The sequence below is a fragment of the Gambusia affinis genome, linkage group LG13 (genome assembly GCF_019740435.1).
Source record: "Gambusia affinis linkage group LG13, SWU_Gaff_1.0, whole genome shotgun sequence".
Lineage (NCBI taxonomy): Eukaryota > Metazoa > Chordata > Actinopteri > Cyprinodontiformes > Poeciliidae > Gambusia > Gambusia affinis.
In genome coordinates this window covers 25,517,242-25,589,330 of record NC_057880.1, presented here as the reverse complement: position 1 = coordinate 25,589,330, position 72,089 = coordinate 25,517,242, and the positions used below count along the sequence as shown (strand labels likewise).

Sequence of the window (72,089 nt, the reverse complement as noted above, 5' to 3'; positions counted from 1 at the left end):
TGAACACCCCTTGTTTAGAGAATTGTGCAAAGAAGTTTCTGATAGTTCAAAACAGAAACAAATCCCAAACGAAGGGATTTAAATCCATCAGAGTGTTTTTAAAATCTTCTCGAAGGCGTGGAGAAACCGTCAGTTTGGTTCAATCTTCCTGGTGTTTGCACTCACACACACACACCCACACACACAATCACATGTGCTTATTAGTGCTCACACCTATTACTTTCACACTCATTATAACAAACACAATTTACTACATTAGAGCGGTGCATGCTCCCTGTGACCTAACACGAACTAATATGGCGCTGTGTTGTCTGTGTGATGTGCAGCGAGCAGACGATGTTGTGAGGTGATAATGACCAACCCGCCGTAATTGCTCTGCCCGGAGGAGAACCGCAATCACCGCCGCTGCCGTTACGTAATGAGCCTGGCTGATATGGAGCAGGTGAACTGAGAGAGTCGGCAACTTGGAGAAACTGCAGCGAGGAATTTAGTTTTGATAAAGATCAAAATCACAGCAATGCCTTTAAAATGATAAAAACAACATCTTAATTTACAACTGTTACTCATTTCATCTGAATCGTGTTGATTACAGAGTGGAATGTGAAATATAAATGAAAGGCCCTTTTACTGAATTTGTGAGTTGGCCTGTAGCAATAAACAATAAATCAGATAATGGCGTGATAAATTAAAAGAAAATCAATAATTTCCATTTGTAGGATTTAGCCATTTTTTCTTTTCTTTGTTTCTACCAAAAAATGGACGATAAAATTTTTCAGTCTGATGTTTTGATCTCAACCAGCAACAGTATTGTTGGCAGAGACTTCATATTTCATTTTATTTGTTGTTTCGATTAGTGTTTTTATTTTAGATACTTAAAGTGTTAAATGTTCATTTGAATTTAAAGTTTAGTGATCTTTGAAAATGGTGATAATGTTCTTGCATTATCACCACTACATCATTTGAAAATGGTCTCAAAACAATATTATCACCATATCACCTTTTTAGAACCAGAGACTTTTACTGAAGAGCAGACTCTTTTGCCCCAAAATCAGTTTTATCTAATTTACTAAACTTGGTAAACTATAGCAAACATTTTCAACGAAAGAGACCCAAATCTTGTTCTTATAACTGAAAACAAATTTGTGCAATAGAGCCCAAAAGATTTACAAACCTTTTTTTATTATTATTTTTAGAGCTGCAAAGGATAACATCTACTTTATTTGCTTGGTTAAAATCTTGCACATTTAGTTTAATCAGTTGAAATCACAACAAAAAGTTTGGACATCCTTGTTGTAAATAAAGTTTCGATAATACTCAGAAACTATTTTCTACATCCACATTTAAAGGATAAATCTTCAAATTTAAAGGCATAAAGTACAAGAAGATGAACAAAATTGAGTGAAGAAAGTACATTTTTAAATGAGTGGAACAGGAAGTGGTTTTATTTTGACATCCTTGGAATGCAGCAGCTAGCTTAGCAGTGGCAGAATGTTGGAGAAAAGCTATGTTCATTTAAATAATGTGATCCTATTACGAAGCTTCAGGCAGTATTACTTAGAAATGGCTCATGGTTCTTTATCAAAGACAAAAGAGAACAACTGCTAAAAATTGACACTACATTTTGTTTACATTTTGTGAAGAAGGAAGTTGTGTTCAGTGTCTTCTTCATAGGTTTGTGTGGTTTTCTTCAGTGATTCTTGATTCAGCGCCACTACAGGCGAGGAGGGAAACAAGTTTTCTAGTTGGTTTGGCAGGTTTGACACCAAAGTGTGAAAGAGAACCACAGCAGCTTAAAAATGTATCAAATGTTGCCAAGTGGACTACAGCACAGGGCATTCTGGGTAAATACAACCAAAACAAAAGTGCAAGTCTAGCACTAGCCGGACAAATTACTCATGTTTTCTTTTACCAAAGACAAAAGAGAAATCTTATAACTGCTAAAATCTGACTCCACTCCATTTTTGTTGCATTTGTGTCTTCTTGAGGTTTTTGCATCGCTTCCTTCAGCGGTTCTTGTTGCAGTGCCCCCACAGGTCAGGAGGGGAACAGGATTTCCAATTGGTTTGGTTTGTTTGACTCAGTGCAATGAGAAAGCAAACCACAGCAGCTGAAAAATGTAACAAATGTTGCAGTTTTGGAGTCAAACAGTCTTCTGGACTATCAGGAGTGAAAACACTCCAACTAAACCTGATCAAACAAAACTGGAAGATCCAACAATTCCCAAGCAAGGTGCAGCACTGCCCACCTCTTCATTGCTTGCACCTGCTAAAACATTTGTGGCATCTGAGCAGCAGTGCAACACATTTGCTTTTCATTTAACCTGCCATTGGAGACCTTTGAAGTACATAATAGCAGAGCAGTGCAGGTCCCCCTCCCACTCCCTCCAATCATTTACCTAGTAAAGGCGCATTCTCTGCAGCTAACCCGTCAAGCGGAAAACGAGTTTGGCCCAGTATTCCTCCCTCTCTGCTCTGCGTGTGTCACTCCCCTTCCCTTCCCACTGTGAACGCCTCTTGCAGTCCCTCTCTGCTCCTGAATGATGGTGTCAGCCGTTGGCCCCGTTTGGCTGTGAAAGGTTTCGCGGCTGACAGCTCTTTGATACAAACACGGCTAATTATCGTTCGCGTCCAATCGTGAGGAAATTTACTGGCAAACAACGAACGCCAACAAAGCTCCAGTGGAAAATTTGACTTGGAGCCGGAGCCAAAATTGTCTTAATTTTTAATCATCTTCGGTGATAATAGCATATGGTTTTATTTTTGCCTGTAAATGTCCTCATTAGACAGATGGGGCTCTGAGTGTGTGATGCTGTATGGGTCCAAGGGAGAGTGTAGAGGCAATTAGAGTAATTCTGTCACCACTCTAATGTGATTATTATGTATTAGATTGAATCTGTTGGCCTTTTTTGTGTGTTTCTTATCTGGGTTTAGGGAGATGGAAAAGCTGAATGTTAGAATTAATCAGGAGAAGCTCTGAAGTGAATGACTGCATGGCTAAAGTTCCCTGTTTATTAGTTAACTCTAGTGATGAACTGTTTCACATTACAGCAGAAAGCTCATCTGGAGTTTTCCTTTTAATATTTATTAAGACCACGATTCTCAAACCGTGGTACAGGGGCCACTGTTGGTACCTGGGACGCCTGTAGTTGTACCCAGAAGAGTTTTTGCTAAATTCAACTTAACAATCTTCCACATATAAATCTCAATAAATTAAAATATTGTGAAAAGCTACATTCACAATTGCAATATTTTTTTGTTGTTACTGAAATAATTTTTTTGGTGGTCGTTCATACAAATTAAATGCAACCGCAATCAGACTTCTGTGTGAACGGTTCACATCCCCAAAGCGACCCGAACGCAAGAAGAAATAAGTACCAATTTCAAATATCATGTAAAATCAGCTTTTTTCAGGTTTATGTTACGTTATAATGTTACTTCCTCAACAAAAACTGCAGTGTTGCTTTCATTCTTTCATGTTTGTTTAGGAAATCCTTTAATCTCCCGTTGTGAAACAGGATTCCCCTCCTCTAGACTAGCAGAGGGGCTGAATCCCCCTCGGAAATTAAGCTGAAGTATTTCTTAATAAGAAAATCATTCCAACAGGATCATTCTGCCACCACCGTGTTTCCATATGGTTTGAGAGTGAAATGCAATGTTATTTCTTCTCAGCATAAGTTCTTTAACATGTGGGCTTAACTGATCGACTGACTGAAGTCGAATCAACAAAAAAATGTGAAGATAATGACATTGCAAGGAGAAAGTACCGGTATTGGAAATGGTATTGATAATACCTGAAATGTTATTATATTTTGCAGACATTTAATTTTTTTTACTTTTTTCAGAACAATTTAATCATGTTTAATAAATAAAGTAGCAGTAAGTATCTTTCATAAAAATATTTTTTCTTGAAAATGTAAGTATGTTATGAAACTGCGACAGATAATTAGTGAGACAATCAGAACGAAGAGGCGGGTCTTAGCGCTGTCAATCACCCTCTGTGCAGCTCTCTGCTAAGCTGCAGCTAGCATAACCTGTCATGAATGCCAGGCTAGTTGGCAATGATAACAAATAAATGGATTTCCTGTAGCGGTACGCCATTTCTCCGCCATTAGCATATTTAGCAGCATATACATGAGGATGGATGATAGCATTAAGCCAAGCCTCCTGGCTCTGATTGGTTGTTTTTATTGCATTTCTTCAGATGGCTGTAGTATCTTATCTCCAGTGGACGGCTGGAGGAGACGGAGGAGAACAATCTTTTCTCAAATTATCTGCCTCATATTAAACTGTCACAACATGGTGACGGTTTTAAAAAAAATGTAAAAAAACACATTTTTATTTTATAAAAGTTACAAACTCCAGCCACAAATCAGAAACAGAGGATGTACTTTATTTTTTCTTGACCAATAAGAGCTAAAACTTAAAAGAGCTAATCAACGATTTAAAAAAATTAACCCCAAATATCAAGAAATAGGTAAAAAACAAGGGCGAAAAAAAGGACACGGAGCTTAAAATTAAATAAATCACACCTGGATTCCCGGTAAGAACTGGCAGAGAGCTTCTAATATTGCACTCAAATTGCTCCATTTGTTCTCTAAAATATTTTAATCCCGTCTGACCTCAAACTTCCCATGAACCAGGGCCTGAACAAAAGGCCGCCCACTGTCCTCGCAGTAAATCTGTTGTCTCCCTTCTGGGCCCTCAACGGGGGATCATAGATCAGCGCCGCGCTGCAGCTTGCTTCAATTTACTCAATTAACTGCAGCTAAAGCACTTGTAAGTTCTGCAGATGTTGGTTTATTATGGAGGCCTAGAACGTACAAGTAGGTTCAGGAACCAGTGGGGGAGGGGCAGCGAGGTTCATAACTGGGGAAGATTGAAGATTGGAGGGTAAACTAATATAAATCTCAATGTTTGGAAAATAACATATCACTGTGAAGCTAATGGTTATCTCTGTTCTGACTTTAAGATTTATCAGAAAATCTCAGATTCTCATGAATAAAAGAAAAACGTTGCAGGGTAATTTAAGGTCAAAGTGACACAAAGGTATGCAAAGTACACAGTAAGGAGGAGGCTAACGCTAACCAGGTGTGGTTAGCGTCCCCATAAAACATCCTGCCAACACCCTCCATGTGGACTCATATATTTTCCTGCTTGGCAAACTGCATTTCAATTAAGAGCCACAACACAGGATGACATTCATAGAGCTTTAAAATAAGGTTTTGACAAATTATCTTCTGCTGTCAGACTAATATCCTTGCTGCAGGTTTGGTCTTATTGAGGGGGGGGCTAGCTCTGCGGAGCCGGCGAGTTTCAGGCCGAGGCCGCGCCGCTTTAATGAGCTGCTGGCTGACGTTAATGTGAGCGGTTCTTCAGAACCAGGGCAGCCGATCGCTTTGGTTTCTCTGTCGATATGAGCAGCAATCAGCCGGGAAAAATAAAAACAGAACATAAGTAATCATGACAGGTTTGTGTCACTCTGACTCAACGATAAACAAAACATTTGTAACATCTTAACGTCGATAAAACTGTGTAAAAAGTCCTAAAATAAATTAATGTTTTGTCAAAGTATTATAAGTTAGAGGCGCCATATTTTGGTATCAATAATAGCAATATTAACGGTGCACTGATTGCAGTTTTCTGGCCGATCCACCACTACCAATCTTTAAAAATCGTGACCTGCTGATTCCGATTTTAGTAATTTTTTTCGTCTGAAATGCAGAATTGGGTAATAATTAGTTACATTTACTTGAGTCAGATTTTTGAAAAAAAATTACTTTTTACTACTGTATGTTTTACTGGAGTAAAAAAAATCAAGGTTTGTAACAGTAACTTGAGAAAATGTGGAGGAGCCTCACACCTGTGATGATTTGAATGAAAAACAATATTTGTGCTACTTTACAGGAAGCTGATCTTCCAGACTGAATATTGTAAAATCTATTAGTGCAAAGCAAGCAGCAACTATGACTCACAGGGCGCAAAAAAGAAAAGAAAACAAGATGAGTCTCACTCTTAAATGATTTCCCACATTTACAAGATGAAAAGTCAAACAAAGTCTTTTGGGAGGCTATGAGAAGGAATTCCCTTAATTATATTCCCTGTGGGTAGAGCGTAATTTATTCAAGTTAATGCGTCTTATTTTCTGTTCAAGGTATATGCCATGGAATTAGCAAACAAATTTAATTGTTAATCCATCTGCTTTGAAACAACCAAGATCTTGTTCCATAAGCTGTGAGTCAGCCTGATCCAATTAAAGTAGAACGGAGACATTTGTAATCATTCGCCATCACGCCACCCCTGCAACCTACACAGATACACGCACCAAACCGGCTTATGCTACTCCAGAGGAAGCGCACTAAACTTGGGTTTGGTGAGCAATAGAGCAACACAAACTGTTTGAAAGGAAGTAGTGACCCCAGAGAGTTTGAGGTCAAAGGTCTTGGGGTAAGAATTGCAAACGACATGTCCACCCTGGGGGTTTGCCTAATAACTTCTTTTTTGGGGGTTTGGGGAAAGCTAATTTCTCCTCTGCCTTTGCTGACAGGTCTTTGGGGAGTGATAAGCAAGTATGGAAGTGTAATGAACTTGTTTTCCTCCTTTAAAGCCCCTCGCTGTCTCCTAAATCACCGGCGCAGCCACCATCTTCTCTCCCACAGCTGCTGCGGCTCTGCAGATCTAAAATACTCCAAGTGGTGAAGATTTTAAGCAGATACTGGCCTTTTGTCTTGTCCACTGCTGAATTATTGGCCATGTGGAGCAAATCAATTCATTTCTGAGCCTTTTTTCACGCTAAAAATCTGAAAATGTTTCTCACCGCAATGCTTTTCTAATGGTTTCACTGTAAAAAGGCAAAAAGTATTTTTGGTCAAGTTTCTAAGGCAAATATCTTAGTACACTGGAAAAGGGGGTTTGGGCAAAACTAGCTTACAAGAAACTTTTCAGCAAAATATAGGAGCTTGTTTTAAGTGAATGAAAAAAGAACCAGCTCCACTGGCAGATTATTAATACATTTTTCCCACGTTATGAACGAAATAATCTGCCTATGAAACTAGTACTTTTTAATCAATATTCACTTAAAACAAGTTCATATTTCTTGCTTAAAAGTTACTTATAAGTTAATCTTGTTTTCTTTCAAGTGAACTAAGATATGCGGAGTAAATATATGATGCAAAATACTGGGTAAGATTTAGTGCTTTTGCAGTGTGAATTAAGATTTATTAAAAAAACAAAACAAACTAGATCCACTGGCAAATTATTTGACTATAACATGGGAAAAATATCTTGTTATAAGTGAAAAAATCTGCCAGTTCTGCCAGTCCTGGGTTGCTAGGCAACCGGCTGGGCTTGGTTAGCGTTGCTGGGTAACAGTACAGATTGTATTTGTGAAATAAATTAAATAATCTGCAGTAGAACTACAACTGTTTTTTTAGTTATTCATTTAAAAAAAGCTCCTACATGTTGCTGAAAACTTACTTGTAAGATAATCTTGTTTTATTTCAAGTGTACTGAGAAATTAGAAACTAGACCAAATATACTTAGTAAGATTTTGTGTTTTTATCGTGTTAAGAAAAATTTTTCTTTTTTCACTCAGTTCTCTGGTTTCTGGTTCAACAAGACATAAAACTCCAGCATGAATTAGAAATGAATCCCTGATTTCAGATTGTTTTATTTACTAGATTTTCCTTTGGCGTTACAAAATGTTTAGATTTGGTTTCAGATGAGCCAGTCTGGTTCTGGTTAGCTGAACAGATCTTTATCTCCAGGGAAAACCCAGCAGCATCTGTGAGGATTGATAGGCAGCATTCCTTGATTTCCCCCCCGCTCTCCTCCTGATGTAATGACATTATCAATTAGCCTCCATTAATTTAGCAGAAAACAAATAATCACCTCAGCCCGCCTCCCTTCCAGCATGTGGTTCTGATTTCCTGGACGTTTGTCAGTGGCCGCTGTTTTCTTAATCCTTTGGCCAAGGTGGTGCGGCCGGGAGAGGTCACGGCTTTCTCCTCCCTGCAGCTCACTTCCTCTCCCGGGTTTCTTCAAGAAGCTGGAACAAAAATATAAAAAGTTAAAATTTAAATTTTTTTTCCCCTCTTTCCACAAAGTGAAAATGACTGTAAATCAATTTTCTGATTTCTAATAATCTCATGATGCTATCAGCAAAACAACCACAATAAGCAGGGGTGTCCACAGTGAGAGTAATTATGTATCTAGAAGTCTGATTTCTATAGAAAAGAGCTGTAAATGATTGTAGATCTAGCAGGGTTTTTTTTTTTTTTTACTTTTATCTCTGGTTTTTGGGTCTGTTTTTTCTGGGTTACCCATTCTTCACAAACTTTTGCTTTATTTGGTGAAGTTGACTAAATGGGTGGATCAAAGTCTGCTCTGGAGTAAAAGTCCCTGAATCTGTAATGTTTATTGTTTGTACCTTTTTTTGAGAGGCAGTGAAAATTTAACAGCATCAAACTCTGAACTTGAGCTGAACAAACCAGTTTGTGCCATTTTTGTTTTGTGGTTGAGGGCCGCACAAAATCACTTCACGGTCCACAAATGGCCCCCAAGCCACACTGTGGACACCCATATAATATACATGTTTACCATTAACTTTTACTTTTATTTCCCCTTTTTAGATATTCATATTTAAAATGTTTTCCTTGATAGGAAAGCGAAACCAAAGTGAAATTTCTTGTTTTTGAGGACAAACTGGTGAATAAATCTGGTTCTGGTTCTATTTACCAGATATTCTGTATACAACAGGGTTGTCCAAAGTGTGGCCTGGGGGCCACTTATGGCCCTTGAGATCATTTTGATCGGACCCAACCATAAGTCCAGTCGAAAACAACTGATAACAGCAACATTTGGATATTTTATGGTAATAAGAAAACCATCTGAATCCTTTTTTGTGTTTTGGATTTTTAAAAACTGATACATTTCATAAAAAGTTTGTTTATTATCGACCAGGTGAAATAAAAAAAAAAGAAAAATCACAATAAACTAATTTTTACATGATAATTTTAACAAATTTTGTGGCCTGTGAAAAGCTTAATTTAGCTAGTTTTGACTAAAAGTTTGGACAACACACTGACGGCTTTTTGTATCCCTCATTTACGAAACTATTTCCAAACATGCTTTTTATTCATCTATTTCTTAAAATAACGACAGACATGTTCAACACTTTCTTCATTTGAATGTTTCCTTATCATTCCAAAATCTTTGTGGGATGTTGGTAGAAGCTTATCTGCTTACAGATTAAATTAAACAGAAATGATTTTGTTAAAATCTTAATCTAAACTGCTGTATTTTCTTGATAGCAGAGCATGTTGTTGGCTATGTGATTGCTTCCTCCCGTCTATCCTATTTATTTTAGACTGGAGGGAACAAATCTCCGGCTTCTCCTTCTGGTTGCCACACAGTAATTCCTGAGGAAAAATCAAGGACCTTGAAGCGTGTTAATGCTCACATATTGAAGCCTTACAGCGTGGTTAAGATACTGTACCTGTGAGGCAGCGCAGATAAGAAGGTGTGGACAGTGATGCGAAGTTTCTGGGAAGCATGTTTGGGTAATATTGCATCTAAACACTTTAAAGTTGGCGTAACTCATGGCAACACTTTGCCCCATTGTGAAGCAGCGCTAAACTCTCTTCTGACAAAATAAAAGGCAGAGGAAGTCTGGATAAAACTTCTCAATTTTAGTCATGAAAGTACAAAAACACTAAGAACACTGTAAGGTCTTCACAGGATTAAGTGGGTATTAAAACTTACAGGTGGAATTGGGCATAGAAATTTCAATTTATTCAAGTCTGTAATCATAATTTCAAATTTATACAAGTAGACTCAAATAAATGAGTTCTATACCAGTTGGTATAGATAATTATTCAAAAATTTTTTTCTTAAATATCTGAAATACTGCCACACTGGTGGGGCGACCTTTCCGGTTTTATCCGGTTTTCATTCCACACTGTTTTTTACTTTTTTACTTTTAAGCAGTTAGGAGCCACAGTGGCAAAACTTGAACTGCTGCTGTCTAAGTTACTCAACAGATTGTTGCTAGGTAACCAAAGAGTGATTGAGTTGCTAGGCAACCAAAGAGTGCGTATTCTATATATTGACTGTTCAGATTATCTATCTATCTATCTAGATTTATATGTATATATATATATATATATATATATATATATATATATATATATATATATAGAGAGAGAGAGAGAGAGAGAGAGAGAGAGAGAGAGAGAGAGAGATCATGTGTGTCGTGATTTATATTAATGATTTACTGTCCAGTCCTATCTGCTCCCTGCTATTGTTGTCCCTTTAAACACTTTAACTGCATGTTTTTTGGAGGCATCATAATTTACACAATTGCTAATATTGACATGATGTTGTTTCTTCTCAGAATTTACTATTTTCATAGAAATTTGATGACTTTTTCTAATTCTGACTTTAATCTTCAGAGCACAAAAGTAAATAAAAAACTGACTTCTGAGAACAAAGTTAGAACTTAGAACAAAACCTCAACTCAGAAAAAAGTCAGAATGAAAAAATAAAGGTGGAAATTTTGAGAAAAAAGACAATTGTAGAAAAAAGTCAGAATTTAAAAACGTCCCTCAGAATTCTGAGAACGTTTGAATTAAAAATAACCCCAATTCTGAGAACAACAATCTAAATTCTAAAAAATAATAATAATAATTCTGAGGTGAAAGTCAGAATATTTTTTTTGTCGTTTTGTTTTTTACAATGACCCTAATCCTCTTCCATATAAACCTTGCCTGACGCTAATTGAACTTGTATTTCCAACTTTATGACAATACCGCAGCTTAAAATCTGAACCACTCTACATTTCATAAAGTAAGCTAAAGCGTTGCCGTGGTCACCTAACTCATGTCATGATAAAGCAACCGCCTCTTTTCCCTCCTGCGTCTCCACAGCTGCGTGTGTCAGCAGGGGGATTGGAGACACTGGAATTCCTGCTGTGATTTATTCGTTGGACCTGCTTTTGACCCAAGTTCTGCCGCTGGAAATTTGCCATCACTTCATCCTCTTATCAGCGAGCACATCGGTTTGTGACTGGACCGCTATTTTATGCCACGTTTGGGTCACTGTGGGCAGTCTGCGGTGTTTGTCAGGTGCACGGATACGTTGAGTAATTGAAGTTCATTCGAGCAACAATCAGAGATTGGCCTAATTTATGGCAGCAGAAGTTGTAGAAAGTGAGGAGAACGTCTTTTATCTGCACAGAAAGCTCTGCAAAAACCTTCCGTGGCGCATTTGTAAAATGTCTGTTGGTAAGCTGCGTAGTAGCCAGATAAGAAGAAAGAGAATCTAGAAATAAATAAAGAGGAAGCTCTCTCTCCTGTCTGCATGGAAATGCTGTGACCCACTTGGTACAAAATTACGTCATTTGCAAATATGCTTTTATTCCATGATAGTGTATAATTGTGCAAATGAAATGAGATTATGTCTCTGTAGTCGTCCACAAACGGAGTTATGGAGGGGGACGTGAAGCATGTAGTCAACCTTGGGCCCAGGTTATTTTAAGGGAAGCCAATCTTTGATCAGCCAAGCTGAAATGGCTAAGATAAGTGGGCGCTACATCTCGCGGCAGGACCGCGCGCCGCTCTGATATTGCTATTTCCTCCCTGGTTTGTCAAGAGCGGTAAATAGCTGCTGCCCCCGCCGCTCCCTCCGCCCTCCGCCTTTATCTGCTCCCCACTTTCTTCTGGAGATCTCTGTCACTTTAATCCACAGAGTCTGCCGCTGGTTAACAAGGAAATCCTGTGTCAATTATCACCAACCACTTCCTGCTGGGAGAGCAGCGGGGAATCAAAGAGGCCTGAGAGTCTTTCACACCAGAGAGGAGCAGTGGGCCTAATTAAATGGCCCTTGTGTCCCACTGGCTGCCGGTGGCCGCGTGACAGATAGCACCGAGCAACGATAACCTCCTTCAGACCGCGATTGTTTTGATAGCGAAGCTCGTCGGCGTTTCGGCTGCCCCGAGGTTGGCAGATCGCTATCCAGGAGCCGAAATTAACTCACATGTTGGACACAAAGGTTCACGGGGAGAAATGATGGACAAATGGATGTAATCAGAACGTAATGTGGAGCGGGAACCAAAACCAGATCCGTGACGCAAAACGGAGAGTTGGGTAGTAACCAGTTACAACAAGTACTAAGAACAACATGCTAAGAAAGTAAAATAAGCAAAGGCAAAATAATATGAAATAAATTCCAAATAATATGAGAACAAAGTCATAATTTTATGTGTTTTTTTGCTGGTAAGTCAACAACAAAACACATTGTCTTTTCCAGTAGCCATTGTACAACACATACAGAGGTAAAACCAGCTGACCAAATGTTTTGGAGCTTAACTCGGGTTGCTAGGTAACGGGCAGAACTCTGCTGGGGTTGCTAGGTAACGGGTTGGGGTTCACTGATCATTAGGTGAAGGGCAGTATCTGCGGACTTGTGACGTTACATTCTAGAGTTTTCTGAAACGGTTCATTTTCCAGACACCAAAAAAACACTGAAGTTACTGCCCAAATTCATCTGGTTGTTTTTTTTGGCACTTATGCTGTTTTTAGAAGCAACTGAGACCCAAATTAAAGTACAAAAATGTGTAAAATGTGAATTTCACACAAAAAATTTAGATGCACTTTTATTCTTTATATATGATTGTATTCCATAAATGTGTGATCAACTAATGAAGGATTGTATTCTTGGACAATATTTTTTCTATACTATTTGTATGGAATCATTTTATGAACCTCTTTCTGCACTTTTACTTTCTTAATATCTTTGATTCCTATTAAACTAAACTATGCTTTGCTGCTAACATTATATAAAGTATGTGGGAAGAGTAACTCTTGTCACAGCAATGGCTAATGCACTACAAAAACACAAAATCTTGCAAAATATATTTAGTCTTGATTCGAATGCCAATTTCTTAGTACACTTCAAATAAGACAAACTAACTTACAAATAACTTGTCAGCAAAATATAGGAGCTTCTTTTCAGATGATAACTCCTTGGTATTGATTGTCATTGACAGATTATTTCACTTATGGACCCCTGGCATGTTATTGTTTACATCCTGAAATTTTGTGCATGTGCGCAACATCGGAGGGCATCGTTGAACAATCCCATTAACTAAATGAAACCTGGAGGTGTAGGTATTGTTATTTTAGTTCAGTGCACCATAGCAAACGGAAAAATAACGCAGAAAAACTTAGAAATAACTCAAAACCACTTTTTTCTCCCTCTCTCTGCTGGCCAAGCTCCAGACTCGTTGCCACAGCAACGTACAACAACGCCACTTTCTGTTTCAGGACTCAACACCAGAAAAACATTCAAACATTTCCCCGCATAAAGAACAAAACATTCAGTCTGCTACAGTTTTATGTTTTAAAGCTTGATGTTTATTTTGAGATCATTAATAAGTGATTGCTGTGGTTGATTAGCTAATTTGATCTGTCAGAGTTGGTGTTTAGGTTGCCTTTTTTTATTTTGTAACTGAACCACACTGAATTCCACATCATATCTACATTTTAAGGTTTTCATAGTCGAGCTAGCATAACTGAACTACTTCCCTCTCCCTCATGATTTTTTTTTCTTAATTAAAACTGTTTCCTCGTTACCTAGTTGTCATAGTGTTGACAATTAGTAGCAAAGCACTGTTTTCTTTTACATAGCAGGCGTATGTTTGAGTGCATCAGGTTGATAACAGCTAAAACCAATGCTATCATCGTTCACAAGCAGCTTTTTGCTTCGGGCAGAGAGAAGGAAGCGGGATCTTCCTGGAGGGACACCACACTGCAAGGTGTCTATAACATGGGAAAATGTCTTGTAAGTGAAATAATCTGGCCATGAAACTGGTGCTTTTTCAGCAGATTTAAGAAATTACTGACTTAAAACTATTTCCATCTTGCTGAAAAATAACGTTTAAGTAGGTTTTGTTTTATTTCCAAATAAACAAGCAAACAAACTCTTACTTGAGTAATGCTTTGGATGGATACTTTTTACTTTTTATTGAGTAAAATATGTTGAAGTAGTGCTACTCTTACTTGAGTAAAATGTTTGGCTACTCTTCCCACCTCTGGGGAAAAAGTCACAGAAATCTTTCACTCATTAAAATTCAGGTTTCATCCATCTGGAGAAGTGAACCCACGATGCATCATTTGCACACTAGTGGGTTAAGCGTGCATATTAAGATTTGATATGCCATATTTTATCTCTGCACTCAAAAAAAGCAGCATATGGGGAGGGGGGAGCGATCCCTTTTTGAAGCTGTAATATGCTCCCCTCAAAGTGACAATTCCCAGACCACTTTCAGGTGCAGGTCTGTGAAAGCACGACTCATGGTTCAAGCTGCTTTATATCAACTCCTAGCATCATATGGGGTCAGTAAATCACCAGCCTGCCCGCCTTGTAGTTGTCATTTTACTCTTAACTGCCACTTACAGGTATCTAGTGTCGCCTGCATAATGTGAGATTAAGCTATCACCCGCAGTGGCTGCTAAAAGTGGCTTTTTCTCTTCATTAAAAAAAGTTGGCTTCTGACAAATTCGCCTGAATTATCATTTCAAATGCTTCCTGTATGAAATATGTTCCTGCAGGATTGGTTATGGATTGGCTGTGATTGATAGCAGAGGCAGCTGAAGGGGAGGGGAGCCAGAGAAAAGGAGTAAACATGTGCAAAGCAGCATGGAGTCAAACTTTACACAACATATGGAGTTTAAAGGTGCAGGAACTGAGAACTTCATCAAAAAGTTCAGCAGTTGAAATAATTCAACCCAGAAAGTGAAACTTGTACATGGTAATGTATTGTTTGTGGTAGTTTTGATGATTACAGGTCATAAAAAAGTCAGAATTTCACTTAAAATTTCCAGAAAATTTGAAGTATTTTGCATTTATTATAGAGTACAAGAGTATTTTTCATTTAGCATGAAATACTGACTCAATGTGACATGAATTCACAGCGACTTCAATTAATCGGATAAAAATTGTGGCACGTTTTACTGATTTTTTATTGAACCAGTTAAGGTTATTTAATAAAATAAATTGTACTGCCTAAAATGCAACGCCAATGAAAACGATGACAAAAGTGTTTCAATACAGTTTTGCGAGATGCATCCATTTTGATACGGCTGAAGACAAATCTCAGAATTTAATTAATGATTTTGGTTTGGTTTCATCAAAATGTAATGTTTGTTCAACTTTATTTTGTTTGTAACTTTTTGTAATAATAAAAATGTTGTTTTATACTGTAAAGCACCTTGAACTGCCTTGCTGCTGAAATGTGTTATGCAGATAAACTTTTTTTTTCTCAGATCTCACTTTAATCTCAGAATTCCTACCATTTGTATCCCAGATTTCCAACTTTAATCTCACAATTCCGACTTTTTTAAATCTCAAAATTCCAATCTTCTCCTCAGAATTCTGACATTTACATCTGAGAATTATATAAACTCACAATTCCAGTTTTTTCTCAGAATCTCGGCTTGTTTTATCTCAGAATCCCAATTTTTGGCTCAGAATTCTGACTTTATTCTCAAACCTGCCGAATGATGACAGTCACCTATTTCCCAGCATCCCCGTCTGCTGGAGGTCTCCCCCGCCCACCCAGCCTCCATCCACGCCGTGTCCACCTTTAAAATTTTCATATAGAGGAAATGGGGGTTGGGGGGGTGTCGAAAAACCAATTTACGGACGGAGCGACATCATCTGTTTGGCCGTTTATCTCTGACACACCACCCCTCCGTCCACTGTTGACAGTACATGATATTCCATTAATCTGCCTAATGAAAATTTAACCAGTGTTATAAACAAATAATTGGCCATTATCCTCTCAAAGATCCCAGAATAAATTACTTGGGCGTTTTTCATGGCTTCTGAGAGAAGAAGAAACCGGCCCCTCCTGATTGATGTGGGAATAAACGCGGGGCCGGCTCCGGCGCTGCGAGTGGGTCTCGGGCTAAGCCTGTGATTGACTTAATGAGAGTCTTTGGGGTGAGTAAATGTTCCAAATTGCTCAGTCATTAGCTTTTGCTCGACTGTCTGAAGATACCCCCGGATCTGCGGCGCGGGGTCTCTCCTCTTGTACCATTCCGCCTGCAATTACATTTTCATTTAGAGCAAACCTCTGAAGTCCGATAGGCAGGCCCCTTTTCATTACGCTGGCCTCCTTTTTCTTTTTTATCTAAATGGTGTGAAATGTCTCTTCATTTAGACCAATTAAAGTTGAAAAAGACTGCGCTGTAATGAATTATCATACAAATTATTTACTTAGTGGCAGAATCTGTCTCCCGTCTCGACGTCCTCTCCGCGGATGGAAAACGTGGCGGGAGTCCACAATGGACCTGCTTTGAAAGTGAAACTTCCCTCCAAACGGCGCCGACTTTGCCGAGGTTACGTTTATCTCAACACATGGGCCATCTGAGGAAAAAAGGGAATTCTGTGTCATCGCTTTGGCGTTTTTCTCTCCTTTTTTCAGATATTTAATTTCAAGAGATGTCTAAGCTCTTCTTAATTAAGGACAAGCTTATGGTTTCAAATTAACTCGTTTAATTGAGGGGCCCTGCTTCTCGTCTGGGAAGGCGGTGTGGAGAATGTCTGCTGGCTGACGCATAAACACTGGAAGAGTTCACAACTATCACAGCAGCGCCATCTGCACCTCTGGGGGCGCCGCGCCGCATCGCGCCGCCACGCCGCTCTCCATTAGACTCTCGCGAGCAGAGCCACCGCTTTCCGCGGATTCTCCCGCCGCCATTCGCGTTCGCAGCCGGCTTGTTTTCAAACAGAAGGGATAATGGGGGCAGGAATGAAATGCTATATTTTCTTCTCTGTGTTTCGTTTTCTTCAGCCGTCGCTGTGGGGAAAGCTGGAGGATTTTAAGCCACTTGTCACCATGGAGACAGAAGCGGGGGCTTCATGCCAGAGTGGGTCTGGAGAAACCCACAAGATGAAGGGGCAGCAATAAAAAACAAAAACAAGGGGGGCTGTTAGTTTGTTCCCCTACTGAGGTGCATTAGGGCCAAGTTAGGAAAATAAAATAAATAAAATTACCAGAATAAGGTTTTGTGAGAATAAAGTGATAATAATAGGACAGTAAAGTCATCGTATTACAAGAATAAAGAAATATTACGACTTTATTCTCTAAATATATTACTATTTTCATATTACAACTTTATTCACATGTTATTACTACTGTATTTTCACATGACAATTCTCGCAAATGACTAATCTTGAAATATTAACTTTATTCTCGTGTTATTACAACTTTATTCACATAAGATTTTATTCTTCTAATATGATTCTTGTGATATTTTGACTTTATTCAATTCAAAAATACTTTATTAATCCCAAAGGGAAATGTAATGTTGTAGCTCATGAAGATTCTTCAAAGAGCCACTGAAGATGTCCTGAAGCAGTCTGTGCTGCACTGAACCTGAAGGAGCCTCTGCCTGAAGACACTCCGTCTCGTGAAGAGGATGGTCAGGATTGTCCATTATTTTTTTGATTTTATGAAGAATCCATCATTGCATCATCTTGGCCAGAGGCTCCAGAACAGAACCAGCCTACTTTAACAGGCTTACACTCAAAATATTACTTTATTCCCATACTATTTTGACTTTATTCTCGTGATTTTTGTTTTCATTTTCTTAGTGTGGACATAATTTTTCATCACACCTACATTCATCCAGTTACATTTCAAAATAAGAGCCTCAATATAAATAACACAGTTCTAGTATGAAGGGCTAAATGTGGATAATTTGCTGTTACATAAAAAAATGAAATGTTTTCTTCTTACTGAAATAATGTGAAGTTATCGTAAGTATTTAAAAACCAATAAAAGATCCATATTTGAAAAGAAAATAATGGTACCCAAACTAGCCTTGAGTCAAAGTAATTGTACCCTGAATCTCCTATTTTCTTGTTAAACTTTCTGTTTTTTCTGATAGATTTCTGATTGGAAAGAGCCAATCAGTGATTTCTCTTTGGAAACCTCGTTTTGGTGAGCCGGCCGCGACTTAGAAATAAAAACTTCCCACCTAAATAACAGCTTTTAAGCTCCTCAGAGTAGACGGACATCTGTAAGACGAGTCACTTTCACGAGGTGTCAAACGGTTGCTAAACTCACCAGGCAATAGTCTTAAGTACTCCATGATTTGCACTAATTGGTATGAAATCGCCCAGAGTGGCTGAGTGCAGCTACCGCTCTGCGTTGCTGCGCCTGCTCTGTGTCAGCGGCGATTCCTTCTGACAGCCTGGAAACACAAACATGAAATCACGCCAATGACCGCCCACCACAGCGCAGACGTCCCGGATTCGAAACCGGAATGGATTTTAACTGGAAACGACTCTCTCCGGTTCTAAAACGGTAGCCGTCCAAAGGTTTAGCTGCTCTCAGAGTCAAGAAACACAGAAAATCTGCTAATTTCATGTAGCATAAAATCGCTAATTGTCGTTTTATTATTTATGTATGAATGTTTAAACGTTCCAGGTTTTTGTGATTTTCCATCCATTATCTGAACACCCTTCTTCCCTAATGGGGTCGGGAGGGTTGCTGGTTCCTCTCCAGCTGCGTCCCGGGCGAGAGGCGGGGTCACCCTGGACAGGTCGCCAGTCTGTCGCAGGGCAACACAGAGACACACAGAGACACACAACCATTCACACACACACTCACACCTAGGGAGAATTTAAAGAAACCAATTAACCTGACAGTCATGTTTTTGGACTGTGGGAGGAACCCGGAGAACCCGGAGAGAACCCACCATGCACAGGGAGAACATGCAAACTCCATGCAGAAAGACCCCGGGCCGGGAATCGAACCCAGGACCTTCTTGCTGCAAGGCAACAGCTCTACCAACTGCGCCACTGTGCAGCCTTTTTGTGATTTTCTTTTCACCAATTTTGTAATCCTATGTTAGGAATATTTGTAAGGAATTTATTTTTTCCTCATTAAACTCAATTCAAAATCTACATATAGAAGAAAAAATATAAGAAACATACAAATATCTTCATTCTTTAAAGAACATTTCTGCCACTCAGTTCATCTCATTTGTTTTCAGAATTCAAATCAGTCTCAGAACTTGATTCAATTTAATCTAAATAAGTAATTCTACTGGCTTACTTACAGACAAGAAGAGATTTGTTATATTTTCAATATATATTTTAGAAGGACCAACATGGAAACAGTTTACTAACGTTTGTAAGAAAATTTAGAAAGACATAAAAACATGCAAGCCCAAAACTGCAAAAACACAAACTCACTTGAAATAAGAAAAACAAACTCACAAGTAGCTTCTAAGCAAGATAGGAGAGCGTTTTAAGTCAATAATTACTTAATCATTGATGAAAAAGGTCTATTTCCAGTGTCAGATAAATTCACTTATAACAAGAGACTTTCCCATGTTTTAGTAAAATAATCTGCCAATAGAACTTTTAAGAAATATTAATATTAAGAAATAATTAACTGAAAAGAAGCTTCCATCTTGCTGAAAAGTTACCTCCAAGTTACTTTTGTCTTATTTCAAGTGGACAAAGATATTTGCACTAGAAACTAGTAAAAAATACTTGGTAGGATTTTGTGTTTTTGCAGCGAACGCTTTCTGTATTACATTACCAGCAACAGCAAAGAGAAGACACTTTACTTCTGGTCCAACTTGAGCTGTTGTTTAAATCTCTGTTTGGTCACTCAGGATGTTATGTTCTATACCAACCAATGTTGACTGAATATTATTTTAATAAACAGTTGTGTGACCAGCAGGACGTTTCTTCTAGGAAGCCCCAACGTTTCAGTTTGGTGAACTGAGCCTAAAACAAAGGTTCCTTTGGAGTCTTGGAAAACTGAGAGCTTTAAAGAACAAAGCTGTGCTGAACAAAGTTTTAAAGAGGTTCACTCAAAAATAAGCAACTTAACCCAAATGCAGAAGCTGATTAGATGCAGGATGTTCTCACAGTTGATAGTCCATTATACTCTGTTTGATTCAGGCTGAAAATTGCAACATTTGTTTAATTTTCAGCTGCTGTGGTTCACTTTCTCACTACACTAAGTCAAACTAACCAAATTAATTGGAAGACCTGTTCCCCTCCTCGCCTGTGGGGGCGCTGCACCAAGAACCACTGAAGGAAACGACACAAAAACCTCTTCAGGAGAAACTGAGCGCAACTTCCTTCTTCAAGAAATGGAAACAAAAATGGAGTAGAGCCAGATTTTAGCAGTTGTAGGATTTCTCTTTTGTCTTTGGTAAAAAAAACACGAGTCATTTCTCGAGCTAGCGAGCTTGATTTGTTTCTATTTACCCAGAATGCCCTGCGCTGTAGTCCACTTCCTGCTTCTGGAGCAGTACCAGTTCCACTGGAAAATTATTTAACTTATATTATGGGAAAAATGTATGGTAACAATTTCTATCTCCTGTAAAGAAAAGTTACAGGAAAGATCAAATATTTTTGGTTTAGTTTCTAGAGAAAATATCCTAGTATACTTGAAATAAGACAAAAATAGCTTATATGTAACCTTTCAGCAGGATACAGAACTTATTTCTAGTCAATAATTCCTTAATATTTATGAAAAAGTACTATTTCCACTGGCAGATTATTTCAATTATGCAACATTTTTCCTTCTTTTCATCAAGATTAAAAAAATGATTGACTTAAAAGAAGCTCTCATTTATTGCTAGTGTTCGTTTTAAGTTAGTTTTGTCTTCTTTCAAGTGCACTGAGATATTTGCCCCAAATTACTTGGTAATATTCTGGGTTTTTGCAGTGAAATGTCTGTTATGGGTGACTTTTTTCCTTAATTGGAGCTAATTGCTGCTGATTATCCCAATGAAAGCTGTAACTGACTACATGCGGACAGCAACCTCTACATAAAGCTTAATTAAATAAAACGAAAGGTTACACCGATGCAGATCTGCACCAAGCTTTAATAAAAGCGTGTTTTCATCTCCAGCAGTGTGAGTGAAATCCCAGCAGGTTAATCCCAGGTGTTTTTGGTAAGTGGGTGTATCTTCAGTTCCACTGCTGCTCTCTGAACAAACGTGATGACTCCGAGTTAAATGGCCGCCTGTCGCTGGATGTTTCTGGTCTCAGAGCAGTGTCACATGTTGTGTTAAGCGGTTTGGTGACATGAGAGGAAGTTCTTTATGAAGCTGCCGGCTAGCATTACCTCCCTGTTACTTCCACACAAAAGAGGGGCTGTTTCTGCAGTATTAATAACCGAGTCTTCACCTAAAAAAAAATTAATTTGAAACTATGTGTACAGTCCTGAATGGGGAGAGGGTGAAACTATTAATTAAAAGTGGAACAGGTTCTTATTTTAGTGGAAAAGTGGAGAAATTACGAGCCTTTGTTGAGGAAGGCCCAGGAGCAAAGCTTTCATTAGCCTACATGCATGGCAAAAGCAATTCATCAGCTGTAATTTTGCCTCAATGGGCAAAAAAAAAGAGGGATCAACCTCAGCATGCTATTTATGGAGATTTACGGAAGTCTGGGAAATGCTAATGTGATTAACATTTATCTACAACGTGTTTCGAAATGGCCCTCGTGTCCACGTTTTGCCTTTAAGATTAAGTTATTGGACTTGGTGGAGGGAAAAAAGGCGGTGATACAGAATCTGCTTTGCAGTGCAAGAGCACACAATGCTGATTTCTTCTTTTTTTTTTTTGGAGAGTTTTCTGTCACATTAGTGGGGAATTTCTCTCCCCTCCCTTCTGTCTAAATATCTCTCTTTATGTGCGTCTGTCCCCAGATGAAGGCGCGGCAAGCCGAGCGGCGCTTTTGTCCTACCGGAGTGTCTCTCTTGAAAATGTGAACTGTTCCACGGATTAGCCGAGCGCAGATTTATTTAATGCATCCTCATACAGCATTGTTGAAATCTATTTTGGGATACGGAGCTCGCCAAGCTCTAAGCCTGGTAATATATGCCTGCAACAGTTTAAGAGAGCGGGTTCAGAGACCCACTTTATGTCGGGATCATATGGATCATACAGTCGCTGCATGTGAAAACACCAAAGGCGGCTGCTTGCACTTTCATTGTTTTTCTCGCGGGGAACACAAAAAGGCTTGTTTCTTCTTCTTCCTGCGCCTGTTTAAATATTTGATGTCCAGGAGACGCATTGTGATACGTGGCAGATAAGACGCTGCCATGCATATGCCATGAGAGGCCTCTGTTTGAGATCCAGGCTTAAGGTTTCTGAGAGGCCAACAAAGCCACGGATGGAAGAGACTGCGCTGCATTTGCATTTAAGCTGTGGATTTAGGAGCAGCGAGAGCCGAATGAATACTAATATTGCATCTCATTTAAAATGCTAAGAATTGGAAATAATAAAAAACCATGTAAATAAGATCAAAACACACTTTTTCTGCTGTAAATAAATTAAGGTTTATGTACAATTTAAAAGACCTGGAATAATGTTTTACAAAAACTAAACTGAGAAGGACTTATTACAAAAAGAAAACAAAACCGAGTACTATTTTACAAACCAGTATGGTTGGTTATACCCTGTTCAAAGATATTCTATGCCTATAAGCAAATTTTGGTGGACGATGAATTGTCCCAGACGTTATCGTGATAAATAATTATGTTTTGATACAATTTTCAAGAAATATTATGGTGACAATGCAAGATTCTCAAATTTTAAATTGTAATAAACATTTAACACTGGAACAGGAAGAAAGTTTAAATATGCAAAATAAATAAAACAACAGAAACAACAAATAAAATGAACAATGACGTCTCTGAAAACAAAACAAAACTGTCCAAAGGACCAGACTGAAGACTTTTATCATCCAGTTTTTGGTAGAAAAGCAATAACCATTTATATGCAACTCTACATTACTGATGTGTCCCAGTCTCAAAACCCAACAAACCCCAGGCTGTGACTACACTTCCCAGCATGCCTTGGAGGTGGGTGAGGGATGGGGGGGTGAGTTTTGGACCGGTTCTCGTTGCAGTGAGTGTGACAGAGAGTGACACAAAAGAGGAGAGCCGGGGGGTGCGCAGGAGTGGGGGAGACGGCGCTGGACAAAAGAGAAGACATGGGCTTTGCACGGCGGACACGATAAAGCCAGGAGCATTATCGTCACTGTGAAAGACGGGGGCCATACTTCAAACGGGATTTTCTCTCCATGACAGGATACTCTGCTGACGCAGAGCAAATAGCTCTCTGTAGCTACAGAATATGGCTGCAGGGCCTCTAGCTCTCGTTTAGACCTTCAACAAACGACCAAATAGTGATAAGATCTGGTAGAAAAGGACAGGATGGTGCGGTAGACGGCTACAGATAAGCAAATACAGCAGCAGCGAAGATGGACTTCAAGTTATTCTACGGAAAATAAAAAAACAAAACAAAAACACAACGTTTACATGTGATTACAGGTCACATATGAATACACCAAAAAAAGAGGCAGAATCTTTTTGTGAAGTGACAGCAGACAAAAGTCAACATTATACAATATAAATGTGCACAAGCTAGCTAAAGCAAGCTAATCTTCATATGGAGTTATTTTAAACAGTTGTTATGGTAAAATGAGCTGAATGGGAAAAAAAAAAGGTTTTCCAAAACGATTCATATCTTAATACTTGTGATCGATAAATAACATTTTACATAAGGGATGTTTTTCTATTTTAAAAACACAATAAATTGCCACAAAATAAACCAAACATATGAATTTGCTTACATTTTAATACACAGTATAATATCCAGATATTAGAAATATGATTTAATATGTTACTATGCAGCATAACATCCACATGTAGAAAACAACTGTTCAGATATTAATACAGACATCCTAGCGTGTGATGTCACACGAGTACGATTCTGCCCCCTGCTGGAGGCAAAAAGCTGCTCGCTAACGATGAGCAGCTTTGATTTTAGCTGACAAGTTGTCAGTATAACGCACTAAGTCTTAAAGGTTTGAGTGATATATAAAAGAAAAATGGATGCAGTGCTTTGCTGCTAATTGTCAACACTATGACAAATAGATAAAAATTTCAGGAAAATTTTACAATTAATAAAAAATAGTGAGGGCGAGAGAAGTAGCTCAGTTATGCTAGCTTGACTTTGACAATAGTAACATGTAGATGTGCTCCAGTATTCTTTAGATTCAGTTATACAATTTTAAAAAAGGCGTAAACACCAACACTGACAGACCATCAGTAGCAGGTGTCTAAATTAGCTAATCAACCACAGCTGTTAGCTTAGCTAATAGCGCCGCTAGCTAATCTACCACAACGATAAAAATAAACGCCAGGAATAAAAACATAAAACTGTAACAGACTGAACTTTCTGTACTTTGTGTGGGGAATGTTTTTTGGTGTTGAATCTTGAAGTATAGAGTGGCATTGTTGTCAGTTGCTATGGCAACGGGTCTGCACGTAGAGTAGCCAACGCAGAGAGCGAGAAAAAACAAGCATACAATTTGTTTTTCTGCTATATTTCTCCCTCTGCTGTGGCACTAAATGAATAATACCTACATCTCTGGGTTTTATTTAGTTAACGTTATTGTTCTACCGCAGCAGCGCAGCAACAAACAGCGTTTAATAGAATCGTCTTTTTGCCCTCCAGCATTGTGCGCATGTTATATCTGTTGTTTAGTTTATTTATTCTGGATATTTAAAATGTTTTCCAGTGCCTGTACTATAATTTTACTATAATACCAAAGTAAAATTTCAAGTGTGAATCTGAAACTAGAGTTTCAGTAATGCCGAACTGATACAGAAACCAAGTTGGTATTAACATTTATTGTACGAAGCACAATAGACATTTCTTATATTACATGAAATAGAAGATTTTATCTATGGACATAGACATTTTTTCATGAAAAATCAATGAAATGTAATCACAAGAAATGGAAAAATCACATTTTAGATTTGCAAAACGTGAAACATGAAAATTTTCACACGAACAAATCAAAGCAACATTTTTTGAGGTAGAGTTGAGGAACTATAACACAAAAACAAAATACAAAATTCAAATGGGAATCTGAAATAAAGTTTTGAGAGTATCAATTCGATATTGATATTTATTGTACGAAGCACAAACATTTCCTATTTTACATATAACAGGTTTTATATAGCAAGACAGACATTTCAAATGCAAAAAAGTTTAAAAGTGTCCATTTAATAACATCCTGATGATAAAATTTACATGAAATTTCCATGTTTCTTTTGTTCCATGTGGGCAGAAAGCAAAAACATTCGACTGACTTTAAAGGAGGACTGGCGACTGAATCTTTTTCTTGCCACAGAAGAGGCATTGAGCTTTACAAATATGACTCTTGCAAGGAAGCCACGGGGTTCAAACAATTAGTCTGTGATTATTATTACTTCTGTTGTTATTACTAGTCCCAGCAGCCGGGCTGTTATGCTAACCCCAGACGCAGCCCATACTGCTAATCCTCGGCCCTTCTCTAACCTTCACCTTTACTCTCTTAATCAACATCATATTTCGGAGCAAGTGGGCAAAATATTTACGTGTTATCGCTCGGTGAGAATTTGCCCTCGTTCTGGGAATTCTCCACTCAAGTTGTTTGCAAGCTTGTATACATTTCTGTGTGTGTGTGTGTGTGTGTGTGTGTGTGTGTTATTCTGGTCAGGCTCCTCTGTTGGTTTTTCATCTTTTGTCCAAGTTGAAATTCACAGTGTCATTAAGGTCCTAATAAATTTGGAGGAAGAAAGGCTCCCATTGTGGATGGGCTGCTGTGGGTGGTGGAATCCTGACTTTATATAGCTCTGTCTCGCACATTATGGTGTCACCGACTAATATGAGTTTAGGCTTGGCCTTAGAAGTGTGTTTGAAAATAGCAGACAGAAAGACAGCTGTACTGTAACCACAACTAGACAAGTTTATATTCCAGACTTGGTAAGAAAAAGCTTCTTCTTTTATTCCTTTTTAATTCAATATTCAACCCATCTGGCCTCAATTCGGAGAAGTTTTGATCCAACAGCAAATAGAAACTGGACAGCCAGATAAAGGAAAAGCACGAAAACACCAAAGCTAGCAAACACCAGAGTGAGACAAAGATATTTCCTATGCAAAGCTCGCACACAATGTCATGTGTGATAGCGGCGAATCCCGTCCAAGTCACACGCAGGGGGGAAGAGGAGGGGAGTCAGAAATGAGGTCGACTGCCTGCATCTTCCAGAGATCCACCCCCCCTCCTCGGTTAGCTTTGATTCTGCTTATCCACTATCTCACTATATAGCAAGGGACACAAAGCAGATTTCAGCTTTGGGCTAATCTCATTAAGAAACTCTAACCACCCCTCTGAGTGGTGGGGGGGCAGAAAGCCCGACTCATTCTGCCCCACGCCAGGGCCCGGCTCAGGGAGGCAGGTGTAATGTTACATAATTAGCCTCTAAACGGTAAAAAGGAGATTATTGCAAATGGCCTACTAGCCAGCACATGCACTGGACCTCGTCCCCAAAGACTCTGCAGTCTGGTGGAGCTGGAAACATCTCCGGGGAATTGATGGGTTAAAAAATAAAATAAGATAAACAGGTTATTTGCAGAGAGTGGTGGTACTGGTTGGCTCATGACCTGCTGGTAATTTGGCCCATATTAACAATTTATTTTAGTTTTTAGGAGAAGATAGCAGATTATTTTAACTGCTAGAGCTACTGGGTCAATTATAACGTACTAAAGAGGGTATATGCAGGTGTCCCCAACTCAAAGACTTTGTAAGACTCTTGCTAGCATATGCAGTTGCACTTAGCTTTCTAGCTATAGCTAACTCTAGAGTTAATTATAGCTGTGTATAGTGGAAGATATAGAGCTGTCTTCTCCCTATCTTCTATAGCTATCAAAATGCTATAAATAGCTTTTATGTGCTCTCTAACTACAGCTGGAGAGCATATTACTTTTACATGAGTAAAAATATGTTGAAGTAGTTGTACTCTTCAGTATAATGATTGGGTACTCTGTCCTCCTCTGTGTTTCCATCGCTGTAGGAACCCTAACGCTAACCTTCAGTTGTAATCAAGATAAGACATAAACTCATGGATGAGTTTCTCTAGAGCTTGCTGGAACATTAGTCCTGGTAGAAGACTGATTTTGTAACTGTCTTTATGTGATTCTGAATGTTCAGGCTAAATATTTAGCGACAAGCTAAATCGATAAAATATTTTTCCTGTTTTAAGTGAAAAGATTACCATTTTTATCTATAATGAAAAATTATTGACTTAAAAAGTTAATCTATCTTGTCTAAAAGTCACTTTTAATTTAGTCTTGATTTATTAAAAGTGTACAAAAATATTTTAACTAGAAATTAACAAACACAAATATTTGGTAAAATTAGTGTTTTTGAAGTGCTCTGTCTTGACTAGACTTCTGGCCAAAAACGTTTTTACTCTTACCTTTCCTTGGATAGGTACTTTTTATTTTCTCTTGAGTAACTTTATTCTGAAGTATTTCTACTTGAACAATGTTCCTGGATTCTCTACCAAGAACAAAATTCACCAGACACAGAAACACACCAGCTGTTTTGTTAAAGTTTCATAAGTTTTTCATTGAAAGAAACTGAATTAGAAACACTTTCTATTTTTTGTACTTGTATGAATTATTGTCATTTTGGTCCTTAAAATACCAAAATTTCCACTTAACTTTACATTTTAGTCCTTCGGATGATGCAATTTTTAAATATTAAATGATTGATAAATTGATCAGTTACTCAGTGCTTGAGTAGATTTTCTTTTTTTTTTTTCTTTTTTTACCAAATATTCATTTACTCTTACTTTTACTTTGAGGGCTACTTTTAACTTTTACTTGAGTGAAAATGTGTTGAAGTTGAACTTTTACATGAGTAATATATTTTGGCTACTCTGCCCACCACTTACCAAGCAGAAGTATTTCTATTAATATATGCTGAGTGATATTTAAGGTGTCCGTGCTGATAGTCCCATCACCAAGCTGCACATCTGCAGCCAAGTTGTCTGCAGGATCATCTGCAGAAGAATTGATGGGGACGGCCTGATCCAGGGAGCTAACACCTAGTCCCTCAAAACCTCCAGACCGGACCAGCATGTCAGATTGTTGCCATATGTGGCACGGCGCACCACTCAGCCGGTGACAGTGATCGACTACTACCACACCACAAACATTACTGTCAGAGTTCAAACACTGAAAGGAGCCCAAATGAAGGATTTCTGCAGCGCATCTCGGCCATACTGTCCGGCACGCATGCTAATTAGAGAAACAGATGATCTGAGAGACTCCGAGGGCAGAGCCGGTTGGGACAAAAGGAAAAGAGTGGCGGCGCTCTTTTGTTGCCTCCGCAGACACACCGAAGCATCGGCTTGTTGTTACATGAAGTTGTATAACAAATGAGGCTGAGCGCTTTGAACTGGCTGACCACACAGGCCTGGAAGAGTCACTATAGGAGCCCAACATGTGGCAGCAATAAGATGGACCCGCCCTCTGTGAGACATGTGGGAGACGCGGCATTCCAGAGGAGCTCATTAAAGCTGCAAAACAAACCCCAAAACACTGCACACAGTCAAAGAAAACCCCGGAATAACGAGGGACGTCACGGCGAAATGTCCCCCCGCTAATAACTGCTCCGTTAATTATCCGGTTTTACATTTTCTATCATCAGGCTCTCTGAAATCTTGATGTTTTTCACATTTACAGTGGCTTTTATTGAGCATACAGATGTGGTTTGAGCGTTAGGACCTGTTTGCTCCATAAGTCTGCGCTCTGTCTGTTTAAGTTGGCTGTAAACAGACTGAAGCTCTTCCTACATTCATACGAGCAGAAAGGGCGGGTTTACTTTCCTCCCTCCTCATTGTTATAGTAAAATGTGACATGATATCCAGTCTGTGTACACAGCTTCACAACATGAGGCGATGCATTACCAGGATCCCAGAGTGTTTTTTGTTTTTTTTTGATAAAAAGTCAAGAAAAAAGGAAGAAATGCCCACCGGGGAGGCAGTCTCTGCGCTGCAGCAGCAGACATCTGGCATGATTATTTTCAGCTCTTCAGCTAATCCTCTCTAAATGTAAACTGAAGAAAAATGTGCCAAATGGCTTGAGAGCAAGAGCTGAATTTTGGACTTGTGGAAGATTTAAATGAGTTTTATAGAAATGTTCGAGGCATTATTGGAAAACACAGTGAGACAATTGTAATTAGTTTTCAGCCTGTCACATTTATAATCATTATCCCACTTTTTAGACATGCCAATTTCTGACTCCTGTTAACCGCTGCAGCTGTGGAGAAGCCACATAACATAGAGCAGTTTATTTATTTTTTATTTTTTATTCACGTCTTGATGTGCTTTCATCTGCGGCGCTGGGCGTTAGATGTTTGATATGTCGCGCTGTGAGTCGTGTGTGTAACGCCATTCAGAGGTGGCCCAGTAAAGAGCTAATCTACTTGTCAGGGTTGACTGCCAAGCATATCAGCCCACACACTTCACAATATGACTTTATTCATACAGTAGATCTGAGACGCTGACTGTCTCTGCCCACCACAACACAACGCTTAACGCCTACCGCTCACAAACAAAGCGACCTGACAACGCCAGCCGCCGCCAGCGAGCCGAAGGAGACGACTTCACCTGGATGAAGTATTCACACCACTTTAACTTGTTCATTAGGATTTCATGGGATAAATAAACGTAAAGTTGAGCAGAATTGTGAACTGGAAGAAAAACTGAGTGAATTTTTGCACATGTTCAGTCAGCTCAGATCACAGGTGTCAAACTCAAGGCCTGGGGGCCAAATTTGGCCCTCAAGGTTATTATGGTAGCAGTTTTTATCTCCATAGCTCCATACCAAAAATACTTAGGAACTCCTGTAACTTTTAAAAAACTGTCGTTAAGATTTGAGTCTCAGATTACAAGTCCAAGTCAAATAACAAGTATTGAGGGAACAAGTCGAGTCCGAAGTGTTTTTATTTTTCTGACCTATGAGTTTGGAGTCAAACATGCGAGCCTGGTGCTGGTGCCAACCCTACCGGGAGAAATGGCTCGTGATGTTTAACCAAAAACAAAAGACAAATCCTCCAAAAGCTAAAATCTGATACCACTCCTTTTCTGTTTACATTTGAAGAAAAAAACAGAGAGATATTTTCACCAGAAGCTAAACAAAAACACTTGGTAACATACTGTATTGTACTTTTGAGCTGCAAGGCCAGAAATGTGAGCTGACTTTAGTTTTTAGTGAAGGAATCAAACAGCTGTAGCACAGAGGACATTTACAGTCAACATTAAAGCTACAGAAACACAAATTCTTCTTGTGACTCTGATAAATGTGGTGATAACCTCCAAACCCGAACAACTGCCTGTCAGAGAGAGACGTGTCTGATCCGACAGCGCAATATAAACGGCGGGCATGATTGACGGACTCCGAACGGCGGAGCCTGGTGGGCATCCCATAAATCTCTCTCACGACGGTGACCTCAGTCCGCGGCACGTCGTAAATCCACATAAACAATACGGGAACATCAAAACACACGCAATATCGCAAATACGCTTAATGTGAAAGTGAGTGCAGGTCAGATTGGCAGAGTTCATAAAAACATTCAGACTAATCTGATGGGCAATTATTTAGAAAGCAATAACTCGCCGATAAAGCAGAAAGGAGCCATCTGCAGCCGATTAAAGCCTCACAACTTTAAGGCGGGATGTCAGGCTTTGGCCTAATGTAACACGGGGTCTTCCTGACCCAGCGATCCGCAGACACACTGCGATGATAATCTCAGCTCCATACCATAAACCAGTAAAGCTGTCACCCGACCGGCGGCTGCCAGATGAAAGAAACGTCAGACCGAATCTGTAGCAAGACAAAACGGAAATAAAAACGTCTCAAAGTTCACAAAGGCGAAGCTATTCAAATAAACCAATAAATAAATGAGTGTTTAAATGTGTGAGCCTCAAGGCGAAGACGGGATCCTCTCTTCCAAGTCTCGGTTTGCAGGGCGGAGCGCCACGAGGGGCGGCAGAATCAGATCCGAACGGGACGATTAACCGCTCACAGAGACGCAAAAACAACCGAGCAGCTCCAGTTCTGGACCTGAAGGTGTTTAAAGGTGAAGCATCAGTAAAACTGAAGCATGAAAGCTGTGATTTGATGCTGAGATTATACATTAATGTGTGTTTTTAGGTTTAATTACTCCAGTTTTCCTGTAGTTCTTTATGGTTGTCTCTGTGCTGAGCTAATATTATCAGGAGGCATTAGCAAAACTGCAAAAACACAAAACGCAAAGTATTGCCAAGCCAAGACAGGTAACTGTCAGATCAAGTCCCTGAAACAGGAGATTTCAAGTCCTTTTGAATGTTTTTTCAACAATTATGTTAAAATGACAGCTGATATTAACAGAAAGGATTAGCTACTCTGCAAAAACTTAAACATTTTTTGTCTAGTTTCCAGTGCAAATATCTCACTACACTTAAAATAAGACAAAATTTACTTCAAAATAACTTTTCAGGAAGATATAGCAGCTTATTCATGTCAATAATTCTTAAATATCAATAAAAAATCTAAAAAGGCGTTTATGGCTAAAACAAGCACCTATATCTTACTAAAAAGTAACTTAAAAGTCAGTTTTGTTTAATTTCAAGTAAAATACAATATTTGCACTAGAAACTATCCAAAAATACTTGGAAGGATTTTGTGTTTTCCAGTGTTTACTTGAGTATTTTACTTTTGTACTCTGTGACATATTACACATACTTTTATGGAAAACTATTAAGTTTAAAATGTATTTGTATACAAAGTAACTGCTGCACTTCATTAAGTTATTAAATCTGCAGTTTACATTTGAATAACTTGATGAAAACATCAAAAAGGAAAAGAAAAAAACTATTGTGAATTTTCTGTAATCAACAAAAGTTTATAAATGTTACGGTTTTATCAGATCCAGACAGTTAAATCCATCCTAAAACCAGGTTTCAAGAATTAATTGGAGTTGTATGTTGTATAATTATGAAACATTGGAACAAGATCAGTTTAAATAAGTAATTAAAAGTCCAGAATGAGGCTTATGTGAGCGCATAACCCCTAGTTGGTCGACTGAGAGGAAAAGCTGCAGATCTGAAGGAACCTGAGAGCAAAACCTGAATCACTTTCAATCTATGTTCTGAACTGATGGCGATGAAAATAAGACTCAGACACAAAAAAGACACTTGTCTGCAGATTAATGCCCTGAATGGAGGCTTGTTAGGCGCTCTTAGTCGCCGGCCTCACATTGTGCCTCCGCCTTCATCTGAAACTAATGCTGCAAAGACCGTGGACCCGCTGCGCGCCGAGCCGCACAAACGGGTCGCCAAGAAAACAAGGACGCTGCAAAAACACAAGATCTGACCGAGTATCTACTGCAAATATCTTATTACACTTAAAACAAGATGAAAATAACTAACAAGTAACTTTTCAGCAAAACTTAGAAGCTTGTTTTCAGTAAATAATTTTTAAATATTAACAAAAAAAGTAAGATTTTTTTTGGCTTACACAGTAAGATATTTTTTTCATGTTATAAAAAATCTGTAAGTAGTTCTTTAAGAATAAAGTCAGTTTATTTTGCAGAAAAGTTACTTTTATCTTACTTTAAAGCAGCAGTTTGTAACTTTTGTAAAAAATATATTTAAACTGTCACCATGTTGTGCCAGTGTAACATCAGACAGATAATCTCTGAAAAAATTTAACTCCCAGCGCAAACTAGAAACAGCCAATCAGATCCAGGAGGCGGGGTTTAGTGCTGTCAATCACATCCATGTGCACGCTGCTTACCCCTCTGCTATGATGCAGCTAGTACAGCCTGTTATGAATACTAAGGCTAGTTAGCACAGCCACCCATTATGGCTGATTTACGATTTTCCTGTAACGTTGAGTTCGATCCGTCATTAGCAGCGTGTTAACAAAGATGATTGACAGCGATAAGACCCGCCTCCTGGCTCTGATTGGTTGCTTTTGGTGGGGTTGATAATAGCAGCTCAAGGAAAACGTGGATGAAGTCAATTTTTTTTTACAGATTATCTGTCTTAACATTAAACTGTCACAACATGGAGACAGTTTAAAAAAAAACAAAACAAAAAAAACACTTTTCTTCTATAAAAGTTACAAACTGCAGCTATAAATATATCATAAAGACCACAAAAAAAGTTGAACAGTTTTAGTAAATATTTTAAAAAACATTTTTTATTAAAGTTACGTTATGTACGTTACGTTATGTAAGATATTTACACCAGATTTCACAAAAAATAGAAGATTTTGTGTTTTTTCAGTGCTGCTGCACAGCTTTGTGTTCCTTTCTCGTTTTCTTCAGTGTCACATTTAGGCTCTAATATTCTGCAGGAAAATGAATACATTTGTTGACTAACAGCGCGGATAAAACTCTTAAATATTCAGAATTTTTAATCTGGTTTAATATTTTCAACCGTTTTATGCAAATTACAGGCTATTAACATAATCTCATTTGAGAATACATCCTTTTAAAGTAAAAGATTAGAACCTATTTTTTTAAGCACATATAAATCAAGTGTTACACTGAAATGGAAATGTGAAAGTCTGCAGAAAAGACGTACATTTACATATACACTTTCTTTTTTTCATTTTTTTGCATTAGAGGCAAAACGAAGCTAAAACCTCCATGAGGGAAATCATCCAGCAGCTTAAACGCCGTGGCAAACATGAGCGACGGTAAACAACAGCAAATATTCCCGCTGATATTAATACTGAGATTAAATCAAACTTTCGCTGGACACTCTACCTCCGGCCGGGTCGGTAAAAGCTTCGGCGAGATACTGAGGTGGATAAAGATGTAAGAAAGGGCCATTATGCTGCAGAGGAGGGAGTGAGAGGCAGGCTATCTGTCTCCAAACCCTCCGCCTTCGCTCTCTGCATCTGCCTTGAACTTGTGAGGAGTTCAGCGGGACGCGGGTCCAGACGGCCCTCTGGAATGCGAGAGCGACCGCTCCGGCTCCATTTCACCGCCGCTCGCTCACCTATTCGCTTACAACCAGGCTTCAACTTTATCTCCTCCTGTAACACAACATTAACTGCCAAAGAGCTGGAAATGCATTATCAGCCCTGCCTCAAACCTTGGATTGCTTCCCTCATAAATAAGATCATTATACGAGTGGTAATCCCATTAAATAGATCATTTTGCAAATATCTAAATCCAATTAATAAAGTGTTTTCAGAGGGGGCGCAGCAAACACTGGCTTTTGCGGAGTTGACATGCTGTGACTCGGGCTCTTTGTTCTCCACTCCCTCAGTACCAAGGGTGATATTAATAAACACAACCCGGAGCCTGATTTACTCTCTGGAAGGAAACTGGGACTCGGTCCTGGCTTGTTCTGCTCAGATGAAAATTAGATCATCTGCACAATTTAATGATTTAAGACGCAGATTGGAATCGTCATCCCGATAAATCGCTGCCTTAACTTTCTCTCAGATACACAGCCGCCTGTCTAATGTTCTTACAGGATGCCCTCCTGGAGTAATCCTCTGAAAATCCACACGAACCTTTAAGTGTTTGCCAGGCGGTTTAACAAATCAGACATTTTTGGAACTACAGCAGATGTTTTTTTTACTGAATCATTACCATAAGTCATCAGTGGAAGTCACCGCTACAGCAAAAGTCATTGAGATACCTTCAAACTGAAAACCACAAGCTTCAACAAACAGAGGTAATTCTCTAAACACGACAAAATGTAACTGTGAAAACCAAGTAGTTATAGTTTAGTTTTCAGCAAACCTAAAATTGGACAAAACTGACTTTTCTGTAAAATATCAGAGCTTGTTTTGAGTCAATAATTAGTACTTTTTGTCAACGTTCTAGTGTAAATACCTTTGCACACCTGAAATAAGACTAAGTAACTTTTTATCAAGATATATGAGCTTGTTTTAAGTAAATAATTCCTTAATATTGATGAAAAGTTCCAGTTTCACTGGCAGATTATTTCATTTATAACATGGGAAAAATATCTTGTCATATATAAGAATCAGACTCAAAACAAGCTCCTATATTTCTATGAAAAGTTACTTGTAAGTTAGTTTTGTTTTGTGTTATGTCAGGTGTACCCAGATACCTGATCTAGTTGGATAAAGTCAAATCTAAATGCAAAAAGTGTCACGCTCTGACACTTCCACTACCAACTGATTTACATAAAACCATTCCATGTTTTTGTATGACAGCAATTTCATAAAGAAGTGTGATTTAAAAATTCAAAATGTAACGGCATTTATTGAAGCTTTAATAGAACAAACAGTGCAGTAAAAATCCCAACAATACAGACAGTTTTAGGTGTTCAAACATCATTAGCTGGAATTTTCTAAACAAGTCAAAATCTTTTTCATGATAAGAAATTTATCCCAATAAATTATAAACGATATGATAAATATCCAACCCTAGCCAGTACTACAATGTGTTAGAATGGCCTAGTCAAAGCAAAGGCCTAAATCCAAGGGACAATATGTGTCAAATCTTCAGAGTTTCTAAATGTGCGAAAGTTTAACCACCTTTTTAAGATTTTTATTTGTTAAAAATGTTGTATTGTTTTCTTTTTATTTCCCAGTTAAGCTTTACTTTATGTTTGTCTATCAGAGTGAAGTTTACAGGTAAGAGGTCTGAATTTTTCTGCTAGTCATGAAACAACATACCTACCATGACCTTTTTGTTCTCATAATTAATTACCTTCAATAAAAAGATGCCATCCTCTGCAGAGGAGGCATCGTAATCCCGACGTAGATGCCCCTGAAGTGCTTTTGTTTGTTCCACTGAACTAATAAAGTGCATAATCCGATGAAGGATCCTAAGCTGTGATTGCGCCTAAAGTGGTTGTTTCACCTTTGTGGAAAGTGTGTCAGGCATGGTAAGAATGTTTTCGTATCTTTTCATGCTTTTTAATTGTGAGCTGCTGCTGTTAGGAAAACACAGCTGTGGTTAAATGAATTAGAAAGCAAAGCCCCTGGGTGATGCTAACGCTCCCGCATGCAGCGTTTATATAAGGCAGCCGCCTGTGAATGAGCGCTGCATCATTTCAATGGATGTTTATGGTAAACAGAGGAGGAAATCAGGGTTCTCAGTGTGCCGTTTAGTGGTGAGATAAGAACAGTGTTTTTAGGGAATTGCTTTATAACTTTAGGGATGCTTCATTTCACACCTTCCTCATTTGCTGCTGCATTGAAAACACAAAGTTGATGGCAGCAAGAGCTGAAAATAATGTTTAGATGAAAGGCAGCAGATTTATCACCAAATGTTTAGCAGATAAACTGTACTAATAAATCTCTGCTCAAAGCTTTAGCTATAAAAAGATTTCTAACTTTATGAAAGGACAGGAACCACTGATATTCAGAAGCAGTAAAATAAACCATAATTTTAGCACCAAATCAGAAGCTGTAGATTGAAACTATTGTCAACACAGAGCACATACACCAAACAATAATATTCTCTCTTTTTGAATTTCATGAAAATAACCAGGTATCACATAATACAAAAACTACATATTTTGTAACAAACTTATGTTTATTATAAAATATTCAGTGTTTTCTCAGTCGAAATAGTCCTTAAAAACTTTTAATAGTCCATCTAAGCTAACTATAGCATTGGACATATTTTCAATCTCCACACAAATACTATCAAGTCAATAAAAACAGTATTAAATTCCATAGTTACAGTTTTCATTTGCTTAAAATATTTCTGTTCAAAAAGTGTAAATATGCTTCTCTTGTTTTGGAGAGCAATTGTTGTCAATAAATGCTAACATTCTATGTATGCTAATGCTAAAACTAGCATTGAGCATATACATAAATATATTTTCTTAATTTACGACAAAGCATAGAAACCATCCTTCTTTTCTATATTCATAAATAGTCACTGATGACAAACTGTGTCTAATAAGTTTCGTGGTTTTTATTTAGTTTAAATACTCCTTATAAAAAATAAAAAATCAAAGCTGGAAAATAGCCGTTTACTTTTGTTTGCACCAAACTGGAAGATGTTAAAGTAAAACACAGAAGTACTTTTGGGTTTTCACAAACAGTCACACCTGAAGAATTGTGCTTTAGAAATTTTTTTTTAATTTAATCTATTTCTTCCTTAAAAGGCTGTGATACACTCCTTTAGCTGAGCTAAAATGTGTAGCTAACTTGGACACTGTGGGCGCAAACTAAAAGCAGTTTTAAAATTGTCATTTTTTTCTCATTTAAAAATTGATTACAAACTGTGTGTTAGCATATAAGTTTAGATATTATGAGAGTAAGTATTCACAAAAAAAAAGCACTGTAATTGCTTTTTAGCTTAGCTAGCACCAAATGTTACGCTATGCTAACATCTTTTTAAAAAAGGTTTCAACATAATTCCTTTTTGTGTATTGCGAATTATATTGTGCTTTAAGAATTTGTTAAGTATATAAAACATTTATGTTTAGGTCTGTGCGGTAAGAAAACCTGGGATTTTAAAGCTGCTAACTTGGGCTAACATGGGCAATACAAATAAACTTTATTTGTATTGCATGTTGCTAGATAGCAACAGTCTGTAACTCTTCTAGCCAATCTTTCTTGTCTTGTCTGATATTTTGTTTTTCTACCCTCTACACAACCCGCTGCCACAAATTTAAAAGTAATGGGATTTTTCAAGCTAATTTAGCCAAACAAATTCATGCTACCTAGAGTTTTGTAGGATAGTTTTTCTTTAATGTTGCTACAGGCCAAGTGTCTACTCCTGTGTTTACTTTGTCATACGTTTTAAAAGTGGAGGAAATCTCTATAATTTATCCAATTTGCTCCATCATGGGAGCATTAATATTTTACTTCATTTCAAAGACGAAGGTTAACTTTGAGCCAGTCCTGTTCCTGCCTGCTTTTTTTTTCTTCCCTTCCATTTAATCTGCGGTTTTCTAATGAAGAGGAGAAAAGCGAGAACGGTGGAAAGAAGGAGATGTCAAGAATGAGGTCGGCCACCCCCCTGACGGGGTCAAACTCAAGGGGTTAATACCTGGTGTCCGACACTGCACATAAACTCCGCTGAGCTCATCACACTAATTAAACAGACACACATCCTCCCGGAGCTCCGATGGCCAATCGCTGCCAGCTAAAAAAGCAGTCCATTCATGGAGGTTGGCAGGGTTTGCATGTAGGGTGGGCTGCAGAAATGCTACCTGCCCTTCCTCAGTTTGATTAATGCGAAGAACAATGGTGCTCTTGTGGCCCGTCAGCCTCACTCCACTTGGTTCTGGTTCAGCGCTCGAAGAGAGGGGACTGCATGTCCCAAACTCATGCCCCCTAAACGTACCAGCGCCGAACTTTACAACTTCGTGACGGACGCCGTACCTCAACCCGTTCATCATACAGGATGACAATGACTCCTAGTTATTTAATTGTTGCCTTTAGTATTTAATTACAGTATCATACAACTTAAACACAAAGAAATAAATACATTTAGGTGCTTTTAAAATAAAAAGACTTCACTTTTTCAACCTTCTGTAGCTTATCTGATAGTCTGGTAGACTCGGTTTGAGTAAGGACCAAAATTTAAACATTTCTTACATTTTCTGTTGGTCAAGGCATCCAAGCTAATTAAAAAACCTGTTCCCCTCCTCGCCTGAGGTGGCGCTGCACCAAAACCAAAATGGACTACCATGTTTGTTTTGGTTGTATTTACCTGGAATGCCCTGTGCTAGAGTCCACTTCCTGCTTTTGGAGCGTTCTGTGGTCCACACATGCATTCAAACCACATAAAGGTCCACTTCGCCTACAAACGTGGGTCTCAGTTTGTATTTTTGTTCGATTACACATTCTCACCTCCCCAAACAAACCACACTTTCTAGCCAAACAAACTGGAGTTTATTTCAGGCAGGATGAAACTAAAGTACATCTCCAGGTTGATTCTTGATTTCGCAGTCGCTGTTCTGTCAGGGAGGCGGAGAACACATTTTTATTTATAGCAAAATGTCACAAGCTATTACCGTAATGTCTCATTGGTTTGTCTTAACATTTAAATAGAAACATCACATGAAAGTTAAGTGAAGCTCTCAGTCTGAGAGCTGCTGCTTCTCTTTTCTCTTCAGAAAGTTTTATCAACAATGTCAAAGCATCTTTTCTTGTTGTTGAGGAGTTGAACGGCGGCCTCGCTGTTACATTCAGGGGGATAAAGCCGTCAACGCCGTCTCTCTGAGGGAGTGACAGCATGTCAAAACTTGGACGAGATAATTAATTGCAGCACTTCCCTGAGCTGCAGGCGCTGCTGGGACTTCACCAGTGCTTTGCCAGGAATCTCAGCTTCAGCCATAACAAAACAGGGAGACAAATTGAGCCACCTGCATGTCTGCGCAGCCTGACAACTCATCTCACTTGCAAATTGGAAGTGTTTTACACCCCGCACAAAGGAGTCCACAGAGGCAGGCCCGCGTCTCACCAGCTTTAAGGTTTGACGGGTCTTCATGCCGCTATGTGACACTTTAAAAACAGAGGAGGCTGGGAAAGGGCCTGCACAGTTCTGATATGGTGATAGGCTGTGTGGCTGAATGGATCTGAAAAGTTTTTCCCAGCCAATTCAGCTTAAATTTCAAGTTTGAATTTGTATTTTAAAGGGGCAGTGTTCTGTAAAATCAACTTTTTTGTTTTATAATATTATTCCCTAATCAAAAACATGCCTGGAGTGTAGCCTAGATTCTGTGAAGAATGTTTTATAAATACTTTAATCTCCAATGGCAATCAATCAGCTGTGCAAACCTTTGCTCCTTCAGACTAGCCAGGAGCAATTAGCAAGCACCTACAAGATCAAGGTCTGTAAGCGGACCAGAGTTCATTTTATTAGTCGATTAGGTATTCACACCTCCCAAAACAAACCAGACTTTCCAGACAAACAAACCAAAGTTAAATTAAAGTGTCGTTTAGCAAGAGTTCTTCTACAAGTCCAGAAAATTCTGTATTACTTTGTTTTCTTGCTGTTTTACAAAAGGTTTAAAATCTAAACTAAATATGTTTTCAGGGCTTTGTTTTCACTTAACAACAGACAATCCAACATCTCTACTCTTCAATGGTAAAAAATGGCTGATTTGAAGATCAGCTGATCCGACGGCGTCAGATGGTGTAAGTGATTTGAATTGTTTAACAAGCAGGCCGACAGGTTGCACAGACATCATGTCTTACATCACCTGCAGCTCTGACTCTTATCTGGCTGTTGTCATCGTCTGTGAAGCCACCAGTTCAAAGAGGATCTGTGAATGGGGAACCAGTCTCTCCAACACACTGGCAGACTTTGCAAAGCTCAGCCCAAACAAGCAACTCTCTCCCCTCAAACCTGGGCTTGTTTAGCTGCTGGCAGCCGCCGGCAGCAGTCAGATGTTTGCCAGCTGAGCTGAAGTGTGCCCACAGTGCACACACTGCAGCGACCAGAACCGCATGCCCTCACCTTGTCTACCTTGGCGCTTTTTGAGTTTGATGGGTGGGGGGGGGAAACCCATCCCTCTGCAAATGAGAAGTCAAGTGCCAGACAGTATATTTATACATCTTAATTAGCAATAATGACTCCCAGCACCTGCCAGCGAGCTGGTGCCAGTGGTTACTGTGTTGTGTTGACTAGACTGTGTGTCTGTTGTTTGCCTGCTACTTACAGCACAATTACATTACAAATTGAAACTGTTTTCAGCAGCAAGAATGTTCCTGAAATCCACCCCGAATTACAGCTTGGCATGCTTCCGATTTATGAATAAGGAGGCGGAACAAGAGCTGGCTACAAACTTTATCATAACCAGATTTTAAAGGGGATCTATTATATATATTATATAATATATATATTACACATATTTTTGTTGTACTTCCGTTTGGGTCTCAGCTGCTTCTAAAAATATAATCCAAGGATACAATCCATCATTTGATCATGAATTTACAAAATATAGAAAAAAATACAAACAAAAAATACATCAACAAAGTATCAAATAACTTATTATGCAAAATCTCCATTTTGTTTTAGTACTTCCATTTGGGCCTCTACTGCTTCTAAAAACAACTTCTAAAAGCGCTTAAAAAAAAACAAATACCCAATTATTTTGCCAATAATATTGATTTTTGATGTCTGAAAAAGGAATTGTTTCAGAAACCTCCTGAATGTAATGTCACAAAACAGCACCTAGCAACCCCAGTAGAGTTCTGCCCGTTACCTAGCAACCCCAGTAGAGTTCTGCCCGTTATCTAGCAACCCCAGTAGAGTTCTGACACGTTTGGTCAGCTGGTTTTACTGCTGTATGTGCTGTACAATGGCTACTGGAAAAGACAACTGTTTTGTTGTTGACTTACAATCCAGAAATTACTCGTTGCATTCTTGTTGGTTGTACAGGAGGCACAACTTCTGCTTTTCAAACGTGAATGGTTGTATAATTATGCATCTATTTGCAGCCATTTTGTTGTGCAAGTGTAAATGTTGTGTTTGGGAGATGTGGGAGATATTTGCATTTAAGAGTGACAAGATGCCCTAAAACAGTTTATTCTGAAACTGAGCACACTGCTATCTCATCATCTATGATATTGTTTTTTGTATATATATATTAACTTATAGATCTAACTGTAACATTTTCAAGGAAGAATTATAGATCACCTCTAATCAACCAACTGTGCCATTTTAAGGTATAAATATGATTTAATCTTTGGTTTAAATCACACCAGAATGAAGACAAAATCAGCACATCCCAAAACCATAAAAACAACTCAGATTTCTTTACCGTGAAATAAATAAGCTGTAGCCATCCTCTCTGACGTCTGGATTTATGGCCTGGTAATTCCCCTCTGGAGTAATTTGGCTGGTACATCTGCAGCTTAGCAGCATTCCTGCAGAGCTCTCCTGCGCTGTGAAGTCAGGAGATGACTGATTGATTGATTGTATTACTCCAGTTTTAGCATGGCTTTAGCAAGCTATAGCAGTGACGTTTTAATATGTCCCGTTCACTGAGCCGTCTGCATGCCTTTGGGTTGGCCTGCTGGGAACGCTGCAAATCACGGCTGGAAAGTAAACCTTTCAAACATAACATTCAGACAACTATAAATGTAGACATATGTGTGTGTGTGTGTGCTAGTACATATAAAAAATAGAATATTGCATAAATATGCAATATTTCTTGCCAGTCATCTTTTGCATTTTTTTATGATTATGGCTTTCAAGTAAACCCAAAATTCAATGTCTCAGAAATTTAGACCAGCCAAAACCGATGTTTTAAGCACAAATTTCTGGCATTTGAACATTTCCATGTTACCTGGTTGGGCTCCTCTTGCATGAATTAGTGCATCCTGCATGGAAGTCCAGGCCGGCCTTCAGGTCATCTCCCTTCTTGGGTCTGGATCTCTCCTCTTTATTTTGACAACAACTCATAGATTTTCTATGGGGTTAAAGGTCAGGGGAGTTCGCTGACCAATAAAGAACAGGAGCGAAATGGTCGTTGAACCAGCTTTTGGTACCTGGAAAATAAAATCAGCATCTCCATAAAGTTTGCCTGTAGTAGGAAGCAAGACGTTTACTGTGGACTTCAAAAAGCCCAGCGAACCAGAACAGGTTCTGGCCCAACCGTCACTGACTGTGAAAACCTCACACGCGACCTCAAGCAACGTGGCCTAAATATTTAGCTTGCTAACTACTTATTTTCCAAGCTAAATATTAAACTTTTAGAATAAACAATTTTCAAACTAAATATTTATTTTCCAAACTAAATATTTAGCTTGCTAACAAAATATTTAGGCTCCTAGCTAAAACATTTGCTAATGTGAAAATTAGCGGAAGTGGACTATCACAATAAAAGCTAAGGATTGCGCATCTCTACTGATAAACTCCTGCTACTGGCGACAATGGGTCGCTACAGTCGACACTCAGATAAAGTTTACTTTTCTATTTATTAGTTTTGTCTCAGCATGTCTAACAAGTTAACTGAAAACACATTATGTGCCGTTTTAACGGCTACACAGACGTTTACTCACAGATCGACAGCAACAACTTCTGCTCAACATCCGCCACTGCGGTCAACCACATTTCCGGTTCATGTTTTGATTCATTTTTAAGTTACTTTAGAGCAGCTATCAACGTTAAAAACTTAGTTTCGTAGAAGTATAGAATAAATAAATAAGTAAGGGCGATACAACTTTTTTCACGCTTGTCCCACATCGGAACAGTTTAGTTTTGTTGACGTCACTCAATGCATACTAGTAATAGCATCTGCAGGTTCTTGGACGATGTTCTATCCAGAAATATTTGGTTGAAACCCCAAATAAATTTTCCCATGGCGAAATTAATAAAGTCTATGTAATAAGTAGCATTGCAGGTAAGTATTTCAGATTCCCAAGCTACGTTTTTGGTAGAATACTTTAAATATCCATCCATCCATCCATCCATTTTCTGTTCGCCCTTGTCCCTAATGGGGTCGGGAGGGTTGCTGGTTCCTCTCCAGCTGCGTTCCGGGCGAGAGGCGGGGTACACCCTGGACAGGTCGCCAGTCTGTCGCAGGGAATACTTTAAATATGCTCTAAGAAAATAAATATGCAAATTTTCTGCCCATCTGTGAATACCAAGTCTCAAATAAATTACAGACACAACCTAAATGAATAACAATTTTGAAATCTTTTTCACAGTTAAGGGAGAAATATGGGATGGCTAAAAATCCATTCCAGTCCCTGCTGCACTTTCTTTGGCTTGGATTCGTTGAGGACTTAGCTAATGAAAAACAACATTCTCATATTGGTGTTGACAGATCAGCTCTGTAGGATAAAGTTTGTTTTTAAGCCCACCATGTTTGTTTTTAGTTTCCATCATAAATTTTTATCTGAACTGAGATCCAGATTGTTTTTTGGCCACGCCACTGAGCTGATCGGCCTGTCTTGAAGAAAACCTTTAACATTCTTCTTGGACAAATGTGTTACGACCCATAAAAAAAATATTTCATCGTCACCAAATAGGAATAATAATAAATCAATTAATGGTGGATCTGTGATCTCCTCATTGAGTTATTTTAAATGGCACCAAAAACAAACACTCCAGCATCTTCTCCTTGGCTATGCAGTCTAAGGATTCGTCACTAAATCCCAGTTTTCGTTCCACCATCATGACTGTGCTGCTTTAGCTCTCTGGAACTTTGTTTTCCTCTGTTTAGCGGTCGACTCCTGCTTCTGTCCATCTGTCTTCCATTTCTTTTGTTGTGTAATTTCTATTTTCATAACAGATTGATGTTTTCCTTCATCTATACTGCGTGTTCCCGTTTGGTTTGGACATGTTGATAATTTGAGACCCAGCTGACTGGGAAAATCCGGGAACTTTTTACCACTGTGCTGATTTACACTTCTGGGGGAGTTTGATTCTACTGAAATTACCGTTATTTCTCTTTAAGGCCTCGTCAGACTCATTTACATGATCAGACATGCTTGTTTTGGTTTAAAACAGCAAATTAAACAGTGAATTGATATTTCTCCCTTTATTTGGAAGTGGCAGGAGGACATCTGCTGTTGCTTATGGTGCATATGGTTCACATCTTCATCACTGGTCTTATTTTATCAGCTGTGATCCAGTGTTTGTGTGAACAGATCTTTCTTGAAGATGAATTTGGGATCTCAAATAATCTAACCTGCATTAATAAAAGGCAAATTATAGCAAAGATGAAACTGAATAAGTAAAACCAACTGAAATCCTTCAAGGATTTCATACAGTATTTAAGAAAATAAAAAAAACCTGAAACTAAAGAAGGACTCAAGTAAAACAAATAATCAGAATACTACTGAATGTTTCAACTAATTTCACTAAAAAAAAAAAAAAACACAATGGAGATTAATTAAATACCAATTGATTCTTTTAAACCTTTATTTGTTAATTATGATGATTCTTCTGCTTACAGCCATTTAAGATTCGAATATTAAATCATTTAAAAATATGTTTCTGAGTTTCAAAAGTTTAAAATTTGCTAGAAAAACAACTCAAAAATTTTGAGATTAGTTTCAGTGATATTCTAGAAGAAACTTGAAAATTTCAGTTTCAAAAGTCAAAAATTTGCTTGAAGAAAATTTATTAAGTTGTTAAGAAAAACAACCCAAAATTTTGAGATCAATGTCAGAATTTTTCTAGAAAGAAATTTCAAAGTAAAGAATGTGCTTGAAAACACTAAATGTTGATTTTTGGAGCTTAGAAATTGAAACGTTTTTTTGACAGAATTACTTTTGTATCTATAATGGCCTGAATGCACTGCCGTGCATAAAGGCATCACTTTATTTATTCAGTTAAAAATAACTAAGCATGTTAGTGTAACAAATTTTAAATTTTTAAAATGTTTAAAAATGTAAGAAAAATAAAAAAATAGTTAGCTTTAGCTCTAATACGCCTGTATCCTTTTTGTTTATCTGTTGACAGATTTTTCTTTTTACTGGCTGTCATCTGGCTGTTTGTTCACCAGACGTGTGGCACCTATCAAAGTCAGACAATACCATCAATAAAAGACAATGTTGGTGTGTTTGACACCCGATTTACCTCCAGAGATGAGCCAACAAAGCCTCAGATGAGGGCGGGTCCGCCCCTCCTGGGCGTCTGAGGGGTTAACCTTGACATCTGGCCCTCGATCCTCCAGCAGGTCTGCCTTCCTCCCTGCAAACACCTCATCCATCTGCTGAGTTCCTCCATGATGCTGCAGACGCGTGCGGTGTGACACCGATCCCCGTCCCGACGCCCATCCATATTTAAAGGGCCACGCCGCCGACCTGTAGGCGGCCCTTTCTGGCACGCGTCGCCTCTCTTGTACCCTCACAATTTTACAAGGCGTGTTTGTTTGATATTTCCTCAGATTACTGGAAGGTGATACATAATGGACAATGAGCTAATGGACATCAGCTCAGCAGGCCCTCAGGCGCCACGTGCCGCCGTCGCTGCCGTAAAAGAGACGGGCGCTGTGAAATCCAATCGGTCGATGTGTGAGGATGACTCCCAAGTTCAACAGGTGACACCTAAATAAAAGCCCTAATTACAAGCAGCCTGTCAGGGAGACACTGGAGGTCAAACGCGTTTTCATTTCAAGTTTCTAAATGTCCTCAAAGGACCTGCTGTAGCAGAATCTAATGACAAAATACATTAAATTGTTAAAATATTAATAAGTAGCTATCTTAGTTTATCGATTAGTTCATTTACCAATTAGTTTTGTTCTAGTTTCTACCACAAATATCTTATTACACTTGAAATAAGACAAAACCAACTTACAGGCAACTTTTCAGCATAAAATCGGAAGTTGTTTTAGGCCAAAAGTTCCTCAACACTGAAAGTGCTAATTCTGGGCCCTGAGCCGTTACCTAGCAACGCCAGCTAAGCCCAGCCCGTCACCTAGCAACCCAGTTCTAATTCCACTGGCAAATTATTTCACTTAAAACATTGAAAATATGTCGTTACAAAACTTAAGCTTTTTGAGTGCGAGAAGAGTTAATCTAAAGCTGATTGATCTTATTGATCAAGTAACGATTAATTAGTAAACGTCCATGTTCTCAAAAACCTGAGTTTTTTTCTTGTATCAAGAGGGACGGTTGTCTTCTCATAACATAAAGGGCAAAATTTTTCACATTATGCAAAATAAAAAAAAAAAAACATAATTCCACTCATTTGTCAGCTGTATTAAATACTAACTGAATAAACAGGAAATTGTGGTTTACTCACATTATTAAACTTCGTAGCACATCAGTAATTTTTAGTATAAAAATTGACATTGTTCCATCCTGCAGCTCGGATGAATAAAACACTATTTAGTTTATAACTTAAGGAGTCTGTTGTGTGTTTACACTTCTAAACAAAACTGCATAAAGTGTATTTTTCATCTCAAACCGGACTCTCTGGACTGTTTCTCTTTCCCGCCGCCATCTTTGTTTCTATATTAAAGGACTTTGAGCTTCGGGATGACCAGCGGCGCACTCTGCTGGACGGCAGAGTGGTCATCATCAGTTAATCGATTGGAACTCATTTTAATCAGCAATTAATTGTAAGCCAATTAATTGGTTGCATTCCTAGTTAACATCAGACAACAACACCAATCATTTTGTAAGAAAAACGTTAAGTTGTAATCTTCTGCCTAAGAATTTATATATATATATATTTTGTATATATGGGTGGGAAACGCCAAAACTTTTTTCCAGTGACTTTATTGAAAAGAACATTTACAATCTTGTGAAACACAGGTGGTGACGAGGTCTAAAGCACGTGAAGAAATAGTGAATATTAAGAAATACATCACCAGATTCTCAAGAATGCTTTTGATGGCACTTTACACACAGATAACCTGAAACAGCCTGACACAGTTGTCAATACAGAGTTTTCCAGCAGCTCTGTGTGTTTCTACAAAGAGGAATACATTCTTGTCCTCAAACGTTCACAGATGAAACTCTTGCATACTCGTTGTAAAGTAAAAGTTTTTCTTAAAAATAAAAAAAGAGGTTAATTTACCTCCAAACTTGTCAACCAGCTTGCAGAGTTTCACCAACTAAACCTGGGTTGGATGACATTTGATAAAAATGAAGCCAGTTTGGAGGAAATAAAGGCTTAATGCTCAAGAAAAGCCATAAAATCTGGCAGATGTGAAATACAAAAACATGTGACAGACATGCAGGAATGACATTCAGCTCCATTTTTCTCTAGTGTACCATTAAAAAAATTGATGTTAGCCCCTAACCTCATGGGAAACTGGGCAGTTTTGTCATCGATATCAACATTTCCCACAACAAACACCACAAAGTATTGCGATTAACTTTCATCTTTTATGACAGAAGGTAGTTTTAAGCAGAAACATCCAAACATTTTCAGTGCTTAGTGTATTAGAAAACTACAGCGCCCTTCATGTTTATTGGCACCCGTCAAAAACGTGTGTAAAAAAGACTCTGGGTGTAAAAGTTATTTACACCCAGAGAAAAAGGAAGTCACAGATTATGTCAACCTCAAAAAGCAAAATAAAAAAATGCTTCAGGTCCATTTAATTCAGAGGAATCGTTAGGAATGCTGGAAATTTGATCATTTTGCCCAGAATAACTGTACTCAGATTAAAAGTTTGATTTCTTTTAATCTGTGAGATTATGCAACAGCTAAATCTGTTGTAATAAGCAATTAATTTCATGATAAATTAAAATGAGCTTGATAATTTACATTCTGCTGATTAATTTTGAAGGGAAATTTTGTTTACAAGGAAGACAAAATCCATTTTATTTGTGGTTTTGGTTGTGTGTTTTGTCTATTTCTGTTTTATTTATTGTGTGCTACTTTGGATGTTTAAATATCTTCCAGCTCCAGTGTTAACTGTTCTTTAGGAAATTAAAGTTTATTGGTCTTTGGAAGGGCGAACTTGCTTTATATTGTACTAAAATTGTCCAGGGCAATTTATCATCCAGCTGGAGTTGTTGATTTTTACACATCTCTACTAGCGGTGCTAATAAACCGCAAAACATTTAATGAATAAAATAAATCAACAATCATGATGCAGCTCCGTCTCCCTGCAGAGTGGATCCACTACATTCGCTGTGCAAAATGAATGACATTTAGATTTGTGTTTTAGTTTGACGTCTACAAAAGCAGACAATTATGCAGAAGCATAAAGCAAACGCAATAATCAAGCTAAAAGAAAACAAAGAAATGACAGGCAAAATTAATTAATTTGAACTAGTCGCCCTGCCGCCCCCCTCCTTCAGCTTTCATTTGAACTAAATAACCTCAGGGCCCACATTTATTCTGCATTAAAACGTCGTCAGACCTTTTCTTTTACATTCTGTCATTAAAAGCAAAGCAATCAGGCTTTGGGGGGAGATTGTGCGGGTAAACAACCTGTTCCACAATCACCACAACGTTTAGTCTGACAAAAATTCGTACAGGCATTCATTTCGCTTATAAGCCAGTTTCATCCCCCTTATTTTGAAATGTGGTCCTCAAGTAGACAGAAAAATCCCCAGTAACGGCTAAAAGTCACAAATCATCTACAAAATATGTACAATGGAAGTACCAAGAGTTCAGAAAGGCCTGAGAACACGCAAAAAAAACCAAGAGAACTAAAAAAATTACAGTTTTAGCTAGAGCGTGCAGGCAGATTAGCATCACATCATACTCACACCAACTCCGACATTTTTGGCATCAGAAGAAACAAATCAGTTCCAGCAGAAGCTCATTCATTAGCAATCCTGAATGAAGGGTGTGACATTAGCGAGAGAACAGGATGAACCCAATACTTTAAAGGCAAGCGGGTCAACAGCCATCATAGTGTTTCCACTTTACAAAAGAAGAGCAGGATACATTCAGTACAGGGAGATTTTGGCCTCAAGTCGGAAAAAACGATCGCAGAGCAGCAAAACGACGATTTCACAGGAGCAGAAAGTAATTTGTGAATGGAAATAATCTGACCAGTGAGGAGGCTTCACACAGCAAAAACACAAAATCTTACCAAGTATTTTTGGCAATTTTGGAAGTGCAAATATAGTAAATATCACAGTAAACTTGAAATAAGAACAGTAACAAGTAACCTTTCAGCAAAATGGAACCGCTTATTTAAAGTGAATGATTCCTAATATTGTTTAAGGCAGATTATTTCGCAAACAACTGGCCATGTGCCGTTACCTGGCAACGCCAGCCAAGCCCAACCCGTTGCCTAGCAACCCAGTTCTAGAGCCCCTGGCAGATCATTTTTAAATACTATAACTGAAATCATCTGCCAATTTAACAAGTACTTTTAATGAATATTCAGGACTTATTGACTTAAAACAAACTCCTATTTTTTCCTGAAGCGTTACTTGTTAGTTTGTTTTCTCGTATTTCACGTGTGCTAAGATATTTACACTAGAAGATAAACCAAAAATACTTGGTAAAGTTTTGCGTTTTTGCTGTGCCGACAGTGTAAAGGTCCAACATTTCAACCAGTTCACTTTAAACCAATAAGAAATAGATGAAAGTACAAGAAAAACAAACAAACAAACAACTCAAAGTATTCACACCCCTTCAACTGTCCGTCTAACAATAAAAAAAACAATAAAATTCATCACAAACGACGATTTACTAAATAAGTATCTACAAAACCTAACAAATGAACATAACATTTATATATTTTCAAATTTTAGATCAGAATCCTCTATTATGAAATAAAGACATTGTAAAAAGAGGTGAATTTTGTTCTATAAATATGGAAAATAAAGAAAGATGGGTTGGACAGTGGAAATTAGTTACTCTTAAAAGCCTCTTTTAGATATTAAAAGCAGATTTTGCTTAAGAACTAATATAAAAAGTACTAAAATTAACATTTTTTGTAGCAATTATGATAAAAACATTTCCTGTTTGTTTATGGAAGAGCCACCAATTGCAGACCATCAATTTAATCGTTTAGTTTCAGTTTATAGATACAGGTGAAAGCAGATATTTACATAAACCCAATAAAAAAAAAACAGATTTTTTTCCCTCACTCTGAAATATTAAATGTGACTAAACTTTTCTTGTTTTAACTTAGTTAGATTTACTAAAATTATCTGTTGTATTACAGTTTTTTAGAGATTTCTTTGTAACTTTCCTGGAATTTGGTCAGTACCGGGGGTCAGTACCGTAGGTCAGTACCGGGGGTCGGTACCAGAGGTCAGTACCGGGGTTCAGTACCGGGGGTCAGTACCGGAGGTCAGTACCGGGGGTCAGTACCGGGGGTCAGTACCAGAGGTCAGTACCGGGGGTCAGTACCAGAGGAAACTGTCTTGTGAAAGGCAGGACTTCTCAAAATGTAAAAAAATTAGTTGCTATGTTTTCTGCCATTTAATAAACAGAAATAATTTTGGTAATTCTAACGAAACTAAAACTAGAGAAGTTTGGTCAAATTTAACTTCAATACAGTGAGAAAAATGTTTTTATTTTTATTCAGTGTATGTAAATATCTGGTTTGAACTCTATGTAAAGACTTGCTCTCTGTAGTATTAAATTAGAGGATTAGATACAAACACACCCCTCTAAGAAAGAGTTTTATTTACAAAATCATCATTTTACTTCAGATTGTGTTTGCAGAGGACCATAAAATTAAATCGGTGCACTGAATGCAGTTTTCAGGCCAATCTTCAATCTTTAAAACGTCTGACCTGCTGATTCCAATTTTTTTAAATCTAGAACGTTGCTGAATATAGCAACAAAGTGGCTAAGTTGGCAACAGTGGGGTGACCATTTCTGATTTATCAGTGGACCCCAATATAAAATCCCACTAAATCCTAATGAGTTTGTGGTTTACATCAAAGAAATGTGAAAAAGTTTAATGAGTGTTAATACTTTTGGAAAGTACTGCAGATTATTGATAAATTGATAAAACTGGACACAGTGAATGGTAGTTATAGTGTAGATAAAGTTAACATTAACAATGTACACCAGGGGTTTACAAACATTTTACAACAAAACTGAGCCAAAATTGTCAGGTTAAACGTATTCAGCGGACAATTTTCGTTTCTCCCCCAATTAAAAATGCAAAATAACTTCATTTTGAATTCTTTTCTTCTTACTTGCTCACTAATAAATTTAACGTGATTTAACTTGTGGATGATAAAGAGAAAAGAATGTTGTTTCTGTAGGTCAGAAAAGTCCTTAACCCTAATAAAATGAACAGCTTGTCAACATTTGGGTCGAAGGCGTTCTGCTTTCAGTCTTTTCCCTCCAGCAAAAACAAGGATTTTCTCCAGTATCTCTTACTTTATTTGAGTGGAAATGGTCCGATCGGTTTTATAGTAATAGGTTGTTGAATGTTTAAAATGAAAGAAAAAAAGATGGCTAGTAAAATACAAATGGGAGATGTACTGAACATTTAAATTAAAAATGTAAATCTGTCAATTAGACCCTCATCTTTAAAAAAAATTATAAAATGTCCATCCATATCAGCTCCACTCGCTAAACAGCCAAATATTTAACACTTCTCGATTAGAAACAGAGTTAAGAAGAGTTGCTTTAAGAGGTAAGAAGAGGTAAGAAAAAGCTGATAAAACATCAAAATATGAATGAACAGTTTTATATCTGAACTAAATGACATCTAAAAGTGTTTCTACCCTTAAGAATTATGAACAAATGAGCCGTTGGGACTCCAAGTGTAAAAGTCTGAGGAATGTTAAGAGAAAAAGCAGATTAAGACGGAGGCACAGTAAAGGCAGAGTTAACCCATTAGGACCAGATCCACCTGCAACACTGGCAACCAGATTTCCAGCTTCACAATTAATATTGTAAGTTTGCTCTGTTTTAATGGTGACTTTGTTTTAATGTTTAAACCAGAAGAAACAAACAAGTGTTAAATTTTAATTGGCGTGTCAGTTAGATGAATATAAAGCTTTTGGCTCCCATATGTTATGAGTCCATGTGTCTCCCAGGGTCAATCAATCGATAACATATCAAACTGATAGGCACATGTTATGTAAACAAATTCAAATTCAACTAAATAGGTTCTTTTTCAGTTTAACAGTTCTGTTAGCTCACAGGGTTTATGATCAGAGAAGCCTCTCACTCTGGTGGGAATGGTGTTAATCAACCACTGATGTCTCTCCATGTGGCTGGCAAAGAGCGATCCGATCTGTTGCTTCAGAACAACCACTTTCTTACCGTCATTTTCCTAACAGTCTCTGAACAAGAAATTTCTATTCACTAGGCCTAAATCGCATGATAAATTAAAACAAACTCACTCATTTTCATTGGAAAGATTTATCGTTTTTCTCTCTTTCTATGAAAAATTAGGTGATAAAAGTCTTCAGTCCAGTGCTTTGGATCTAGTCTGTGTAAACAAAATCAAAGGCAATTTTGTTTACAGACTTCATTATTCATTTTATTTGTTGCTTTGTTTATTTCAGATATTTGTTTAATGATCTTTGAGAATGTTTTCTTGTGTTATTATACCATTATGTTACCTGAAATAGGCTTCAAAATATCAATATTATTGTTTATTGCAAGAGCTTCTGGGACATTTTATCATCCAAAAAACGGTGAAAGGTCTAGTATTCTTTATCCTACCGCAGGGTCAAGGTAAACTAAAATGAAACAAAATTTTATGTTTTGAAATGTCTCACACACCCTATACACCTGAGAAAGTTTAAAAAAAAAATCTCTAGAAAATGTTCTTGCTAAGTTTTTTGGCATTTAGCAAATAGAAATAATTTTGATGATTCCAACTAACCTGAAAGAAGAAAAGTTGTTGGAGCCTATAAAGAATTAGATTAATTTATTTTTGCTAATGTATTAATGTTACAGATCTGAAGTTATGTGAATTGATAGCTCTATCGTTATCTATTTATTTGTTTTTGGTGCTTCGACCCTCCAGCCTCCTGCTCTGATTAACAAGCAGATGCAGCAGCTGAGTTTGTTCTGATTGTTTGGTTCAGGAGTGAAATAGTTTCTCTACCACCAGAATAAAGTTTATTTTTACATATTTTGAAAGTCAATTCGGAGAATATTTCTGTTCTTTTATTATACATAAAGTAAGCTTATATTTTTCAACCAGAAGTGCTTTTTGTTTCGGATGAGTCAGAAACCTCCTCCTGGAAACTACTCTGGCACCCTTTGATTTTTGGAGTAGCCGTTACAAAAGTTTAGTCTGATTTAACTTCAGACATTGAGGAAAAATGTGTTTCTGTCATTTAATTATCTTTGAATAGCTGGTTTCAACTGTAAATAATGTTTATAACAAAACTTTGGAGTTTAAATAACCTCAGCACCAGACCGAAGACTTTGAAGACTTTTACAAGAAAATCAAGGACTTTCCAAATCCTGACAACACAGAATTGAAATTCAAGCATTTCCATGAATTTCAAGCACCAGTTTGAACCCTTTATGTGAGATTTTTGCTGCCGTCGTATTGGATCAATATCGGCATCGTATCGGAAGTAAAAAGGTTACTCTTACAAGAACCACCGCCCTCTGTCCTGTTTTAATTGGAAAGCAAAATCTTTATCTCACCGACAAAAAAATGAATTTGTAACTTCAGTTTATCTTACAGAAGTTCTGGATGATCTTCTGTCTCCGTTTTAGAAACCAACATCCTGAAAGTGAAGCAAACACTTCAAAATCAGGAGTGATCATAAAGATGCAACCAATTAAGTCTTTTCTTTCAAGACGTTTTTAGAGAACACTTCATTTTGAACACCTTGGGAAAAATGATAGTTGATTTGGACCAACAGTACGTTTCAGCGATTAAAGTAACATTCATATGAGCTATAAAACACTAATAAATAAAGGATTGTGCAGCATAAATAAAGATATGTGCAGCATAGATCCACATGTGTACCATTAATACAATCATTGGTAGAGCTTTGATGGAAATGACCAATCGGATCAACAGGAAGAGGCGAGATTAACTCAAACATACGATTCAAATGTAAACGAGAAAAATACCAGCAGGTTGAAAAGCAACATGTTTCCGTAGTGATTATATTGCACTTATAGTAAGTAAAGTTTTAACCCCTCCAACTCATAACATTGAAAAACATGAACATTTGTTCTTGGGAAAACATCTTCCAGTCAGTCTAGGAATATCTGTAGAGGACAGACCCGCCGGTCTAAATGTTTGAAATTGATTGTAAACAGCTTCATTAGTAACGTAAATACAGCTAACACGTCCGGTAAACAAGTCTGGAAGCATCGCAGCCGATTATGGCAAGTGTGTGTGTGCAATAAATTACTACAGAGCTTAAAATAATCCAGGCCAAAACCTGCTCAATCTAACGTCTTGACTTGAATCATCAATGAATCGTTTGTCTTTCAGTACAGCAACAAATATTAAAAGCAACCCCGACACTTAAATTAAAAGAGGAAGTTAAAGTAAAGCTGCTTGAATTTGATCGACTCTTGACCCCCGATCTCCTTCTGAACCTTTATTAACGACTTTTCTTCCAGTGTTTGTTTTTAGCTCTTCTTTTTTGAGAGTTTACCGGCCTTCTTTTTGGGCTCGTAGGGAGTCCGTAGGATGCTGGGCGTCTCCTCCATGACGCGGACCAGCAGGTTGTCGATGTAGTCTTCCAGCTCCCGGATGTGCGCGTCTTTCTTCCGGACCACTTCCTTCTGCTTGATGAGTTCCTGGACGACCTCGTCAAAGGTCAGGTTGCTGTAGTTGGCTGCCGTGTCAGGTGGCGCCACCTAAAGGAAAACAAGGAAAGGGTTTAAAAAATGTTTCTACATGATTACAACTAATTAAAATGTCTGTCAGACAAGAGACGAGACGAATGTGTCAGGTCTGTTCTGTCCATGCATCGGACCAATCAATCAACCAATCCATCTATTGGCCTGGCAAATCCATCCATCTATCCATACTGTCGAAAGGTCTTCTGTGAATTCTCAATAAAATGTTAGGTTTTATCAAATTGGGCCAAAATAAGCAGTAAAATCTGCAGAGTTTCAGTTTAGAAGACTTTTCTGAGTGGATTCAAGTCGTAGCCTTTCTGAGTGATGGATGCAGACCTCAGATTTGAGCCAATGACACGTTTCAAAACGATTCGTGTTTCTAAAGGAATCAAACCAGACTGACCAGAGTTTCAGTCAAAACTACATGGAGCCTTCATGAGGAGTTAAACGCAGCCAGACTGTTAGAGTTCTGGTTAATAAACAGCCAATAAAATGTTGAGGGAAGCAGATCATGCTCTGGCGTAATGGTTTTTAATGAGGGACTACTTTATCGCCTCGGCGCTGGGCTTCCTCCCACAGACGGACCGAGCAGCGAAAACCTCCGGCCTGTTTAAAATACCTCCCTTATCAGCCTCCACTCCCCACCAGCCTCCACCGCTACGCAAAGACAACGACCTGGAGCCGGACCGCTCACCTGGGCCTTATCGCCTCCGACAGCAGAAACAATGCTGCCGTGTTGCCATGGCGACCAAAATTAAATATCTGCCCCCGAGATTAAGTGAGGAAGGTTTCAAGAACAGAAGACTTTAGATACTGTTACATACAGTATCTGAAAGTGCAATTAGGAGTTTTAAATATAATGTAAATTAAATAATAAAGAATGACGTCAGTCAGAGAACCAAGCATTACTGCAATATTGTCACCAGATATTAATATTAGATCGGTGCATCTCTGCTGATAACTAGTACGAAATAATCAATATTAATAAATTATTTAGTAAAAACAAGCTCATATTTCTTGAATAAAAGTTACTTTTTTGTTATTTCAGGAGTAGTAAGATATTTACACTCAAAGTAGAATAAAGATACTTGTTAAGATTTTGCCTTTTTGCAGTGTTGAAGCCAGCAGAAATGGAGAATTTTTTTTTTTAACACACACAAAGCGTAATAATCTGGCTGCTGACAAAAGGCCTGGGAATGACCATGAACTGGCGAAGTAATGATGGCCGTTTTTCCCTCCGATCAGTAGTGAGGAGGAGATAAGGCGCACACTTGGCATTCTCCAGTTGTGTCATTACAGTTTCTAATGAGTTTCTAATTTTTTTAGATTCTCAAAGCTGAGCTCTTTGAAATCTCTCACTGCCCCCCCTCTTCCATCCTGTGTGTGGTTAATTAGGGCCTTGAAGCAGAGGAAATGGGAGCTGCCATTTCTGGAAGGCGCAGCGGCACGCACCGGGGACGCATGTGTGGATACCGACAGCCCTCAACACCCACAAAGCAAGGTGAGGAAAGCCATTATCAGCATTCTCCTTCTCATTTAGGCATCACTTTAGCTGCCCTTCCCCCCACAACCCTCAACCCGAGTCTTCTGCTGCGTGGTACTCTGTTATTTCCTGCCAGACACTTTAAAACCAAAGAACTAGCTTGAGCTTCAGATGTAGTAACTATTTAAAGGGATACACACGTCATTTCCATTCACTGTCACAACAAAAGTGGCGCAATTAGAGAATGAAAATGACCGCCCGGCCCTGAAATTTAACACCACTTCCAATGACGATCCGATCGGACGCACTGACCGACGGGTGCAGCTGCTAATTAGCCAAACGGCGCGGCTGAGCGTTCGAAGGCCTTGCTGATCCGTGTCAGCTGCTGCTGCTGCGTTGAGCGAAACTCTGAGTTCACATTTACTGGGATCATTTATGACAGCCGCTGTCAGGTGAAGCTGACAATTTAGCAATAATGTTGTTGTTGTGCTTACATTTTTTTTGCCAAAAATGTCCTTCCTCTTCTGCCCAAAGAGGCCGTCCTCGTTTCCCGTCTGCTTGTTGTCACTGAAATAATAAAGAGGAACATTAATAATCAAGTGGGAAAAAAAAGTTCTATTGTTTTTATAACTGCAGTTTATTAATCAACTAACAAAAATAACATATTTAGAGCAGCATTTAACCTAAAACTGTACAATTCATACAAACATTTTGATTCTTTTCAGATGAAAAATATTTTGTGTCTGTAAATATGCTCTACCTAGAACCTGAAACACCTTTTGTTGTCCAATTATTAATTAGATAATACGAAAAATAGTCAATAGATTATGGAGTCTAACTTTTGAACATTTTGGGTTTTTGTTTGTTTATTGAACTGGAACTGAAAGGTCTCATTACTAAAGGTTTTTTCTTTTTCAGATTTGTTTGTATTAATTTGTTTTGTTCTTGATTTAAAGTTCATTCCTTCTGAATAATTGTGCACGATTGTTTCAAAGTCCTGCTACTGGCAACAATTTAATACAAATGTGATAAAAAATTAAGCATTAACGATTATTTGTAAAATTTATACTGAGGTATAGCTTCACAAGTTGCTCAACATTCCTAATTTTCATTTGTTCTCATATAATTACAACTTTATTGTCCTAATATCATGAATTTATTATTGCAATTTAAAAAAAAATCATAGTCTGGCCCTAATACTTTGTCATATTGTTGACCTAAATTCAAAATTTAAAAACACACTTGTCAGTCAAGATGGCCGCACTACGAAAAAAAAAAAAGAAGAAAGAATTCTGACTTTTGATGTGGGAACTGGATTAAAGTTTGAATCCTGAGATTAAAGTAAAATTCTGAGAAAAAAGTGTCAAAGTTTTTCATTTTTTTCAGTGTAATCCTTTTTTTTCCGTACCCTGTGTGTGCCGACTTCAATCTGAACTATGGAAACCAAAGGAGTTCAATGGTAGAAAAACAAAAATCGAGATTTTCCAAAACCTAAATCTTCAAAACTTTGATCAAATCGATAAAATCGAGCCGTGCCAGAAGGCTTATTAGATGAAGTAATTAAACATCTGTGAGGTTTGTACACAGCTGTGACCAGACGGGTGCGCCTGGCAGCGGCGGCAGCAGAAGACGATGGACCAGCAGAGATAAGTGGTTAATTGGACGCTGTATCTCAGCAGAGGATCTCATTACTGCGGCTCAAAGGGCTTTGCTACTCTAAAGAGCCGCTAATGACACCTTCCACTCAGATAAACCACAACTCTCCAACGAAGCCCAACAACCTGGTTTTGTAGCTGAAGCTGAACGGGTTGGTGTCGGCCGCGGCGTCGGCGCTGAACGGGTTGGGAGAGCGCAGGTCTCCGGAGCTTCCGGATCGGCCCCCGTTGCCGGCCCTGCGGCCCTCCTTCTTCCCCGTCACACGTTCCAGCAGGCTGACCTTCTCCTTTTTCTCCCTCCGCTCCGCCCGCTCCCACGGCTGCTGCCCCCGCTCGCCCTCAAACGGGTTGCGGTTGCGTGGGAGCGTGGCATACTTCTGTGGCAGGGTGTCACTGATATCAGTGAAAGGGTCACTGTGTGCTTCTCCGTCCTGGTATCCAGGCACCTCACTCTGGGAACGCCGGTGAGGGCCACCTGTACTTCCTGGAAGAGGAAAAACAACTTCAAAACTCAAACTGCTGCTGCTTCACTGTGCTGAGAGGCCAGCTGCAAGAAAACATAACTTTTTAAACAGCGCAGTTTAATAATAAACTAATGCTGAAATGATTAATCGAATTAATCGATTATTGTTCAGATGTACTAAAGGAATGCTATGTTGTTGCATTTTAGGCAATAAAATGTTTATTTTCTTATTTAACAAAGGAATTTAGTTTATTTGCATTGTTAAATCTATTCAAAAGTACAAGAAAGGCATAAAACGATTAATCTGATTAATCATGACTAATCGATTATTGTTCAGATGTACTAAAGAAATTAAATTTTAGGGAATAAATGTTTATTTTCTCATTTAAAAAATAAGTTTTTTAGTTGTTTATTTACATGTATTTCTAATGTACAAGAAAAGCTTCAGCACATTTAAGCAACAAGGCAGATTGAAGTGCTTAACGATTAATCAGATTAATCAATGACGAAAAGAATTGTTAACTAATTTAGGCAATCCTATTTTTTTTCTTTCCAGAAAGGGATTTAATTGTTTATTTTCATTTTTAGATGCACTTCTAAAAATGAAATGAAATGAAAATAAAAAAGGTTTAAGTGTTGGATTGAAACGATTATTCAGATTAATTGTTAATCATCGATTATTGAAATAATCATTAACTAATTTAGGTAATAAAATATTTTCTTATTTAAAAAGGGAATTGATTTGTTTCTTTGCATCTTTAGATGTTTTTCTAATGTACAACAAAGGTGTAAGTGTAGGGCTGAAATGGTTAATTGGATTAAATGCAATTAATCAATTATTGTTCATATTTGCTTAAAGAATGCCATGTTGCATTTTAGACAATAAAATGTTTTTTTTTCTCATTGATTTTTTTGTTTATTTGCATATTTTAATTTTGTTTTAATGTTGTTTAAAGTGACTTTCTTTTACAAGACGGTTAAAAAAAAAATCTGTTGAATGTCATTTCTTTTATCCGATTGTCTGGGAAAAAAAAATATCAAAAGATTTCTCAATTACTAAAATAATTGTTGGTTTCAGCCCTATGTTAAACGCAGCTGTCCATAAAGAAGATCTCAATCATTTAAGCCTCTGTTATAATGCCAACTTTTGGTGATGTAAGCAAATTAAAACAGTTATTAACCTTTTTTCAACCCATAATTATAATCCAGTCTCTACAACCTTAAACTATGTTGAAGCACCTTTTGATTCATATTCATAACTCGGTGTTTGCTGCTAGTTTCCCACATTTTGTCTGCAAACGTTCTCCAAAGCAACCAGATTGTGAGGAAATCTCCTTTCCAATCAGCCAACGCCGTTACGACGCTCTACATTCCTCCATGTTGGAGTGTTTGTTCCAGATGAGGCATCTTTCACTCAGGACGTGCCGTTCTCTCTGTTTTTGTGCCCAAGGTGTGCTGTGAAAAGGTGGCCCAAAAAGTTCCAGTTTGGTTTCATTAGACTGGAACACGTCCTCCTAAAAGGTTGTGGGAGACTTTTCAGCCCGGTCCAGATGTTGGACGCCGAAGCCAAAGGCCTTCATGGTTACTTTTCCCAGCCTCCAACCTGTTTCTCAGTAGTTTTGGATAAATGTTGAGTTTCTTTAATGGAAAATGTAACTAAAATGGACAGCAGGTGTGACTGAAAAGGTGCCTCAAAATATTAGTGAGTCCATATTTAGGCTACAAGGTTACAGTAACGTTTTCTTTAGTAACAAATTTGCCATTTTTTCTTTGCTGTTCTTGAATTTTACAATAGATTTGTCACATTATATTAGTGGTGGCCTCATTGTGCATTAATACGCACTGAGGAAGCCATCTTGGCTTTACCATAGAAGCTAACATTTACAGTCTCATTTCAGCCAATCAGCAGGCAGCAAAATGAAAGGTGCTTCAGGATTGGTTGTTTCCCAAACACCAATGTAATGTAGTGTTAGCATGATGTAAATTTAATCTTCCCCAGCAGCATTTTTCCAGACATGTCAGCATTTAAGCTCTGCAGCACTAATTGTTGACCCCAGGCTGCTCACCGCTCTCTTCGATGGAGTTCATGGAGTCCAGTTTGGGTCGGAAGTGGTTCCCGATGAGGTCGGACATGGAGTGGGCCGCTGACAGCTTCTGGGCCCCGGACAGCAGCGGCCGCTTCGCCTTCGGTTCCGGCTTCGTCTCCGCCGCCGCCGGCCGGCCGCTCGACTCCAAGTCGCAAACGACAGAGCGGGGCAAGATGGCCGAAGACGTGTCGCCGTAGCTACCCCCGCCGTCATTTTTACGACCTTTCACCTTGTTCTTCAGCTTGGAGAAAGGCGAGCGCGGCTTCTCCTTCATGGAGAGGTCGAACATGCTGGCCGTCATGTTGTTCCTCATGAACTGGATGCTGACCTCGATCCGACCCCGGTCCTTCTTCTTCTTCCCCGGCTTGGACTCCAAGGAGAACCAGCTGCAGTCGGAGAGCGAGAAGCTTAAGCTCAGCAAATTCAGTGACAGAATTTACAGAAAAGGCGCGGGATTAACGCAGTGCAGCTCCAACAACAAATCCTTTCAGTTGATCACACATAATTCAGGGAGACGTGCAGACAAAATAAGAATGTGGTACAAGTCTTTATGCGACCAAACAACACAATAAATGGAATAATACGCTTCCTCTACTCCTTAATAGACACAAATGAAAAGCCTAATTTGAGCTGAATAATCCAAAAGGTTAAATCACTTCAACTTTTTTTTTTTTTGACACAACCGAGAGGCGCATTTATCTTTTAAAAGGATAAACATTATTCTTTGAAATTCGAACAGAAGAAATAGCCTCCTGAAGAATAATAAAAGGCCATTCCAGGCTCCTATTTGTTTAACCCTTCTGCTTTTTCAACTGGAAATAATGGGATTTTTTTTTTTGCCTTCACTGGGAGTGGAAAAAGTGTGGCATTTGCACAAATCTGGCCTTTGTTCAGAAATGCAACGACAAGCAAGTGGGAAACTGCAAAGCCGCATGACAGGGCAGCACAGGAGTTCATCCATGCTAATGAGACGTATCCTTGTTCATTAGCACGCCTCAGGACGAAACCGCCGTTTAGAAAGGTTTTCTGTCTGTTTTCTATATGAATGTGTCACATTTTACAGTAGAGCTAATATTTAAAGCCGTAAATGTCATCGCAGTTTAAATGTGTGCAACATTACAGTCCTGGAAGAAATGTTAGGATGAAAGAAAGTGAGAAAAAAGTGAGTTAATCCTCAATATTTAATAATTTCACAATTTAATATTTTCCTGTCTTTTCTTAGAGCAGGAAAAACTAAAAACCTTCAAGGTACAAAGAGATAAGTTAATCTTTTTGTATCAAGTCTACAAGATTATTTAAGAAATCAATCATTTTGATAATCAAATTTAAAAATGGGCACATTATGCAGGTTTTTAATTTAAGCAATAAAACTTATTTTTTATCATTTTAGAAATAAATTAAAACAAATAATTAAACTCCTTTTTAAACCATTCACCGATCCTAAAAAAATATTTTTTATCTGTGCTTGATATGTTGTTTATTTACATATAAACACTTTATAAATCAGTAATAACTGTTTATTATGCATTAATTAAGAGTGAGAAGGAGGCAAAATCTACTGTTCACCTATATATCTTATCTAGCGTTGTTATACAAAGTATTTCACTCAATAAGCATTTGTAAACATGCTTATGTTTTCTTCTCAGCCTTAATTAATGCATAATAAACAGTTATTAATGATTTATAAAGTTTTTATAGATGAATGGATAACAAATTATTTATTAGTCATCTATAAGGGGAGAATCATTGTAAAGTGGTACCAACTAGCCAATAACAACAAACCCTAAAACTATTTAAACCTTGATTGGGTGTGGTTCCCACCCACAGCATGGTGCTGCCACCACCTCAGGGTCTCAGATCTCCAAACTCGTCACAGACAACAAACACAGGCGGACGAGAATTAACGGATACCAAGCCGCGTTTTTGTTCCTCGGTGTGTCGGGTTCGAGGCGGCCGGGCCGACCACAGGCCCGGCGTGTGGAGCCGTGGTACCGACGGGGATCGTTACAGAACCGCTGCTGAAAAGCTGCAGAGCCTGGAGGTGCATCACTACAGACACCTAAATAAATACCAGCCAGGAACACTGATTGTAACATTTCGTGATTCTGGCTACTGATGGACGGGGAGGAAGTGTGCTAATGTCTTTCCATGATGGGACAGGCGGTGATCTAATTAACAGCAGATCCAGTCCCGCAGAGCGAGGAAGATGATGTCAGACCTTCATCCTCTGGTTGAGTGAGCACAGATTAACTCATCAAGTTCTGCCCGTTAAGACGTTAATTCTGGACCCATCTGTTGGCTTAAACTTCGCTTAAATTAGAAAAATTCCTTGAGAAGTCTGATTTGTCTAGAAAGTCCGGTTCATCTGGACCAAAACACTGACCTCTGATCCGCCTGAAGACCTCAGTCTGGGTTTGGTTGAAATGAACTCTGGTTTGCGTATGTGAACGCCAAGCGGATCGGAGAACGTTCCAAAAGCACATAGCGGACTACAGCCCAGGGCATTCTGGGTAAATACAAACAAAACTAACACGCTACGCTAGCGCTAACATCCTGGAGGGAATCAGAGCCGCTGTCTAAGAAAGAGACGACACAAGAGACAGAAAAAAAGAAAAATAAAGAAAGACAAAAAGAGATAAACAGTAAGAAAGGTAAAAATAGACAAAAAAGGAGACTGAAATAAAAAAAGAGATAGAAACAAAGAAAGAAGCAGAATCTGCATCAAAACATCTGATGTTAAACTGTTTTAGTTTTTTACAGAACATAAAACTATAAGGTGACTAAAAAATGTTTAGGAAACAACTCTTTCAGTTTTTGACCTGCTAATCAAAGTATTTCTCAACCAGCAGCAGAAAAACCCAGAGGACGTTTTCAGGCTCTGAAAGCTGAAACTCAACAAGCGGCAGCGCTTCAGGCTGCAGAGAACAAACACGGCTGCATTTTTTCACACAAAAACAAAAAAATGGCTCCACTGGGAGTGACTACCTAAACATGTTTGTCCAGCTCCGCTTGTTTCAATTGGGCCTCCAAGTGAATCACTGACAACTGTATTAGGCGACATATAATCTCTAAACAATGGGCAATCAACTGTCACAGAGGTGGAACAGAAGTTAAAACCACCAACTGCTGCTAAAAACTAGCTGAGCTATAAACGACTTTAAACAGATGTTTAAAATAAGACGGAGCTGTAAAACAAGTGTGTGACGAATATAAAAGGCAAAGTGACTGAGTTTATGCCACATGGTGAAAAGTAGCGGGGTCATGAACTTATTAAAGGACGGAATAAAACAGGCGGGGAAGTCTGAAATAGCTTTAACACAAGCGGCGAATGTGACTCAGAAACTGATTTAGTTCAGGCTGAGGCCTTGTGACTGGAGGAGAAACATCGGCGCGTTTCTTCTCACAAAAAATGAACTAAAAACATCAGAAACCAGGAGTTAAAAGAAGATCCACGCAGATTTCGCTCTAGACTTTTTTCTTGTCCGTCATTTTGACTGATGGCGTCAAAAATATTCCGTCATTATCCATCAATCTTTAAATGTAACATCGGTTACATTTAGTTTTTATGTAGGTTAATTAATATTCAAAGTTGAATAAACAATCCAGATCATCACACATTAATGAAGCAGATTAACTGATCAAACTTTTTCTCCACAGTGATAAAAACCACTGACAGAACGATAAAATTAATCTGCTTCACCTGCTGTGATCTGAAGCTTTTCAACTTCCTCCTGTTTCACATCTAGACAGGAAATCTGCACTAAGGTTTAGATCAGACCTAAAAAATCCATCCCCAACGTTAGAGGCTCAAGATTTAACCGACGTATTTTACTGAAGATTTTACTGCTTTGTTTTTAGAGAACCGTTTGAAGAAGCAGAGTAACTTCTCCCAGCTTCCTTTGACATCTTTCAGCTCCGTTTCGTCGCTTGTTGTAACGCAGGATGAGTCAAGTGCAAATCTTCTGGGATGATTGACTGAAAGGTTCGAATCTCTGCAGCTCCAGCAGATCAAGGCGGAGTCGTTTCTTACAGTCTAATGAAGTCATTACTTTCTATTTTTAACAAGGTAGACTGTCGACTCCTCCATTTAAACAATAAGTAAACACAACAAAGCTTTTCTTTGGTTTCATCTATTCTGTATGAACTGGAAAATCAATTCCAGTCACTCTGTTCAATACTTCTGGTGCCACAAGTCGCCTCAAGTGATGAAATAACGTAGCTGCAATTGGCCGATAGCAGTTTTATAAAAACTGACGGCAGCATCATCTACTTGATTCTACTATACCCCCCTTAAGGGTTTTATACATTTTAACAAACTGTGCTCAAAAAATAAAAACAACCTGTAATTTTTATAAACTGGCACTCTGGGGCCACAGAACACAAGACGACCCCAGACGGTACAGTTGAGTTGATTCTGGTACTGATTGTTTAAAAAAGTCTTGTATCGCTTGGTTTCGTCTGAATCCTCCAGCAGCATTTCAACATTTCAACTTCAGAAGTCGTACTCACTCGGTTTTCTTTCGTTGCTTGTTATCAAACATTTCGTTGAGGTTGATCGTCTTCTGGCCCAGGAATTTGTCCATCCCCACCAATGAGCGGTGCATCACTGTGAGCGACAGCACGTACACTTCGGGGTTCCCCTCCAGAAGCAGACCGGGCAGCTCAAAGGACGCCTCCTCCTTCCAGACGGGGTCGGCCGTCTTCTCCGCCACTGACGTGGAGTACTTCTCCTTCCCCAGCTGGATGATGGTGTAGGCATCGTTGGTGCCATTTTTGCCTTTGGGCTGTAAACCAGACGCCTGAAGAACGGTGGCTTGGACATGGGTTGGAAACCACTTCTGAGACTGCTCAGCCAGGGACATTTTATCACAGAAAACTAGCAAAAACCCATTCAAAATAATATAATAATAATAATAATAATAATAATAATAATAATAATAATAATAATAATAATAATAATAATAATAATAATAATAATAATAATAATTTAGACAAAAAAGTATTTTAGTGACTTCAGTTTGCAAAAAGCATGATTTCCTATAGCGTAGTGTCCATGTCAGTGTGGTTTATGTAGCTATGTTAACAAGCAATGACGAGTCGGACAAACAGAGCACGCCTCATCTTCTGTTGAATCATCGATGTCCAAGCCACTGCTGAGTCATCTGCAACAGACAGAAGCGGAGCAGCATCAGAACATTTCACAGAACCAAAATGACTCAGAAAACATCACCTAATAGGTCTGTTAATATTTTTAGCCAAATTTAAAAACTTCTAAGGCTGTAATGTATTAAACCAAAGCAGCATGGCGTCATGTGGGTAAGATCCCACCCCCAGCTCACTGCAGGAGACAAAAAGCCGATGACCAGCATTGACTTTAGCTATTAAGTTGTAAAAAAATGCATTAAATCTTAAATGTATGTCTGATATATGAAAGAAAAAGGGACACAGTGCTTTATTACCAATTGTCAACACTACAACAACTAGATAAGGTAAGAAAAAAGTTTTAATTAAGAAAAAAATAGTGAGGGAGAGGGAAGCAGTTCAGCTGTGCTAGCTTGACTTTGACAACCTTAACATGTAGATATGATGTGGAATTTCGTGAATTTTAATCCAGTAAAAAAATTTTTTTAAAAAGGTGACCTAAACACCAACTCTGACAGATTATCAGTAGACTAGGTGTTTAAATTAGCCAATCATCCACCTTTGTGTTAGTTTAGCCACTAGCAGCGCTAGCTGATCTACCACAGCGATCAACTATTAATAATCGCAAAATAAACATCAAGCCTGAAAGCACAAAACTGTAACAGACTGAATGTTCTGTGTGGAAAATGTTTGAGTGTATTTTGGTGTTGAATCTTGATAAGTTAGTGACGTCAGTTGCTGTGGCAACACGTCTAAATAAGAACAATACGAGTGGCTTTGATTTGTTATTTAATGGGTTTTTTGCATTATTATTTCCTTTGCTGTGGCACAGTGCACTCAATTAATACCTACATCTCAAGTTACATTTAATTAACGGGTTTGTTCTCCCAACAGCTGCTACGGATGGAATGTAAAAGAATCTTTGGCTTGTAAAGAGTCTTTTTGCTCTCCAGTATTTTGAAAAGAGTGAAATTTTCAGATGTAAACAATCAGTTACAAGGAGTCATTAATAAAGCTGGGCGACATGGCTTAAAATCTCATGTCTTTATGCTAAATTTAATTTAAAAATTGTTTTCCTTATAAACAACACAAATTACAACTAAAAAAAAATAGGATTCATTTCTATCATTCCTTCTGTCGGTTATCTTGAATTCAAAGTTGAAATAAATACAATCTGTAAAAAATAAAAATAAAAAAACCACACAAAAAAAAACACGCTTATCAAAAATATGGGAATTTTCCATTTCATTGGTGAAAAGAAAATTCTAAATTTCCAAAAATTAAATTACTTAATGGCAGTAGTAAATATTTAAGCCTAAAAATAGACAAGTTTTTCTAAATGTCTGTCAATCAAATCTTATAAATACTGACCATACAAAATGATATTCTTCTTGACACAGACAGTAGCTTTGAATTGGACTGAAAGGGTTTATGAGATTATCAGAGTTTATACGTCAGATATTCTGATATCTACCAAACTCAAATCACAGAATATGCTGTTTGTCGATACTTTATACATAATAAAAAGGTTTTTCTATTTTAATCTTGATGACACACATAACACAACTTGAGCTACAAAGCAAAATGTGTGTTAATTAAGCACAAGCTTCATTGATAACAAACACAAATCCAATAGAGAAGAACTGTCTGTAATCAGTTATTCGTCAACGTAAGGAGATATATTGCACAATTATGAGAAAACAGAAACTAAGTGAAGGACTGATTTCAGATCAGATTTATAAAAAAAATGACATGTTTTTTTTAAAATAAATGTTTGATAGATGAAGAAATGAAAACAATAAATAAAAGGCTGAGCAGTGTAGTTTTGATACTGATCAATTGTTTGACTTTTCTGCCAAATCTGGTGTCCTATAAATGAGAAACAAAGATCTAAATGGTATTTAACTTCTCTGTTTTATTGTTCTGACTCATGCTTTGAGATCATCTGACTGTTAAACTCTGGGGCGAGGTTATTTTCACATTTAAGTTTACAAAGAAACATTAATCAAGCCATCAGAGCTTACAATTTTATACTTTTTCAGAATTTTACAACAATGCCATTTCATTGTTTTTCAATCTAAAACAGCATTTATTTTTTAGATTATGAGATTCAGATATGGGATGTGATTGTTTTCTGTCTGAGTATCTTTAATCTCATTTGTTGTGATGACACACTGCTTTGTCACACTGCAAGTTTAGTTCTGAATAAATAACGATCCCTAATTGACTTAGGAAATATAATTTATTCAACTGGTTATTACTTTTAAACAAATTAGATACTACATTATGATTTACTGTCATTTCTGCTAACTCATTTCAGTTGAAGTTGCACAAATCCCTTAAATGAAAGAAACTTTCTCCTCACTATAATTAATATTCCCTTTTCATCCAAATTTAGGATTTTACTCCGAAGCTTGTGAACTCCTGTCAAATAACACAAATTAAACATGATCTGAATTACAACCGTTTTATAGCCGAATAACTGACATAAACAACAGGATAATCCCTTTAAAAGACAACTGTCTAAACAAAGCTTTTTAAACAAACTCCTGCGGTGGTAAAACATCTAAAAGTAACTAACAAATCCCAAAATCACGAAGTTCAACCCAGATTTATCGTGGTTAGATATAGTTGGGCAGCAGCAAGGTAATGTTAGCTTGTTGCTAATGAGAACCGAGCATCACAGCCGCCTTCAGCCCAACAGCAAGCCGCTCACCTCAGGGTCATTTCCGCCGACGCCACACACACATCCGGGGCTTCAGCACACACACGACCTGTCCGCAGATACATTCACCCGCTGCTCTCTGCGGCTCAGACGGCCGCCAATGTCAGTTGTTGTTGTAGCAGGAGCAGCGCATTGCTGTCAGGACAGAGACGGGCTTCACTTCCTGCTCTGACGTCACTTCCTTTTCATGCCGGTAAAAAGGTCAGTCGCCTGGACGGGTTATTTAGTTGAAAAATAAATACTTTACAACATAATACTGTAGAATTTTAATCAAATTCCACAGTACTAAAACTTTTTGTTATATTTTATTTATTTTTTTTATTAAACACAGATGAATAATCTTTTTTATTAAACTCAGAAATTTCCATATTTTTTGCTAGAAAATTTCTGAGAATAATCTTAACGTTTCCTTTTTTTCTAGTAATACTCCAGCAAATTTTGGCAGAAATTACTGCTGTCTACATTGGCCCTAATACGCCATCATGAGTATTTATTTGTGGGTTTTTTATATATATTCTTTACAGATAATAAAGCCCCAAAATTCACTTAGTCAGAAAGATGGAGTACTACATAGGATTTATGTAAGTAACAAAAAATAAAATCAGGTCACCAGTCTTTCGCAGGGGCAACACAGAGACATACAACCATTCACACACACACTTAGGGAGAATTTAGAGAGACCAATTAACCTGACAGTCATGTTTTTGGACTGTGGGAGGAAGCCGGAGAACCCGGAGAGAACCCACCATGCACAGGGAGAACATGCAAACTCCATGCAGAAAGACCCCGGGCCGGGAATCGAACCCAGGACCAACTGCACCACTGTGCAGCCTGAAATCTCACTCCAATAGCTATATTTCATAACTTACTCAAGTAAAAGAAAATTTTTGCAACATAGTTACTCCAGTAAATGTAACTGAGTAAAAGTAACTAGTTAATCTTCATCTCAGATATATCACTCTCTGTGTAATGAACGAACAGGGGTCCCCAAAGTGGGTCTTGGAGGGTCGGCATCCTGCATGTTTTAGTTCTCTCCCTGGTGGCACCAACAACCTTTTCAGCATGTCAGTGTTCTTCTTAGGCCTTCTAACGAGCCATCATTTGATCCAGGTGCGTTAAACCAGGGAGAGAACTAAAACATGCAGGATGCCGGCCCTCCAGAACCCACTTTGGGGACCCCTGCTTTAGAATATATAATGTTCACTTTCAAACTGGATTACTGAAATAAATTAACTTTTCAGCAATATTCTAATTTATTGAGATGCTCTTGTATGTTTCGCAGACAGACAGTAATAAAAGAGTATAAATAAACGCAGCCTGTGAGGAACAGCTTCATGTGTGTGCGGGCGCAGCTACATGAGGAGAGGTAAATCATACAAACATGGCCAAGTGCCTTTTGTCTCTTGAGTGGGACATGGAGGTGCAGATAAGAGGGTTCGGCTGAATGAACACAGACATGCTCGTCACCCCACTTGACAAGTGCATCTTAACCAAACACACCTGCTCCATGTTGGTTTTATCGTTCCGCTGCAGTTTGTGCACACAGTGCTGGCCCGCGGCTCTGCCTGGGCCATCCATCAGGCTCAGATTATAGCTTTTTATCTCGAGTACATCTCTGAATGAAACGCTCAGGGTTAGTGAAATATTAGGCTGTGTGCGATAATATTTAATACTTCTGTGGCTCTTGGCCCACATGTTTAACGTCCACTGTTAACGTTGGGTGGATATTAGAGTACAATGTCACTTTTTAAGCAACTATAAAAGAGGCAGATGTTCCACAGTGTTGGCTGTATATCACAGACTCTTTATTTTATCTTTAGCATGCAAAAAAAGCTGCATATGGAGCTCATTCTCCTCTTCGTTTAGCTGTATTTTCCACAGTCACGTTGTTATAAAAATGCTGTATAATTTAACGCCTTGAAATTGAGCCTCTGTCTCTTTAAGAAGCTGCTGAAAGCAGAGTTTCTTTCTAAAACTCTGCCTTCAGAAAGTCGTCACAACATGGCTCCTCTATTAACCCTTTAACAATGTTTTTAACAGAGCTTCACTGAAAAGTGACTCCTGTAATGAGCTGAGGAGATGTTTGCTAGTTGCTGCTGGCTAGTCGTAAGGAGCTGAGTGGGGGAGGAGCTGCACCTCGAAGGCGGAGCTAGGTCCAACCAGGCATTTTGCACAGCTGAGTAGTTGCCATGGAGACTAAAGGATTTCTTAAACAAGCATGAAAGAATCAAGGCAACACTCCATGTTAGTTTTTGGTGAGAAAATAATTTATAACATGATGGAAAGCTAAAAAAAAGTTGACTTTACATGATGCTGTCCCTTTAAAATTCCTGCAGTTTCACCCCGAGATGTATAATGTACCGCAAGCCGGATATAAAAATGCTAAGATCATTAAAATGATCACATAAGAGAAATAAGGTGTCATTATTATAAAGTGCTTCTGATTATTCTACTGTATGGAGCTATATTGGGGCCAAAATGTAGCTAAACTCTAGTTTCAGTTTTTTTAAAACTGAAAAAGACCTTGAATCTGAAAAGTAGTTTTCAACATTTGTTTAGTTTCCAATATTTTTTTGCCGGTTCAATTCTGTCTTTTTTCAAATTGAAGCTTTTTTTCTCAGAACAAACATTATGACCTCAATTTAGCTCCTCAGTACTTATTTAAAAGATTATTATCAAACTATAGCTTCCCTTTGCAGATTTTTTACATGGAAAAATTGCATGTAGAGTATTTATTTGGGTCAATGGCTGACAGGGAAAGCCGCAGGGATCTCAGCTGAATATTGTTTACAACTTGGCAGGATGAGATCTGATAAAGCCTCGGTCGGAGCGTTTAGCTGCTGGTCGTCTTCCAGGCGTCGATGATTTATCCCGTCACGTCAGCGCGCGCATTCCTTTTTGGGGAATACTTTATGATCTGTTGTGGTTAGCAGTGTCAGGTTGAATTGAGTGGAATAACAAGCAGATAAACAACCCGGGTCGTGACACTCTTCCTTAATTTGACAATAAGTCAAACATGTTCATATATTACGGTGCAAGGCCGGAGCACATGTTGGCGTTTGAGATGAAAACGCCGCCGGCTGCGTTCCAACATCACCTGTAGCGTCTGAGCAGAATATATCTGTGCATTTAAAAGCAGAACATGGCATCATAAACTAGCAGCAACATAAACGCAGATTCTATGGTAGATCTTGAAAGACCTTCGCAGATGGTCATAAACCGCCCTTCATGCACGACCCACAAAGAATGGCAGAGTACCCGAAAATATTACTCGAGTAAGAGTAGAACTACTTCAACATATTTTATGTAAGAGTAAGAAGTATTTGGTAGAAAGTCTAGTTAAGTACTGAGTAACTGATAGAATCATCAGTTAATGTCTAAAATGTACATAATCAGATGGACAAAAATGTAAATTTGACTGGAAATTTTGGTAAGGTCTAAAGTGGAAATAATTTATACAAGTAAGAAAAAACAAAAACAAATTCTAAAGTTAGGTGGAAATTTTGACATTTTACAGATCAAAATAACAA

General features: G+C 38.2%; 1 protein-coding gene across 1 annotated transcript; it reads right to left on the bottom strand.

Annotated features, from left to right (window-relative positions):
* Positions 1-54,742: 54,742 nt before the first annotated feature.
* LOC122842530 (rab11 family-interacting protein 2) lies at positions 54,743-68,737 on the bottom strand. Its single transcript, XM_044136492.1, has 6 exons — positions 68,551-68,737; positions 65,202-65,854; positions 60,672-61,078; positions 58,269-58,626; positions 56,982-57,054; positions 54,743-55,019 (listed from the first exon to the last, which is right to left on the bottom strand). The coding sequence occupies exons 2-6, from the start codon at positions 65,552-65,554 to the stop codon at positions 54,789-54,791; spliced, it is 1,422 nt and encodes a 473-aa protein (XP_043992427.1). The 5' UTR covers positions 65,555-65,854; positions 68,551-68,737; the 3' UTR covers positions 54,743-54,788.
* Positions 68,738-72,089: the final 3,352 nt, after the last annotated feature.

Coding starts and splice junctions, on each gene's coding strand:
- LOC122842530 (XM_044136492.1), bottom strand. CDS start 65,554: ATGTCCCTGGCTGAGCAGTCTCAGAAGTGGTTTCCAACCCATGTCCAA. Junction 57,055..58,268: donor AGCTTCAGCTACAAAACCAG/GTTGTTGGGCTT, acceptor TTATTATTTCAG/TGACAACAAGCAGACGGGAA. Junction 55,020..56,981: donor ACATTTTTGGCAAAAAAAAT/GTAAGCACAACA, acceptor GTTTTCCTTTAG/GTGGCGCCACCTGACACGGC.